We start from the raw sequence: 67,749 nt of genomic DNA on the forward strand, positions 1-67,749 counted from the left end.
TTCTGCCCGTAGGAAGAACTCCCCGGGTGCGACTTTGTTTCTGTTAGGTGACCAGCGGACCTAGAGCCCGTTTAGCTGCAGCGCTGCCCCCCGGTAGAGAACGCTGCTAAGTGCCTGCCGTCGTATCTCGCGCGTGGGCGGAATGTGCGAGATTAACCAGCCGCGTGCGCCTGGGGGCCCCGCGCTGTGTTTCGGCCCTGGGCCCCCGACTTTTAAGCCCACAGTGTAATGAACGTCATACATACATACACATACATACATTTTTCCACAGAGGTCAGGCACTACTGGTAAAGAACACACTGATGCCCCCGGAGGCTCCGGGATCGAGACCTGTCACGGTCGAAATCCTTCCGACGGTGGAGGGAAACAGTGTCCTTAGTCGATGGACGGCGGTGACCTGGGATAACGTAGACCTGCGAGCTGACCAGGATTGGAGTTGGGCCGCCGTTGATCCGGCAGCTTCCATTGGATGCGGTGGTGGGTGCTGAATCTAAGCGATCCACTGAGAAATCGGCAAGGGTGAGTGGATGAGGATATCCCGAAATACCGGTGAGGGCAGGGTCTGCCGGATAGCGGCCACCGGGTGAAGATATGAGCGGCCCCCCTGTCTCACACATCATACACACATACATGCATACGCGTCCCGTACGCAAGACACTAATGCAAAGATGCATGTTTTTCCTGGAAAGCATGAAGGGGGACACGCTTGCATGTGTGAGAAACCGTTGCTGTACGACTATCATACTATTTGCCGCTTCATTATGAATTAGTTAAAACAATCGGGCAACATTGGATTCAGTTATCCGTAGATGTGTACATTTTAGATGTAGCATAGCGTCGGCGTTAAAACATCAGATCTACGTCTGGGTTCGGATTCGGAGGACTTCAGGCATTTCCAGTATTTCCAGTAAAGGTTTTGAAGGACTGGAAAGGTCTATCGTAACGTGCAAGCACTGTCGGGTGCACAAGTCCCATCGGGAACCTCCGGCATAAAATTCGATTGGCTCGTAATCGTATCACTCTGCCGCCCTGCCATGGCCCAGCATGGGAACATCTTCACAGGCCCGTGGGCGCTGTGATGGTGTGACGGTGCAGCGATGCTGTAAAGCACATGCATAGATTTCTTCTCGGGCCTGGCAACAGCGTAGATATCGCGGGAGCATCGCCAAAGCCACCGCGATTTCTTGGGGCTCGTTTTGGCGGGAAGCCCTTGTGCAAATCAAACGGTTACTTTTTTAAATACGTTTAAACAGAGGCAATTGTCCAGGTACGGATACGTTCAGGTTCAGACGCCTTAGAAGTTGACAATACCCGGACAAGTCCACTGCCTAGCCATATCCACGACCGCAGAATGATGATGCGTACGGCCCATCATGCCTAAATAGCTCACGGTGAAAAAAATCCTAAACCAGGTGCAGTGTTTAGTGTTTTTGAAGCGCTTCACTGCGCTGCTGCTTTGGAAAAGCCGAAACCTGTGTGGCGAACTAATAAGCCAGCGATCACCGTTCTCCGCGGAAGAAAGAACTTACCTGAGACGGCGGGCGCCCACCGCGCCCAAGAATATTTACGCTCGCCAAATATTTTCGGTAAATGCGCTTTTGGTAGGACTACCACGCCATGGAACAAATGATGCGGCAGCAAATATGCAACAGCAGAAGATGTCGTCGTGGTGTTTGGGGCTATGCATGCCAGGTTTTGGCCGACGAACTTCGGCGCAGCTAGTGCGCGGTGCTGGGTAGGGGCTGTGGAACTGTTGACCCATTCTTAAGAGGGGGAAGATCGACAGCCTTCGTACTTCAGGTGTATACATTGACTTGGCGGCCAAGCGTCAGAAGCGGACCAGAGGCCCGGGTTATCCGTTGACTGTCGGCTACGGAATCGATGAGATGCGCTGACCGCGATGAGTGTGAAGTGTGACATCCGGGGGGTAGATGTTTGACGAGTCAACGTTGTGCGTACGGCAATTCACAGCCCGCCTTTGCCCCTCACACAATGCATGTGGCACATCATGCAATGAAGCTAGTCATCTGAGTTTATTAAAGACAAACAATGCGAACCTTTGTTGCAAAATGTTTGTCACGATATGTGACATATATGAGGTGTAATAAGAAGATAAGCCGATGATGCAGTTGCTAAAATCAGTACAGTGGTCACATACAGACGCCGGCAAGAAGGACGTCATCCCCAAAAGAGGGGTTGCAGTCCTTGACAATCCAAAGCCCCAAACTCCTGGTCGACTCCGCAATAGCACGCAGGCTGGTGTTTTTTAGGATTTGGAGATGTTGGGGCTCCATGTGGATGCGGGGAAACACTCCATGAGGGATTGCTACATGTAGTTGTTGCTCTTACTATTGGCCATTACAAACAGTTGTCGCAGTTGCCTCAGCAATATTTCTTATCATGTTGGCCAAGCAGTGCATCGTAATGAAGCCCTTTCTTCATAGCCTTGCTGCACGCAGAAAGCAAGGTGCATGTCTGCTTGAAGGACAGAATGACGTAAGACCTACATAGCAATGCATGACTTGTACAGCATTACATGCTCTGGAGTGCCTTGTGGCTCTCGCGCAACTCGTGGGAGCTGGAGCTCAGCAGCGAGTAGGCTCATGTGTCATGTCTGTGTGTTATGTATGCCTCCTCATATGAGTCATCTACCTGGGAGACATCGGACATGCCGCGATGCACTACAGCGGTAGTGAGCATGCTCAGACTAATGGGGAGCAAGGTCGGAACAGGCTGAGCATGCATATGCCCACTACCGATGCACAAGGGACATTGCATGCTCAGCTCATTCTTTCCGTGCTCCGTGATCAGACTGGGACAGCGCGGGACAGAGTAGCGCCTTTCACAAGCGGCAGCACACTGGGCCGCAGTTGCTACAACAGCGAGTTGCAGCGCGGTTGGCTAGTTAGGCACGGGGCCCCCACTGGGCATATGCTCACAGCCGGTGCACCGGTGAAATCTGTGCTAAATTTCGGGGGTACTAATTTCCTTGATTTTAGGAAGTTGGTAGGACGCGTTATTAGTAGGCCAATATTTTCTTAAAGTTTGGGACCGAATAGGGCCTTGAGCACGGTGGAGCAAGCTGAGCACCGGGCCACGCAATGCTGAGCACCGGGTGCACCGGGCCTTAGCCTGAGCGTGCTCGCTACCGGTGCACCGGCATGTTTGTTAGCTGTGCGTTTGGGATATGCTTTTGCATTAACGTGTCTATTTAGTTAAGTTGAGCCACAAGGCGATGATGTATATGTGTGTGTTTATGCATGTTTGCGCGTGTTTGTCTGTGCATCTGCGCGGGATAACGAAGACGATTTGCGGCAAAGTGCCGCTGTAAGTGCCCTTATGGGTGTCACCCTCCCACCATGGCGACGTACGCCGATGGCCGAACGCATCGGGTGGACCAGTGGGAGCAGACCGACCAACACCCGCCCAAGAGCCAGAATAACCCCGGGGGGGATACATCTCCGAAAGGAATCAAAGGGATGACCTGAGCCACTCGTGTGATACAATAATAATGCGCGAATGTTGCATCCTCGTGAACCCCTTCGTAAAGCTGCTGGGTCTGCATGCGCCCCCAGATCTTTTCAGACGGCCCTGTACCTTGTGCGGAATTTGTAACATGTAACTTGTGAACTAGTGAGCTTGCTCCCACCTTGTCCCCCCCCGTAGCCTCGGGTGGTTTCAGGGCGGGAAGGGAGGGAAGGCAGGAGAGGGGAACCAAATTGAAGGTCGAAAGACATTCGAACACTGCACCGGAGTTACATCGGACCCACGAGTGGTGGCGTGGGAACGAGCAGGGTACGGGGGCAAGCCAAAGGAAATTAGGGTGGCTGGTTATGCCGCCCTTGCGGCCTTGCGGCCCTTGTTGCGGCTGTTCCGTCCTTAGTGACCAAATGGCGGCGACTCGGGAAAGACCCATCCCTTGAGTCCCATCGGTGAACTATATGACGGTTACCCTGGGTTGTCTTCTAAACATTTACGATGAATCGAGTGCATTGTTTTGTTTGATGTGGCTAGCGCGCCACAACCTCACTCGTCGTACACACAAATCCTAGCTCCGCTAGCTCCGAAGTTACGACATGGTCTCACACGCGTTCCAAACGCTCGTTAACAAACTTCATAACATTACATCAGGGCTCAGGGCTTTGGGTTGTCCTATTGATTGGGGGCACTTTCCTCAGTACGACCCGGTAAAATGCTAGAAAGTATGTAAATCTTAAGACCACCAAAGAAGCACCTCGGGACTCCGTTTTGCAAGGAGACCTAGAGGCACTTAGTGTTATGGAAGGTTCCAAACATAATTGAAGCGCATTGGGGATTGTTCTTTTTGTATTAGCTGGCGGCATGGACATCGGACTTGAACCGTGTTCTTCTACGACCCTTGGGTCGGCCCGATAAAAGTTGCTACTGTGACCGACTATGCAAAATGCATTGATGCCATAAATTGCTTTACATGAGATGATTAAGAATATTCCGACACAAAGCGTTAGCCCTGCCGTGCTGGTTGTGTCAAGCTTTGCACACAAGCTTTGCGCCTGTGCTGTGCGTAGCAGCAATCCGCTGCAAGGAAGTGGCTGCGAAAATGTAATCTGAGCTGTGTCTAACCTCTAATCTAATCACAAAATCACGTAGACTTACAACGCTAAGGGGTCTACGGAAGCGCCACTTTGAACTTTCAGTTTGTTCGGCAGTAAAACGGTTGGTAATTCAAGGAGACAATACAAAATAGCACAGAGGTCAAATGTTTGATGATCGAATGTGCTCACTAGCATCGGAGCCTGGATTTGCTTTTCCTTGCTCTTTGGAGCATTTTAACTTCTTAGGTCACCGGCACTGCCGTGCGCTGCGGCAGTATATTGCTAGCCGTGAGGACACGGTCTGCCTTCGTAGTGTACATATATAGGCTTATGTTAATTATAGTATAGGCGGTTTGAGTAGGCAGTATGGGCAAGAACCTTAAGCGTCAGAACGATGGCGTATTTGGAACACCGGGAGGAGCTTCCCGGCATGGCGGCAAGCCGCCCCTGTCTGTTGCAGGCAAAAGGCACAAACAAATGAGCCTAGTCCCCTTCCTACGAACACCGGCTCACATCGAGGTGCGCACCCCCGAGTCAACACAGCACCTTGCATTCCGGACGCAGCAGTGGCCCAATGCGACGCGGAGCGCTATGCTGTTTCTATCAGGAGACTCCTGCTTTGCAATTCAAGGCTGGCAAGAGCGGTATCTCTTCTACTGGGCTTCACAAGCTCGGCCAGCTCAAGTTGCGAACCCAGCAGGCAAGTTTCTTCGAGGCCTCCTGAATGCGATTTTTACGTTCTTCCTAAATTTCTTTTGTTCACCTGTTTCCTCACTGCGTTTGTGACCATCGCTGAGACGTCACAGAAGCAACAACCAAAGTCGACCGCTGCAACTACACAAGAGCGACCAGCGGTTCAAGGTGGGCCCGTGGTTTTAATGTTTAATTGTTTCCCGGGGCTTTCATTTATCTAGGCTGCATAACTTCGGCGTACCTGACCTGCTCGCAGCTGAGCCTCAGTGGCAGAGCACTTCCCCTGCCAGCGACGATGAATTTGTCATTTCAATGAGCCAGACTTATGAACGGACACAACCTGAGCCTTGCTGCGACTATGGGTCAGCAGAGCGCGAGGTGAGTCAGTAAAATAATCGTCCGCGCTTTCGGGTTACTCGCCGTACACAATCATCGCCAGCATCTATGTTTCGGGTTGATATCTGTTCGTTAACTTAACTAGCGTATAATTTTAAACTTCTCTCCTTAGGAAAGTTTCTTGCATCCCTGATTCCCGCTCCTTCCGACGTCCACTGTGTTTCCCTGCTCGCCCCCTGCCCTGCGTGCAGGAAGTGGAGCTGTCCCTGCGCCGGACTCAACCGTATCATGCAGCGGGCTCCACGCAAAACTACGGTCAGCACCACCACGACCTGCTCATCGCGACGGCCGCAGCTGCTTTGGACAATCCCGACGCGGCCGTCGTCACCTCTACCGCGGATGCATGGGAGGCCTCAGTGGCGCAGGCCAGTGCGCTAGGCGTCGGCTCTGCTTCGGCAGCAACCGTCCTATTGCCTCACGATCTCATACTGGAAGGTCAAGGTTCCAATCAGCCGGGACACTTAGCCGCAATCATGGCCGCGGCTGCTGTGGGGACACGGGGCCAGTCTCGAACAGGGTCTTTCCCGAGCGCCGACATTCTCAGGCCCCTTCCGTCGGCACTACCGGCAGGGTCAAGTGGCCCCGCGCAGACGCCCGAGCTGCAGGGTAGCGGCGCAGGGGGCATTGCGTACGGCACTGCGACCGATGACATCGCGGATGACGGTACGACGCCGCCGTTGCAGGTTGGCCTGCCGCTGTTTCCCATCTTCACCCAAGGGAGAGCACGGCGGGTAAGTGGTCGACAGGCCGGCTAGCGCTGCTTGCCGGGGAGTGTGGCCAGGGGAGTGAATTGGCATTGACGAGAGGGGGCCGTGAGTGGCGCGGGACGTAGTGCTGGCGCGTAGGTGATAGCTTCTTTTCTGTCGTGAAAATGGTAGGTAGAGCCTGTAGATACATATTGCATGGCGCTCTTGGTGTGTCGAAGGCTTTGGCTTTCCGCACTGACTGCTGTTACCTGGCATGCAGCGGCCGCCGATTCATCTCATACGACACGGCGAGTCGGAGTTTAACCTGGCCTGTAAGCGGCGTGGAGGCTTCGGCGACCCTCACGACATTTTCGACGCTCGACTGACGGCTACGGGCGAGAAGCAGGTGTGTCCCGCCCAACATCCTTACTGGCCCCCCAACTCCTTACGGCAACTTGGCCTATCGTCCGTGCCAGTCATCCTTCTCACGCTCCGGCTCAGCCGAAGGTGCGCGCACATTGTCGCGCCGGCGTCAGATGGGGCTTTGGTAGTGCCTGTGATGTAGATGATGTCAGTCTGCGCCATGGCCTCTCCTGTCTACAATGATCCTGTCCGCAGCCTGGCCAGGTACCTCCTGGATGCGCGACCACCTCGCACTTCACTAAGCGGCTGGTCAGTCGACCGCCAGCGCTCGCTTTTTCGAGGATTTCCGGTTGCGTTGGGCAACCTCGCGTATGTGTCTCTTGTTTAACCGCCCGCAGCCTACCAGCGTCGTACGGTGCAAGCCCTGCCGCTGCCTCTCCTCCTGCGGCTCGGGGTCCCTCATAACAACCGCCGCTCTCTGATGCCTTCCTCTACCTTTCCCTCCTTCCTCTACCTTCGTGACTTTTGTGCAACGGAGCAACTGACCTGAAATGGAATTATTAACTACTTTTTCCGCAGGCCAAGGCCCTCCGGCCGCAGCTGCTGGACTTGATGCAGCAGCACGGCGACCCGCTGTTCATTGTGTCACCGCTGTCGCGCGCCATCGAGACCTTCCTGTTGATGCTGCCCGACCCAGAGCGGCTGCGAGTGTGCCCGCAGACGCCGCCGCCCCCCCCGTCCGCGTCCATGTCCTCATCACAGAAGCAGCATGGCCAGTCTCAGCCGCAGTCGCGGCAGCAGCAAGGAGAGGTACAGGGGACTGGCACCTCATGCACCCCTGGGATGGCATCCAAGCCCGTCAACATGGTCATCTGCCCGTGAGTGAGGAAACGCCAAGTACATGAGAGGGGCCAGCTCACATTATTGTAACACATTGAGGCGATTTTAGAATGACTAATTGCGGATCTCCTTGCCAGCACTAATTTCCACGTGGCATGTGTGCGCACGTCCTTTGCAGATTGCTGTCCGAGTTCCTCTTAACCAGTGGCGATGTGGGACGGCCACGGTCGGCGCTGATCGAGAGCTATCCGCAGGTATGGTGCTGGCTCACGTGCGCCAGGTGGCGCCTATGCGGCAGCGAACTCAACAAATTTAATTAACAGTCACGCGGTAGCGTTATGTATTGAAGCTAGTTCCTCGGTTTGGTGGTTACGAAGACGCTGGGGGCATTTAGCAAGCCCCGCGGTCACCTCCATTGCTGACCCGTTTTGCAATCTCGTTTTCCTGGTTAATGCGCCGCAGATCGCCGAGCAGCTGCGCAAGGGCTTGGACAATGAGCGCTGGTGGTACGAGAATACAATTAAGGGGCCAAATTGCGCCGTTAGCAAGGTGCTTAACAGCACTGAACCCGACAAGTCCGCGAAGGTACGCAGCCCTCTGGGTTCATGGCACCTTCGCTGGGCCTTTGGTCCCGCATGGGCAGCGGCCGGCCCGCCTGGGGTCTGTTCCAGTTATCCGAGTCATTGGTGTGTAACACGTCTCCCTGTCTGCGCCATTCTTTGCTTGCCTACAGACGTGGGCTCTTGTGCGCTCTTTTGAAGTTTTGGATTCCGTCCGTTGTTGTTTGCAGGCGCGGGTGGACCGCTTCCGTCAGTTTGTGTTTTCGCAATCACATCGGCCCATTGTGGTGGTTGGCCATGCAAACTTCTTCAAGAGCCTGACCCACGACAGTCATTACATGAGCAACTGCCAGATGATGGCCTGGGCGCCGTGAGGTCTTGAGTGTGAAGCGACGAGGCGCTGACATACCATGGCTCTGTGGCGCACGTACAGCCGGCAGCCCATTGGTATTCGGCGCGCGGTAAAGTGTGTCTTATATAATCGCGCTGCGTTACGTACATAAATTGTTGCCTCAGGGCCTTTTAGGTGGGCAGTCCATAGCTTTGGCTGCGGTAGCTGTCGGGGGAGGTACAGGGCGCCCGCCCACGCTGGGTGGGCGGGCGAGGAACTGGGTTGGTAATAGGGTCCGGCGATCTCCATGCTGCTTCCCGCTGATTGAGTTGAGGGCGCGAGGGCCAGATGATTGTTCGGCCCCGGCAGTCCTCTCTGCAGGAAGGAGATACCGCGACCAGCGGTGATGAGACTTCGGTTTCGAGTGTTACGCCAGTGGCCGGGGGCCATAGACTGATGTGGGCATGGAACAGGGGAAGATTCAGCTCCATACAATCGATTGTTAGCCGGGACACTCTAGGTGCCTTGGGCAAGGCTTGGGGGGGAGAGGGAGCTTTGCGAAGAGCAGGAGAGCGCTTCGAGGACGCGCAGTTGGGAGAGACGCGAAAGATTTTTTGACCGTCGTAGTAACGAGCACCCTTCGTAACGGCTTGCTGCTTGGACGGCGATACAGGCTCCAAGCCTATGTTCGTCGCCATGTTCGCCCTTAGATGCTCGATTCCGCCCAGTGACGAACCCATTCGACATGATGGCGCTTTGATTTTTGCGGATAAAAGTTTATCTCCGCTTTTTGACCGTTCTCTTGGCTTTTTGTATTGAGATCGTGTTTGTGTGTGACCTTTACGGAACCTCCCATCAATCTTCGGCGCTTGACCGCGCAAAGCCTGCATAGCCATAATAATTCTTCAATTTTCCCCATGAAGTCCCCCGGGGATGCATTTCTTGACTGGCGGACCCCGCGTCCCATTACAGACGCGGTGGTGGTGGTTGAAGGTGGCGAGCCCTTTTTTGCGTCGTCGCGGTGGTTTCCCGTCGGCTGGTTGTTGGCGGGATATGCCGCAAGGGCAACTTGACCCCAAGCACGACCATGACGACAAAAAGTTGTTGATATGGACCCGTGCCTTTTCATTGGATTTGTGTGTGCGAACAAACGTTTGCTCGCGCCCGCTTGTGCGTCATGCTTGAGCCTGCTACGCAGCGCGCCGCTGTAGGAGCAGGCCAAGCCAGCCGTGCTTTACCCTGCGAGGCGTAGCTTTAGTATATACTTGGCGGTTGGGTGCGCCGGCGTGTCGGGGCGCAGCGTGTGTTTCCCAGTAGCAAATCGGACAGCAAAATTGACGGAGGCGGCAGGACAGTGAACTGTTATTGAGCGTGTTTCCCTAGTGGGTTGCGTCTGCATTTGTACACTGAGCGTTTTCCTGCATTCTTTGACTTTGTACGTACCGGCTGACGAGCGGCAATCTAGCGCATGTTTTAACTCTGACCGTCGCTGCGGTTCCGGTGCCACCGATTTCTAGGGCACTCTTTGGAGCCTGACGGACCAGTTGACTTGCTTTATTGATTTTTACTGACTTGCAAAAATTCAATATAGTGCGAATAGTAGATGTCGCTCGCACATAAGAGAGTTTTCGGACCCTTTCCTTGAATGTCCTCGTTTCCACCCATCCCTTCACAAGGTTTGGTTCACGTCGTGTCCGAATCTGGCTGGAAAGGTGTTCGGACCTGTACGGCTAAGTGTATGGCGACGTGTACGAGTACCAATTTGCGGCGGTATGGCGACGTTTGTTTTACATTGCCCCGTCACTGTCAGGGTCGATGAGAGTAAGGGAGATCGAGATAACGTGTTACTGCGGACTTCTCTTTCTAATTGCAGCCTACGTGTCATTATCCAGGGGTTACACAGTGACCATGAGGTTGATACGGTTGTCCCCGTTGGAACGCCAACTGTTGCAACCAATCGGACCTCCACCACGTACCCGACCGCAACCCTCATCAACATTTATCTATTCTGAACATTGAGAGCAATTTACATCAGTTACGTATACCATCGCTCCTTATCATTGCAGAGTCCGACTTTCGAAGACAGATAACGCTCGTTATAGAGCAAAAGCAATGATCGGACCTTCTGCTCCGGACTATGATATCTCTGCATAGATGATTTGACGCCATCCCGATAATCCACTCCTCGCAAACCCACGTCCGGCCACTACCTCCACCAGTGGAGGTGTCTCGAACCGCTCCCGACATTCGCTTCCCGCAACCACCCTCGAGCGAAAGGCACCCCAAATCTTGCCAAAGGCAGGTCATCGAGTAAAAGCCCGAAGACTCTGTACCTTTCACGTGTCCCAAGTACAACTAACGCACACACACACGCTGCGCAAACAACTTCCTGGTGCCTGAGGATATAAATGATCACTGGTGCGTGCATGCGTTTGCAAGAGCACATATAGGCAGGGCTCCAGCACCAGGGCTCGCGTACCGCACGCCTTCACAGTTATCACGATAGCCGCCGATCGCCGATACTGTAACATCGCAGTTCAATCCCCCGCCTCCAAATTAAGAATGACGGAGTGCTTTCCGGGTGGACAGCAGCACGCCACACGCGGGGGGGGGGTTTGAGTCCTGTGCCCAACCGTTCTAAGCATGCTCAGCAAACATACCGTACAGCGTGCGCAATACAAGTGATCGTACAAGCGACATTTCAACATACAGGCGGTCAAGATGACACACTTGGCAGTGGGCCGCCAACTCCGTTTACTAAGCACCTTGATTGCTGCACAATCACGGGGCGGGACTGAAAGCACCAAAAACCGCCTTTAGGTACTACTCTATTCCGGTATGGATAATGTATTGTTGCGGGTTCGCTCTTAAACCCCAAGCCCTGTCCCAGTAATGCCGACCAGTCTACCTGCAGGGGCCCCTATCGGAAACCCTCCAACGTCCATGCAGCCGGGGGAAGCTGGCGAAAGCAGCAAATCGGGGGCCACCGTCCAGCTTACCGGGCTTATACCCCCAAGTCCCCACAACTCAACTCTCGCATACCACCACTGCCTTGGCACCCCCACGCTGCCAGGCCCCACTCCACTCCGCGAACACTCGAGAAGATTCCACCTACAAGCTCCCGCGGAGCCGGTGCCGCAACCGAACCGCGGCAAGAGCCAGACTCCACCCTCGCACCCGACAGGTAGGTTGACGCAAGCGCCCCGGGCACAACACGGCACGTAGGCTCCTCTTGCCTGGAGAAGGCCATGAGGTCCAGCTAGACCGAGCCTGACTTAAGGACTGCTCGGCATGTTAGGACCCCCCTTCAGGAGCCACGCGACCTCACGCTTGAGCCCTGGAGCTGCTGCTACCGCCGCCGCCGGCTACCGATGCTCCGTCCGCGGCTCCTCATGCCGCGAGCGCTGGTTCCTTGTCCCCGGCCGCTGGTGCGAGGTCCTCCTCGTCGCTATCCCGCGACGACAGGGGGTCTTCCGCGCCCACGTCCTTGGTGTCGATGAACACCACGAGGTCGCCCGCGTCCAGGGCGTCGTTCACCTCCACCGCCACCTAAAAAGGAAATTTTGAAAGGACAAAATTTTGAACTATTTAAAAAATTCCATCAAGTCAGGATCGACCCCGCACCGATTGGGGTGGGTGTAAGGGAAACCCGACGTCGGTGATGCGCGAATGCGCGAGGGAGGGAGGGAGCAGAACAACGGTATATAACGGCTCTCAGAGCCTAAACCACGCACACACGACATACGATCTGTGCAATTCCAAGCACCGGTTTCGCTCACCAGTTTGCAAATCCCACCCTTACCCCACATCCTCCAATGGCATCTTCACATGTGCACACACATACATACAGCCATACACACCTGCGTGATGACACCCGCCACCGGTGCGCAGATGGCCGTCTCCATCTTCATGGCGTTCATGACCACCAGCTGCTGACCCGCCTTCACTTGGGCGCCCGGTTTCACCGAGACCTGCAGCCATCAGAGGAACAGACGGCAAAACAAACAAGGAAATCAACGTGAAATCTTCAATCTGAAAATGCGGTGCGAGTGGCCCTAGGCCGCCACAATTTCCTTCCTTCGCAGCAGGGGTTTCCCCCCTCGCTCTCAACCTTTAACCCTCCTTTCTGCCCCCCACCCCACCCACAGGCCCCCCCCACTGCCACTCGCCTCAATGATGGTACCCGCCATGGGGGCACCCACACTGCCCAGAACCGCCAGGTCCGCCTTCTCGCGTACGGCCTTCTTCCCGACCACCAGCTCCGCCTTCTTATCCGTCACCTCCACCACGCGGGGCACTCCGTTGGCCTCGAAGAACACCTCCCGCTTGCCTGAGGGGGATGTTTTATAGGGGTCATGTAGGCGGGCATTGCTAGAGAGGTATGCTAGAGTCCAAGATGCTACTACTACTGCCGACACCCTCTTTCGAGGGATTGGGCGCAAAAGGAGTCCGAACCGAGAGTCGGGCTGATAGGAGATATGGGTAAGGGTACGGGTTGTTGCAAGCCGTGTGGAAGGATGTGAGCTGGTAGCATGAAGCATGAATCGTTTGTAGCTTTCACTGCGCTAGGGGACACGGGAAGAGGCGGGGTGCTGCCTGAATCCGGATGCTGTCCGGGCACCGCGGACCAGCACTAGGTAAAGGAACGACGAATGTAACCGACTCCAAACCGCCCCGGCCTCAGCCGGCCAAAACGCTCTGAGGCACCCAGCACCCAGTTGACTAAGCCTGGCTGGCTCACCATTAGGCTGCAGCTCGCCCATGGCCTTGTACTTGATGTTTGCCGCAACACCCTTGGCAATTTCAAACTCCACCTCCTCATCCTCCTCCAGCGGCGTGAGGAAGGCCCTGCGATATATAATCACCACACAGCCACACACACAGCCAAACGACAGCAAATCCAATTAGGTGGGTCAGAAGTAGAGCGGGCCTCGGTACGCAAATTGTAAGGATCCGAATCCAGGTATTGCTGGAAGGCCTCCACTGCCCTCCACGGACCTTTTGGGTCGCCCGCCGCTCGATGCGGTTGCAGCTAACACATCCCTCCCTCCCTCGCACCTATCCCTCCCTCCCATCCCACCCCTCCCTCCCTCCCTCGCACCCATCCCTCCCTCCCTCCCATCCCTCCACGCATGCCTACCTCGTCGGCAGCTTCTCAATCAGGTCGCTGTACTTGAGGGTGTGGGTCATGTACTCGTCAAACACCTTGGGGTACAGCGCCGCGGACAGCACGTCGCGGTAGGCAATGGCGCCAGCGCCGTACTTCTCCTTGAGCCGGTACTCCAGCCCCATCAGGTCGAGGGACGCTAGAGAGGCGCCAGGTCGCCCCTCGATCACGTGCTTGCCCTTCAGCACCCGCGAGCGCAGGGGCTCCGGGAACCCGAACGAGGGCTGACCGAGATAGCCCTGTGGTGGTGATGTGGCGGTGGTGGTGATGTGGTGGCAGAGGGACGAGGGTTTATTAAGAGGGGAGAAGTGGGATTGGAGGGGGGTTAGACGAGCAACTGACGATTGAAGCATATGGGTATCAGAAATAGACGGATAATCCAGATAAGGCAAATATTGCAGCAGTAATATTTACTGATCAGTGATGATTTGGATAGTAGTCTTGGCGTCATTGAATACTAGCCAATGATGGAGTGCTTCAGCTGTCGCTCATTCCGTTGGGTGGTACACCGGGTTAGGTGCCCCTGGCCCCGATCGATATGTCACAGATATACGCACACCCACACACACACGCCCCCCCCACAGGCTTACACACTTCTACATATACACTTACATAACATACACGCACACCCACACACCGCCATACCTGCATGAACTCCACCACCGACGAGGGGAAGGACAGCGACTCCGCCTTGGCCACCAGCGTGTGCTCGTCCAGGTTGTTTTGAACCATAAACTGGGCCAAATCGCCCACCACCTTGCTGCTCGGGGTCACCTAACGCAACCAATTCCGGTGCAGGGTGGGGGAGGGGAGGTCAAGGAGGTCAAGGAGGACAAGGGGCCGGGTGGGGATACGAGCTATGGGGTCGATATGATGTCCGTAACGACCGGATGGTGTTACGTGGTGCAGGTGTTAGGTTGTTGTCGTCATTGTTGGGCCGAGTCAAGGACGGACGGAACGTTGGTGAGAAGTACCAAGCCGATATAGGAATACAAATATTGCGACCCTGCTACGGTATTATCAACAGTTGCCCCGTATAGCCTCTCCACCACCACCACCCCCTAAAACGGCATAGCAGGACCCGCTCTTCTTTACCTTGACAATGTCCCCGAGCGCCCGGTTGGCCCCGGCGTAGGCCTTGCAAATCTTGTCCCACTCGTCGCCGAGACCGAGAGACATGGCCTGGAACTTGAGGTTGGTGTACTGCCCGCCCGGCATCTCATGCAGGTACACGTCACTGCTGACGGCCTTCATGTTGGACTCGAACGGCGCGTACAGCTCCCGAGTCTGCTCCCTGGAGCCGGAGGAGTTCGGATTTGGGAGTCGGATTTGGAGGGAGGATGACGAGAGAGGAGAAGGGATGAGGAGTGGGGAAATATTCGGGGTGCATGTATGCAGCAACACAGCAGTAAATAAACCACCGTCGTCGCCAGCACCCGTCCATTATCACCCGTCCCTTCCTGCCCGGCCCTGCTAGGAAAACCCCCTAGTCACCCCCACCCCCGCCAAAGAGCCCCACTGCCGATACGAGAGCCCTCCGCGCGCCCAACCTCCCCCACCAGTAGGTGCTGAGCGGGATGATCACCGCGGGGTCGATCCCCGTGTCCAGCTCAGTGCCCGCCAGCGCATTGACAATGGCGCCCATGGAGGGCTGGCTGGTGAGACCGCTCATGGAGTCCACACAACAGTCCACCATGTCGGCACCCGCCGCGGCGGCCGCCAGCTGGGTCGCCACACCCGTACCTGGAAGAGAAAGGAGATGGGGAGAGGCGAAGGGGGTGGGGGTGGGGATGGGGAGGAGATGGGGAGGGCAGGCGGGCGAGAAGTCAGGGCATACAGATGGTGTGATCCATCCATCCATCCATCCGTAATGCACCCACTCAGGGACACCATCAACCGCTGATGCTCATCCACAACTGCTCCCTTCCACAACAAAACACACACAGATCTGCCCCCCCCCAGCCCCCCCCTCGCCAAAGCCCCACCAAACCGCGGTCCCGCCCTACCCGCGCTGTCGTGCGTGTGCACGTGTATGACGGTGTCCGGGAACCTCTCCCTCAGCGCCCCCACCAGGGTGGCGGCCGCCCGGGGCTTCAGCAGCCCCGCCATGTCCTTGATGGCGAGAGCGTGACACCCGTGGGCCACCAGCTTCTCCGCCAGGTCCAGGTAGTAGTCCAGTTGGTACTGGGGAGGGGAGGAGAGGGGAGAGGAGGGAAGGGGAGAGGGTGATAGGGGACAGGGAGGGGAGGGCCGAGTGGAAGGTGGGGGTGGCGGGAAAGAGGAGAGGGAGAGGACTTTCTTGACTGACGAATTGGTATCAGATACATGCGCGTGCGTGAGTTCGTGCATAAGTTCGTGCGTGTGTGTGTATCGATAAAAGTATACGTGTGATTTTTTAAAACAGACAAACAAATAAACAAACAAACAGGCAAAAGACACAGATGCACAAACGCCGCTCAAGTCTCCCAACCGCCTCAATCCTGCCGAAAACAGACATACAATCCACACATACGTACAGCGCATAGCAGCCATACACCCACACCCGCAACTTTCCATCCCGCGGCTTTCCTCCCGCAGACACCTCGACGTACCCCACACCCACCCGGAATCTATAACTAACTGCCCACGTTGCCGCCATGACTACAAACCTAGGGGTCACGAGGGGTCAGTACCTGAGGGTTCCCCTCTGTCAGTATTGGTCTTGTCGGAAGGAATATCCGTATATATGAACCAGATTCAACCGCCGCTAAAAGGCTTTTTCTCCTCGACAATCGTCTGTGCTTCGTCGTAACCCCTTCTACGCCCCACTCTCCCCCTACCTTGCCCCCTCCACTCTCCCCCTACCCCTACCTTGCCCCCTCCACTCTCCCCCTACCCCTACCTTGCCCCCTCCACTCTCCCCCTACCCCTACCTTGCCCCCTCCACTCTCCCCCTACCCCTACCTTGCCCCCTCCACTCTCCCCCTACCCCTACCTTGCCCCCTCCACTCTCCCCCTACCCCTACCTTGCCCCCTCCACTCTCCCCCTACCCCTACCTTGCCCCCTCCACTCTCCCCCTACCCCTACCTTGCCCCCTCCACTCTCCCCCTACCTTGCCCCGCCGCGAGTCCGAGAGGTCGCCCGTGTAGCACAACGTCGCCTCCACCACTCCCCCCGCGTCGCGAACAGCGTCCATGCCGAACAGCAGGTTGTCCACGTAGTTCAGAGAGTCGAAGATCCGGAAAATGTCCACACCGCACTTGACCGACTCCTTCACGAACTCCCGGACGACGTTGTCCGGGTAGGAGGTGTAGCCCACAGCGTTGGCGCCACGAAACAGCATCTGCGGTGGGATGGGCGTGTGTGTGGGGGGGGAGGTACGGGTGCGGTACGGGCTTTGTGGGGTGGGGGATGGGGATGTGAAGGGGGGACTTCTGGGGGAACCCCACCTGACGTCACCTCACCCCACCTCACCTCACCAATACCTGTTCGGGCTTCACCCATCCATACCGCAACGCCACGCAGCTTTCCCCCCGAGGCCCCACAAAACCATATTACCCCCCAACGTAGGCCCGGGCTCAAGTACGGCACTACCCCGGGTGGACCTCCCTCCCCTCCCCTGCCCTCTCCTCCCCTCCCTTGCCCTCTCCTCCTGGCGCATCAGTCCATCCTCCTTGACATCACCTTCACTCGCTAGTGGTTCGTCTCCCCCTCCCCTCCCCTCATCCCCTCCCCAGCCATCAGTCGGCACCTGGAAGGGGATGTTGGGCACCAGCTCCCGCAGCCGCTCCAGTCGGTGCCAGGGGCACTCGTGCAGGAAGCGCAGGGAGACGTCAAAGGTGGCCCCGCCCCACATCTCCAGGGAGCCCGCACCCGCCAGAATGTGCGCGGTGGCGGGGGCGGCCTTCAGCATGTCATGGGTGCGCATGCGGGTGGCCAGCAGGGACTGGTGCGCGTCGCGCCTGAGGGAGGCAGGGGAGGGGGGTGGCGGAGGAAGAGCCGCGGGGGAAAGAAGAGGAAGACGAACCACGTGAACGAGCGAAGTTGATGCCAAGGAGGATGGACTGATGCGCCAGAAGTATGTAAGAAGTAGCTAACCAGGCGGGAGGGAGGGCGGGGGGAGGGGAAGGAAGGGAGGAGGAGAAGGGAGAGAGAGAGGAAGTGGTAAGTAGTGTTGGTGTTGGTGATGATGATGATGATACGGGCGGGGATCTTGGCACGCTTGACCAGATATTACCGACGTGCAGTGACACCTGTCACTAGCCTCGATCCTACACATGCTGTGTATGTATGCAGATGTGTATGTATGTATGCATACATATACATACATACAAACATACATACATACATACATACATACACGTACATGGTGGTATCTGTGATGAGGACGCCCTTATGTGCTCGCACCGCCTTGGCCCAGCCGTCAGGCCCTTCCCGCAGCAGCACGTCGCGCCAACCAGTCAACTTGGAGCCGACCAGGTGCTCCGGAACCGCCAGAGGGGACGGCACGAACTTGGAGGACTCGGGGCCGATGGCTCCAGGGTGGTCGGGACCGTTGACCACCATGTCTGCATGAACACGGGCGTTAGAAGCGCACAGACGATACGACACAGGTCGTGGGAAGGTGAAGGGAAAAGCGAACCTACTACTGGAGAAAAACATGGTACTCCTTTTCATCGCGCAGTAAATGAAGGGGAAAGGAAAAAACATGCAAGGGAAAAACTATTCCACCGAGTAGCAAAACACACAGCCAGGCACATCTCATTTCTCCCCCCCCCCGAACCGAGCACCCCAATCCACCACTGCAGTCACCCCGCAACGACTCCCTCATGGCCTGTTGGCAGCACCCCCCCAACCTTTTTCCACACACACCTCTTCCCCCCCCTTCCCCCTCCCCTCCCCTCCCCCGCCCATCCTTTATTTCCCCTCATCCTTATACACAGCAACACACCCCGACACGGGCCCCACACCTCGCACCTGCCAGGTAGGTGAGCAGCTTCGACGACCTGAGGGACCCGTGTCGTTCAAAGTTGAAGAGATCCCTCTGGTTCTTCTCGATGAAGAAAGTGGTGGCCTCGCCCGACAGAAACTCCGGATGCCGCATCACGTTCTCCAGAAATGGGATGTTGGTCTTAATGCCGCGAACCTGGAGTGAAAATAGGGTGGGCAGGGTGTGAGTGTGGTGGTAGCGGGGAAAAGGGGGAGGGAGAGCCAGGAAATAGCGGGAGGACGAGAGGAGATCGAAAGACATGGCAAGGGTACCCCGTCTTATGTAAATGTGCATACATGTAATGCACATGCATACATACACACAAACAGCGCGAACAGAGCTGTAGGGGCTGTGGCTCATTTCCCCCCTTTCCTGCCCCCTTCCCCTGTCCCTCCCCATCCTTCCTTCCCCTCCCTCCCCACTTCCTCTCCCCCCAAACCCACCCACCTGGAACTCGCTCAGCGCCCGCTGCATCTTCTGTGTCGCCTGTCTGAAGGTGGGTGCCGAGGCAATCACCTTGGCCAACATGGAGTCGTAGTAGCGGGAGATGACGTTGCCGGTGGTGACGGCCCCGTCCATGCGGATGCCGGGACCGCCGGGCATGCGGTAGGCCTCCAGACGACCCGTGTCGGGCTGTGTGTGTGTGGGGGGGGGGGAAAGAGGGGAGGGAAAGGGGAGGGGAATAGAGAGTAAGGGGAGGGGACGGGGAGGGGACGGGGAGGGGACGGGGAGGGGAAGGGGAGGGGAAGGGAGGGTGTTTTAGGAATCGTACCATGCAAGGAGCAATGTGAGGGGCGAAGCTGGACAACAGTCTCGTCAGTTTTTTAGTCGGTATATTTCAGTGAGTAAACAAACTAGCAGCCAGACTCTCTAAAATACAACACTCTACAAAACAACACTATAAAATACGTACAACAAATACAAAGCAATTAGAGACATACATACATACATACATACATACAAACAAACACAGGACAGGTACAAACAGACGGCCACGCACCTGGAAGTTCTGTTCCGGGTCCTCGCTGGTGACTCGGCACTGGATGGAGAAGCCGTACACCGGGGGGACATCGGCCTGGGTGCCCAGACCCAGAGAAATGAGACTGGCGCCGCCTGAGTGTGAGGGGGGGATAGGGGGTGGAGGAGGGGTGGGGGGAGGTGAGGGGTAAGACGAACCACTGGCGGATGGCGCAGATACCAGAGGTGACGGGGTTGGGGAGGTGAGGGGAAGGGGAGAAGAGGGGAGGTGAGGGAAAGGGGGGTGGAGATGTTGTGAAGTTTGGTGCGTTGCGGCCTCCTCCTACAACTATTTTATACACCTTAGTGGGGGTAGGTAGGGGGGAGAGGCAAGTATGTGTCTATGTATGTATGTGCCCTGTATGCATGTGTCTGTCTGTCTGTCTGTGTCGATGTATGTACGTATGTATGCATGTGTCTGTCCGTCTGTCTGTCTGTACGCATGTATATGTATGTATATATATATGGATGTATATGTACATATGTACGTACGCATGTATGTATATCGATAGATGTGCACCCACCGGCAATCTTGATCTGGCTCTGCACAATGTCAACACCCGTGATCTCCTCAGTGATGGTGTGCTCCACCTGTAAACACGTATGTATGTATGTGCGGGTCGAGAGGGGGGTAGTTAGGAGGCGGGGTAATTAAACACACGCCGTACTACCCACAACGCGGCTCCCTTTTAGAGCGGGAAGGAGGGTCGCCCCAGGTGATTGGGCGCTTACGGTCACGCACCCTTGCTTCACTACGAAGCCAGAACTACTCGCGGGCTTCGCCCGTAAAGTACTGGTAGGGCTCTTACGTCTCACACCCCTACACAGGGGTATTGTAGTCCACCGTCAATCGCGCTCCCCACCAACACCCCTTTCAATCGCCCACAACATACATGGACATACAGACGAACACACACGCGCACACACCAGGGCATGTGGATACATTTCACCCGGGCAAACCATCATTCCCGGGCACATCCCCAAGTCCTATCCTGCCTTGCCGGCCTGTCATTACATACATACATACAACCCAGCACCTCCACCTCGCAGCTCAGCTCATTAAACACGCATACACACACGCACACGCATGCACACGCGTGTCACCTGCACACGGGGGTTGACTTCCAAGAAGTAGTGGTTGCCGTCCTTGTCCACCATGAACTCAACCGTTCCGGCGTTGCGATACCCCACGTGGCGAGCCAGCTTTACGGCATCGTCGTACAAGGCACGGCGAGTCTTGTTGGGCAACTTGGGCGCAGGAGCAATCTCGACCACCTGAAATACAATAAATATATTTACATACAAATGGGAAAGAGATATCAAAGAGAGAAAAAATGGACGAGAAGAGGATTGGTATTCGGGCCGGGGCCGCGCTGATTTGGGCCATTCCTTAGTGTGGCAGGATAGTGCACAAGTCACCTCGCGTGAGTAAGGCAGCAGCAATGATGGCAGCAACAACAGCAGCGGTTGCCATGACAAGGACGGGAACCATGCCGCACCTTCTGGTGGCGGCGCTGCACCGAGCAGTCCCTCTCGTACAAGTGTACGACATTGCCGTAATGATCCGCCAGGATCTGGATCTCAATGTGCCGCGGTTCCTCCACGTACTTCTCCACAAACATGCGGCCGTCGCCAAAGGCGGATCGTGCCTCGTTGGAGGCGCGGATGAAGGCGTCCGACATCTCGCTCTCTACGGAACCGCGTGGAAATCACGCGGGATAGCATTTCACGCGATGCATATTCAAATTTGAAAACCGAAAAGACCTACTACTAGCCGAGCAGCGGCCAAAGGGCCTCCGCTACCAACATCACCCTACCCCACGCTCTCCATTACCCCACGCAACACCCTCAGCACCGTCCTCCTTACCTTTCCCCCCTTCCCCCCCTTCATACACACACTGTGCAGCGACTTCCCGGCGGCTCTTACCACTCTACCGCCACACACACCTCATTTTCCCACATGATCCCCCGCCCCAACCCCCATTCCGCCGGGACCCCTATCCTCTAGCCTCCTCTACCCCGCGGCCCTGGCCCAGCGCTGGAGCCCTAGCCCTAGTCCAAAGGGGAAGATCACTCCCCCTGTCGGAATCTTCCCCGCGTTTCACCTCACTTTCCCGCCAGCTTTCCCACCACCACCACCACCACATCGGCAATGGTAGCAACCGATGTGGGTCCCTTAAAAGAAACCCCTGACGTCTTCGCATCAGCAGGCGGGCTGCTTTAAAAGAAGCTTACCACCACACGAAAAGAGCTGCTTTCCACACACGTTCCCCTCGAGAAGTCCTCCCCATGACGTTCCGCCCGGCCAACTCCCTTCTTCCCCACACACTCCCTCACTCACTATACCCCTCCCTCACATTCACATAAACATGTACTGGCTCGCCACTTGCATGCTCCATACCTTCTTCCTCCCCCCTTTCCCTCCCCAAACCACCTCCAGCCTTTTCCCCCCTTGGGGTCGATGACGACTTCAACGCTTAGGACCCCCTAGGCAGTTCTTGGAAGCTTTGGACGCCTTCCGGCAGTTCATTGCTAATTTTTTAATTGGAGCATATGATTTCCCCTTTCCCCCCTCCCCACACTCTCTCTCCCGTACTTCTCTCACCGTGTCGGACCACACGCATGCCCCTGCCGCCTCCGCCCATGGCCGCTTTCAGGATGACCGGGTAGCCGTACTTGGTGGCAAACTCCTTGGCCTCGTCCGGGGAGAACAGAGGCTGGTTGGTGCCGGGGACCACGGACACACCGCACTCCAGAGCGGCACGGCGGGCAGCGGTCTTGTCGCCCATGGCCTGATTAGGAAACGAGAACGGGGGGGCCGGGAAATCAAGGGAAGGTGTGTATCTGGAGAAGGATTGGGCTTATTACAGAACTCACGCTCTGAAAGTAGAAACGGAGAGGAATGGAAAAAAACAAGAAATGTGGGAGGAGGGAAGGAATGTAGCAGCTGAAGACAGGCGTCAGTTCAGGTCCCCACCCAGGTTTGTCCAATCCCCCCTCTCGCTGGAACAACCTGCCAGGGCCAGTTGGCAGTTAGGACAAGTCAGGGATGCGGATGCAGCAGCCGCCAAACTAGGGGACCCCATCGGGCCCCATGATAACCAAAGTCACAAAAGCCCGTTCCCGTTTCACAGCTGGCCCCCCTCCTCCGCGACACATCCCTCCTTCCACGCGCCACACGGGCCCCCGTCCCATCAGGAACACCCCCACACCTCCATTTCATCAACGTCCCAGCATCGTTCTCTAACTTCCGCCATCCTTCCATAGCTAGGGTTAGGCTGGAGCGTCAACGTCAGCAGTTGGCGTTTTGGTTTCTTCTTGCGGACGCGTTTGATTCCCCCCCTTTGACTGGCGACCACCCGACCAACCCCCGACCCAAATGATGATCTCTCCCCTCCCCAACAGCAGCAGCGTGGATGATGATGTGACCCAGTTCAACCTCTTGAAATGCCCCAGCGCAAACTTCCACTTCCAGGGTTTGGCCAGTGGGTTCATTCCATAAAACACAGAATACTGGCCCCAAAAGAGGCCTTAAAAACACTTTTTCCACACTCTTGCTTGGGATGATATGGTAAATCTACGGGCTTTCCCTCACCTCCCCACCCTTCATCCGGTCCGTTCATCCACCCGCCGGCCAAATTTCCGTACCCACCTCGATGGTCTCCGGCTTGGGCCCGATGAAGACAATGCCCGCGTCCGCGCACTTGCGTGCAAAGACGGCATTCTCTGACAGGAAGCCGTAGCCGGGGTGGATCGCGTCCACCTCGGCCTCCTTGGCCACGCGGATGATGGTGTCCATGTCCAGGTAGCAGGCCACGGGCTGCATGTCGGCTGTGCCCACGCAGTACGCCTCATCCGCCTTGTAGCGGTGCGGCTGGAGGCGGTCTGCGGGGCTGTAGATGGCCACCTGGGTCGTGCAGAGGCCCGGAAGGGGGACAGCGGCGGAGGGAGGGGAACTCACTTGGGTGAGAGAAAGGAAGAGATGAAGGGGGAAAGGGAGGGGGTTTCACGTGACGGAAGATGCAAGGCTACTACTGACGATGCTGTGGGGTGTAAAGGGGGTTAATGGGGGTGTTTGGGGCCGTAGGGTTTTTCAGGAAGTGCTGGTCGTGCCGCGCAAGCTGGCTGGCAGAAGTGATGTGAGTTATCAGTGGCGGCGAACTGGGAGAGTGGCAGAGAGTAAGAGTGGGTGGTGTGAATGTGGCGCCTAGGTGGAGGGGTTGGAGTTGGGGGAACAGGCAAGGGAGGGACACAGCCGCGCGACATGGCAGCACATCAGCAGAGGGGAAAACCACCATGTGACACGGGTGACACGGGCTTCCTGGGTGCTGGGTTTTGGTTTGACTGTTGGGTGGGAACCCTTCGTAGGGCAAACACGAGCTCTGTTCGGACGGTGGTAATTTAATTTGGGTCAAGTAGTTTAGTAGGATGCTTTGTGGCCGGGTCAACGGTCGATGGGGACAAGGGAGTGGAGGGTTTGTAGCGACTGGCGGAAGGAGGTGCGCGACGTGCTGCAAGGCGCTTGCAAGACCATCCAAAGAGAAAACGCAGGAATGGCCCAGGCAGGCCGTCCCGGTAGAGAGATACAGTCCCGTGTGCTGGGCGAAACAAGTCGTTTTGCTTGCTGGATATGGCAGGGTCGGTTGAACCAAGCGCACGTGACATGCATGTGCACCGAGGTGCGTGCACCGAGGTAGAACGCCACGGAAATCCTAAAAACCTTGTGCTCTAAGCAGCCTATATTATATTTGCTTGTAGATTCAGGACGCCGACCTACATATTGATGCGCATGTCGCCGTCCAGCCACAGCAAGTAGCCAACGAGGGAGCTTGAAGACGTCTATTTACGCTATCAAGGCTATACATGCTGAACTTACCGTGCGCAAGCCGAGCTCCGTGCCAGCACGGAAGATGCGGATAGCAATCTCGCCACGATTAGCGCAAAGGATTTTCTTAAAAGGCACCTCGCCCGTGTGCGCAAGCTGCGTTGAGGATTACAAGTCGACACGGTCACTGTAAAGCCGCCGCCGAAAGCTCGGAAAGGGCTTTGCTTGCAGCCTAACGAACGTACCCGCATTCCATCCTCCCCGGCGCCGCGCTGGTCACAGCGAACAACTACTGCACTGCTGCGACTAACAGTAGGAGCTCGGTGCTGCACGGTCCCCGGCTTCACGACAGGCACTGCGGCGCCCACCGACAGCATACGCTCCTGCCTGCTGCCGCCGCCCACGCGCGCGACAATAGGCTGCTGACCATGATGACTGCACACAGCAGAGCCCTTCAGGGCCCCGGGACGGAGCTGCATGGGACGCATTCCTAAAATCACGCAAGCATTCACCGAGGAGTTTTCGCCGGAGGTTGGCGGATTTGTCCTAAAAACTAAGGCCCTCTCCTCCTAAAACGGCCTCAATATGCAGTATGACGACGGTTTTCGAGGGGACTAGACAAATACTATACCGAATGAACGCACAGGTACGCAATGACGACTGGGACGACCGTCGTGGTCATGCCGTGCTAAATAGGTCATAGAGCGACCAAAACTGCCACATACATGTTGTAGGTTTGCATATAGACACAAAAGGCAATTACCTTGTATTTCGGTAACCATGTCGGCGGCGCTCGGCTCTACCGGCCCCCGCGTTGCTCCAGCTCGGGCGGCGCCGTTGTGCCGCAGGGCCTTGCTGCTGCCAGCAGGCCGGACTCGTGTGGTAGTTCGCGCTGAGGCTCGCCGGCCAGATTACATTCCAAATCGTATTGATGGTGAGAAAATCTTTATTTAGGGCCTTGTAAGACCATGCACTGTAACGCATACCTTAAGGTAGATGGGTTTAGCAAAGATCTATGATCCGTTGTGAACTAGGCGCGCATCGGTCGGCAGGCATCGGTCGCTGATTTGCCAGTTGGTAAAAAATAGTTTTACAACGATGACAAGGACGACTGGAAGCATTTTAACACTGTATCCAGTGGAAATTGCGTGGCTCTTGGAGAACTATGGCTGCTTTGCGAAACGTGGTGGCCGCAGCTTCTCCGCAGGCCACTTTTGTGGCCTTCCCGACACCCCTCCCCGCATCTACTGGCAGGCTTCATTTAGGGGCCAGCAACAGCAAAACAGCAGCAGCGAACCTTTCAAAGCAACCAAGCTTTGACCCACCCCGCGGTTCTCCACCTCCCCTTCTCCACTCCTTGACGGGCTGTCACGTCGTTGCTCTGGACTGCGGCAGTTGTGCCTCGGACGCCGGCAGTTGTTTTTTTTACTTTTGCAAACGACATTCCCTTTCCGTCCTGGATTTCCGCCACGCCTGTTCCCATGGCCTTTCCCTTCCTCTCCTCCAAACCCCTATTGGCCTGTCTTCCCGACACCTCCTTCGCCGAACCCTCCACACACTATCTCCATCATGCAAAGCCCCCCGAACACGTCCACACTGCCCACCCGCCCGAAACCTCCCCTTACTCCCAAGCGGCCCTTTCCTGGTCCTTTCGCATGCCCAAAACCTGAATGCATATCGGATTTCACAGACTGAGTTGCCGGTTTCTCCTTTCTCAACTCCTACATTTCCACGTCACCTAAGTCCTGCACCCCCCTTCCGTCATTTCACTTCACCTCCCACTTGTCAAAATTCCCTTAAAAACCTCCGTGACCCAGATCCCAACTATGTGCGCATCTTTGACACCACCCTTCGCGATGGCGAGCAGTCCCCGGGCGCCACTCTGACTTCGAAGGAGAAGTTGGACATCGCACGCGGCCTGGCGCGACTGGGTGTGGACATCATCGAGGCGGGCTTCCCGGTGGCCTCACCAGATGACTTTGAGGCGGTCCGGACCATTGCCATGGAGGTGAGCAGGAGCGCAACGAAGCGGGGAAGGGAAGGAAGTATGAACCCATCAGAAACTCAATATACGAAGTGCCGATGGACGTTGGGGTTGGAAACGATCTGCCAAGGTCGGGGGGAGGGGGCAGTTCCGCTCTGGCAAGGGAAAGGAGCCGAGTCGCTGGAGGGGAAGGAAATGAAGAGCTCGGGAAAATTTTAGAATCCTGCTGGTGCCATGGGTGAGACGGCGGGTAATGGAAGATGACCCGGAGAAACGGATGGAGTCCGGGTGCGGGGGAAATGAAGCACCTGACGTGAGCCATGGCCCGTGGCCAGGGAGCGGCAGGACGGGGGAGGGGGAGTCTTGAACCCCTGGAGGAGGTCCTGGTGACTGCAGTGCGGCGATGGGTGGGTTATTGGGCTTCAAGTAAACGAATGGATTGCTGGCCCCCATCAGCGGCTCCTTGGGGGTTGCAGCGATGGGGGGCGAAGGGGGCGATCTTTCGGAGGGGACGGGAAGGTTTTAGGATGCAACCCAGATGCCGTACTGCTAAGTTAGGATGCGACCCAGATGCCGTACTTCTACGTCCTGGGGAAGCGATGTCATTTGAGTGGTACGGGAACATGCAGGAAAGTCGTAGGGACCTGAGAAGGCGCGCATGGAACTGCGTGGAACCACTGGCGTTTGCTTCTCGCTGCTCGGCCGCACGACAGCGCGCTTTTCCTTCACTGCTTCTCACGCCGCCTCTGCTGTGGACTTGTGGACATGTTGGAGCCTTGGACTTTATCAGTTCTTTCTGCATCAGCACCTTTATCACAAGAAGCTCCGCGCGCCATCCTTTCCTTTCCCATTTAATTTCCCCCGTCCGTATTCTGCCGCCGCCAGGTGGGCAATGACGTACAACCCGACGGCTACGTGCCGGTCATCTGCGGCCTCTCCCGCACCAAATTTGCCGATCTGGAACGCGCTTGGGATGCCGTCCGCCACGCCAAGCGCCCCCGCGTGCACACTTTCATAGCCACCTCGGACATCCACATGAAGTACAAGCTGCGCATGACGCCGGATGAGGTGGTTGAGAATGCCGTTGCGGCTGTACGGCACCTGCGCTCCCTGGGTTGCAACGACATTGAGTTCAGTCCTGAAGACGCAGGCCGTTCTGATCCGCAATTCCTGTACCGCATTCTTGGGGAGGTGATTAAGGCGGGTGCTACGACGCTGAATATTCCGGATACGACGGGATGGAATTTGCCGCATGAGTTTGGAGGTCTGATTGCGGCGATTCGCAAGAACACGCCTGGAGCTGAGAATGTGATCATTTCGACGCATTGCCAGAATGATTTGGGTCTGTCGACGGCCAACTCGCTGGCGGGCGCTATGGCGGGCGCACGGCAGATTGAGTGTACGATTAACGGTATTGGCGAGCGAGCGGGCAACGCCTCGCTTGAGGAGGTCGTGATGGCGATCAGCCTGCGCGGGTAGGTCATGTGGGGCAATGGTGGGAAAGGGTGCTAGGGATGAAGGACTTAGTTGGGACACATGGCGGCTACAGCAGGAATAGGGGAGCAGCCGCAGGACGGGGCATTGCTTTTTGTTGGAAGTTTCGGGGAACCCCACTTCGGGGAACCCCACTTCGGGGAACCCCACTTACAACTGTAGGCGACTGCCGGTCAGGTTTGGGCTGCAAGAGGTTCCGCCTTACCAACCTCTGTGCATGTCCTTATCGTGTGGGCCGTAAGGAGGTAGAACATTACATCCCCCATGATCACATCATCAAGCAGTGTCATCTTCAATCTTCCAACCATTTCTCTCCCTTCCTTTCGTCGTCCTCTATTGTTCCCTCTTTGACTGTTGCCCTGGATCCATTCCTGCGCCGGATCAATTCCCCCTTCTCTCTCTTTATCTATATCTCTCTCTGTGCCCCTCCACACCCTATATCTCTTGTATCGTCGGTGTTTCGTCTTATCCTCCCCACCCTTATCCCCCTCTCCCGCACCTGCAGCAAGGACCAGATGAACGGGCTGTACACAGGCATCCGCCCCGTGCACATCTATCCCATGTCCAAGATGGTTTCGGACTACAGCGGCATGATTGTGCAGCCGCACAAGGCCATCGTGGGCGCCAACGCCTTTGCACACGAGAGCGGCATCCACCAAGACGGCATGCTCAAGAACAGGGAAACGTAGGTGTATTTTTTGCAGGTGTATGTTCCCGTGCTGGTCGCGTGAAAAAGAAGGGGCAGGGGGGAGGGAAAGGTGGGAAGGGGGAAGGGGCGGGAAAAGGAGAAGGGAAGGAGGGTTAAACAGTGTGTGGCGGGACGGTAAGGTTGTTTGTGGAGCTGGAGGATTGGCGGTCATTTGAGAGGCCGTCGTGAGGTGTTGTTGATGGATAGAACAGATACGTGGAGATCTGAAAATTAGAGCAGCAAAGTCTTTTGGCGCAAGGTACTACCGCTGTTGCTGCAATTCAGAGAAGTACGAGCAGCAGTAGCACTATCTGGCAGAGCGGCAGTATGTCACCGACGCGGTATTGCATCATAATGCCTCAGAAGGAGCAACAGCAGCAGCGACGGGCAGTGGGTTGATCATCGTCATCATCATCATCATCACCATCAGCTCGTGACCGCCTGTGCCACGCGTTGGAAATGTTGTATGCGATCTTCTGGGCTCCACCCTCAAGCAGTGGACTGAGCTCTCCTTCCTCCGGCTGTTGCCAGCAGCTGCGTTGCTGCCGCTGTTGGGAGAAATACTGCTGTGTGCACCGGGGTGCGTACATCGCGTCAGGCGGCATTATGTCTGCGGCGGCGGCATCCAGGCCCGAGTGCTCGAATCGGCTTCCGCCTGGCTGTCGACTGATGCTTGTGAAGCGATGGAAAAGAGATCCGGAAATCCGCAAGAAGCGAATATCTTTCCGCCGCTGGCGGCAGTCCCCCGGAGTTTGTTGGGCTCTCACACGCGCGGCTGCGCTGCGGCTTTTGAGAACCTGGGTCATACATCGCCACAGCCGCCCCGGGCCCCGCCCACCTTGGCTGCAGCAGCCAGGACACACGCCACTCCCCTCCCTGGGTCTATCTCTGGTATCTGCTTCAATCATCTTGGGCTTGGGCCGGAGGGGCGATGTTATAGGTCCGCATCGGTAGCAGCGCATCGGCGGCAGCCCACCCTTTCACCGCAGCGATAGCAGCAGAGGTCTCGCAACGACAGCAGTAACAGCACCAGTAGCAGTAGACTAGCGAAAAGCAACAGCACCACTACTGCAATGGTCATTTGGAACCAGGATGGAGAGGAGTGTGGTGTGTACCCTGATGGCCGTGGGGCCGTGACTCCGCCTGGGCCACGTCCTCCCAACAAGCGCGGAGTCCTGGATGAGTCCTGGATGGACAGATCAAAGCAAGGAGCCAACCCAAGGACACTGCTGCTGCTGCTGCTGCTGCTGCTGATAATGCTGTTGTTGTTGTTGTGAGGACATGGATGCGTTAATGTGCGTGTTTTTGTCTGTATGTTAACGGCTACAGTATCCGCAGAAGTGCAGAGGGTTCCGTCTAAGCCGGGGTGCCATGGACCGTCTGTGTGGCCCTACAGGTACGAGATCATGACGCCCGAGTCGATTGGTCTGCCGCGCCAGGAGCAGGACCGCGGTGAGTTTGGGAATGAGGAGGAATGGGTGAGGGGCAGCTTGATGGGGCATAATGGGGGACTGAGCGGCCTCCTGGGAAGTAAGGTTGCGCAAAGGAGACGGATCGAAATGTGACGACGTACGATTTTGCCCTTTGAAGGTAGGTAAAATCTGAAGTCAGCGTCCTGCTCCTTTACCCACACTTGCCCTCTCCTCTTTTTGAATTTGGCACATATCCCCCCCTCCGGGGCCCGCCCCCCGGGCCTCCACACACGCTTCCTCCCCGCCCGCTCTCCCAGGGATCGTGTTGGGCAAGCACAGCGGCCGCAACGCCCTCAGCTCACGTCTTCGGTCTCTGGGCTACGAGCTCAGTACCTCAGAGCTCGACGATGTCTTCAAGTGAGCCGAGCGGGGGGTTGGGGGACGGGGTTGGGGTCGAGTCGGAAATGATATGCTAGAAGCAGAGAGGGATTAGCTGTCAAGTATTGGGGGTTGGGATCACCCAGGGAACCTCCCTGGCGGAGGGAACATGAGGGGCCGCAGGGCGGTGGTGGTGAGGGACACCACGTATGCGACTTGCGGGCAGCGGGTTGGGCCTCGGGGGAAGGGAATATTGCCTTGGGCTGGAGGAGTGTGTGGCGGTATCGCTACAGCGCTGGGGGGGGTTCACGCAAGGGTGGCGTACCGCGCGACCCTGACTTCTCTTCCCGGGTGTTTCCCTCGACCCCTCCGGTGCCTCCGGTATCTGTCCGTGCTTGGCGCCGCCGCGGCCACAACCCGAACGCTGACCGATTCAGCCCTCACGCGTTCACCATCATCACCAATCACTCACGACTCGAGAGTTGTGGGACCTATTCCGTTGCCTGACCTCGATTTCGCCCCAACCGCGGGCGAGCGTCCGTCTGCCTCGTATGTAACAACTAGTTTTCCTGGCCGTATGGTGGGGAAGCTAAACTCCTTAGTTCTCATTACTTTTCGTTGCTAGTCCCCATGTTACAGATTACCCATACTATGCTTAAAAACTTTGATCCAGGCGCTTCAAGGCTCTTGCTGACAAGAAGAAGGGTATCACCGATGAGGACATCCTGGCGCTCATGTCTGATGAGCTGCACCAGCCCAAGGTCATCTGGGAGCTGCTCGACCTGCAGGTGGGGAGGAGAGGGGGAAAGGAGAGGAGAGGAGAGGAGGTTTGGGTGGGCGGGCCCCGGGATGCAGCTAAATGCACGAGGGGCCAACCGCGACCACCAGACCCACGACCTGCTCCTTTCTCCTGCCGCCCTGCCACACGGTACAGGGTTGAGTTACCCGGGTAGCGGCCAGCTCTCTCCCCTCCCGCCTCTCTTTGCTTCTGTTTGCGTTGATGATTCTCCGTTGCGCAGCCGGTTGCGGGTTGCTGGTTTTGGTAGCTTTGCCTTTCTGCATTTGACTCGCTTATTCTCCGTTGTTTGTTTGTTGGGGCCCTTTTTGCAGGTGGTGTGTGGCACCATGGGCATGCCAACTGCCACGGTACAGATGCAGGGCCCGGACGGCATTGCGCGCATTGGAGTGGGGGTCGGTACGGGTGAGTAGGGCAGGGGCTGGATGATGGAGGGCCCCCGGCAGAGGGTGTCAGGGAGAGGCGTGCCTGGGCGCTCTCGTAACAGAGGCGACGCGAATGGGGCCATGGTCGCCACTGTGAGCGCTTTTGGAATATGTATGTATGTATGTATATTTGCTCTCTGCGCTCGACTCGGTGTCCCGACAACCTGCTTAGGTGTGGCCCTCAGCAGCTCTCTTGTCCTGCAACACCTTGCCTGCTCTCTGCCCTGTCCGCTTTTTGCTGCATTGGGGTCACCTGGTGAACGTTGCTATGAAGTGTTTTTCCCCTCCTTCCCCCTGTCTTCCCCGCCTCCTCTTTCCTTTTTCCCACGTTCCAGGTCCGGTGGATGCTGCCTACAAGGCCATTGACAGCCTGGTGCGGGTGGAGGCGGAGCTCGTAGACTACAGCGTCAGCAGCGTCACACAGGTGGGGCGGGTGCGGGTGGGACACGAGTGCTTGCGTGGGCTTTCGGGCGGGTGGCGGGGCTGATGTCCCCGCTACCCCCTCTTGACTTCCCTGCCCTCATGCTGCCGATAATAACAGCACACCATTGAACAGCTTTAGGGCATTTGAGCAATTAGTGCAGACTGCTGTTGTAGTTGCCGTTACTGATGGTGATGATGACGATGGTGATGGAGATGACGAGGGGCTGTGTTGGGTACCGGGCGGTGCAGGGTATCGAGGCGCTGGCGCACACTCGGGTGATGATTCGGCCCGCGGGCAAGATGAGCGACCAGGGATACAGCGAGCATGCAGCTCTGGGCACCGTGCAGCGCCAGTTCTCAGGTGCGTGTGCTGCATTGAGGTGGCACTGGGTGGTCTTTTTGCGGTGCGCTTCAATCAACCGTCTGCCGGGTGATTCCCTCATCCTGAAATGCTGTGTTATCCTGTTTTGGTTGATTATCCTATCTGTCCGTCCATCTGTCTGTCTGTCGGTTCCGCGTCCTAGGTTCCGGCGCCAATGAGGACATTGTGGTGGCCTCGGCCCGTGCCTACATCTCGGCCCTCAACAAGATGATTGGCTGGATGAGTGTGGCACAGAAGGTAGCACCACGCACCAGGAGCAGCAGCTTGGCAGCCGGGGCAGCCGGGGTCTCTATGGCGGGAGTGTCGGTGGCGTCCGGAGCCTCCATGGACGAGGCACCGGGGGCCCTTACCGCATCGGCAAAGCAGGCGTAGATGGTCCCATGCACAATGCTTCTCGATCTCCATCGGTGCCGGCGGTCCAGATTTTCGCCGAGGCTGTCCCTCAGCAGGGGGGGGAGCTATCTCACGGGGGCCGTGTGTTGGGGGGGGGGAGGAAGGGGGTTAGGGTTTCATGTGCGTTGCAAGAAGCAGAGGAGGGATCACGAGGTCTCATCCACCACAGCGGGCATGTGGCTGATCGCTGCATGTGTCCGGCAGGGTGCAGCCAGGTTCTGGTGAACTGGTGGTGATCTGCCGCGCGGTGGTGGTAATTGCGACGGTGTAGGAGGAAGGGGGGCCTGATGTGGCAAGGGTGAGTGAAGGGAAGCGTCTTTGGTTGATTCGTCTTGGCCATTATTTTCAGATGCTCATATGCTGCGGGGAGAAGGTGATGCTCCGTGGTGAAGTGAGAAGCGCTGCATTTGATGACGCGTGGCATACCGTGGCCGCTGCCGGCATTCCCGTGATGCTGTCGCTGTATCTGTGAGCTTCATGGACGGTGCCGCGCTGGCGAAACTAACAAGCTGTGTAACAGGTTAATAAAGGAAGAGTGACGGCAGTGAGGGTGTGTATTTTGTCGTGAGGGAGAGGAGAATGAACGGAGGGAGGCGTGTACTCGAGCTAGTTGCGTACCGGTAGGAGTGGCGCCGGAACCGCTGTGGTGCTGTGTGCTGCGGCACGGCCGGGAAGCTTGCTGACTGCTACCGTGCAGGTGCTGCTCCTAGGGATCGATGCGCGCATATTGCTGGTGCTGCGGTGCGGGTTGCGGCGAGGCTGTATCGCCGTGTTGCGGTTTGGCGTTGTGAGGAGCGGCAAAACTAGGGCGATGGGGAAGGCCACAATGTTGCGGGCGCTTCTTCCGCGTGTACGTACGCCGTATGCGAGCGGGTGTCGACTTCAAAGGAAACTGTTTGTTTGTGTGTGTGGCTTGTTTGGTGGTCTGGCTTATATAGGGGACGTTCGCATCGCACTTCTGTGCAGTGCGATCTCCGTCCTGCGCTGCCTATCCTGGGATGGGTGAGCGCACACGTAAAGCCCTAAGGCGCGTAATGTTAATGAAATTTTGTGAGGAGCTATCCCTGAGTACTGGCTCGGGAGGAGGGGTGTCACAAGATGTTCTGCGAGTCTACAGATTTGACACCCATCTGTGATCATCACAGTTAACTTCCAATCAGCCTGTGAAGGTGAATTTTATGGAAGATCCATGACACTGAGCGGCGTAATTCCGTGCATCCATATCTTAGACAGCTTTTTTCAGCGATGCTGCTACTTAGACCATAGTGCGCTTCCAGGAGGGCCGGTAAGTGCGCCGCGAAAGGTGAAAGATGCTGCTAGCAAGGAAACTGTTCATGATGTTCGCCTGGACCTGGGACCTGGATGTCAACCTCTGCAGAAGCCTCTCCAAACTCCCAATGACCAGAAGGAAGCTGCTATACAAATATCTAATGGCACTGCACGTGGGTGGGACACGTCTGGCTGGGCCTTGCAAGGAAAGCGGCGAAGGACCTACTGGGTAATCGCGCAGTATCCAACACGTATGGGGCCACCATGGCACCGCAATTCTGCAGTCTAATACAGAAGGGCATAGCGAAGGATCAGTCGCTGAAGCGACCGAAAAATAATGGTAGCGACATCCCGGAAGTGGTAAATGCGTACACGCATCATGCGCAAGTTAGTTCCCAATTGCTGAAGATAGCAAGTTCGCCCTGCTGCGCTGCACGACGCCAAGCGATTATTTATACGCAGACGCTAAACATCAGCAAGCAACTCCAGACGAAACATGTCTGACTTCATCGCTAAAGAAGAAATATTATTTCCTGAGTGAAATCATTGGTAAAATGGTTGTCTCTGGATTCCTTGCAGCTTACTGTGTTCGTATCCCTAAGAACTTAACAACTTCTTGCAGCAAAGTAATTAGGAAGCCAAGACAAAAAAAGAAAGACAAAATACAGATAAAATATCCTATGTTGGCAAATAATCACTCCGGCGTAGTGGAAAGTATTTGCTGTCGGAGCAGGGAACATCGGCCAGGAAGTCGTGCGTTCGACAGGCCTGGAGAACGATGCCTTATATCCTTCTCTACGGCAACGAAAAGCTGCATGCTTGGTAAAAAAAACTTTTTATACGCACCCACACACGTACTCACTCTCCCAGGGAACTGTGTTGACCCATAGTTGACCATTCTGACCAATGTCATGGACATTGACCAGTCAACGCAACAGAGGGAGTGTTGACCGCCCGCCTTTGTCTAATGAGTGAGAGTGTGAGCAGTTCTCCCCTGACATCGGGCCCTGTTGTCTGTGTGACCTAGTCTACATACAAGGTCGACCTGCACACTGAAATCCATCAAGCTCAGGCTTAGGAGCGTAGCCGTGCAAGTACATCTGTTCCAAAGCCATAGTACATCTACCCATAAACGAAAAATAGTTTATAGCGCGTGCATATATTGACGCGCCTTGGTAGATTTATTTGTTATCTACTTGCGCCCTGCGGCGCCACTGCCCTAGCAGCCGGGCAGCCTTTGTACTTGTCAGCGTGCTGCCTACAAGGTACATACATGGGTGTCTCTATAATGTTCTTACAGTTTCATTCAGCACAGTGCTTGGCGTTAATTAAGTACACTTTTGAGGTTGAGCCCGTCATTGATCGTTGGTTTCGCTGGTTGACACTCAGGCGGGCGCAAGGAGCTGAATTGGACCACCTTCACGAGGCGAGAAATCAATTATCTAGGTCGCTAATCTCGATCTGAGGTACGTAGTCGAGAGAGCTACCGGGGAAGACAACGTTGGGTGATCGACTTAATAGCGACACCACGGTCATCTTAAAAGCTCTCCTTCCCTTCTTGACGATAACCACATTTGCTTGTGTAGGTGTCTTAGCATGGCCAGGAGCTCAGTGCTCCTGGTGGCCCTCATGGGCCTGGCCGCCCTGCAAGCGGCCGTTGCCCAGGGACCCGCCCGCGGTGTGTCAAAATGGTGCGCCATCAGCAATCGCGCCACGGCAGCGTGGGCTTGTAACCTGGCTGTTGGCACGTCCACGTCTTGCGAGGTGGGTTGCCTAGGGGTGCTATCTGTTTTGGGAGTTACAGTGGGTGACAGGAATTAAAGCTGCGACCCAGTGAGCCAGAAGGCAAGAACATGATTTAACCTGAAAAATCTTAGCGTTTATTGGTTCTTTCGTTTTATGATTGCCGGTGTCGACTAGTCCTACGAGGCGAAGCGCGGCCTTGCACACCATCGAAGCTTAGGAAAGGAATGGAAAGCGGAGGAAAACGTTTTACCCGTCTATGCGCTTACATCCTGTTATAACAACAAAGTGTAGAGATTCTTATTAAAGTACTCAAAATGTGTTCTTTTCCCGCCTATCATCTTCCACTCTGCAGACATCCGACCTGTGGGCAACCGATTCCGGCGAGTGCGCGGTGCCGAACTTCGGTCAGCCATTAGCAGCTGAGACTTTCAAGTACCAGGACACTTGCCGTTATCAGGTGGCCCAGGTGCCGCTGGTCTTTAACGGCACGTCCACACTGGGTGCCTACCTGCTGATCTTTAAGGATTACTCAGACAACATTTACTTCACTGTGCAGCTTGAGGGCACTTCGCGCGTCTCTGGCCAGGTCGACGGACAGTGGTTGTACACAGAGCCCGTCATTACGGGCGCCAACAGCCCATCTGCTGCCATCTACTTCTGGGATTCGCCCCCCAACACCGCCGTCCAAATTGCTCAGCAAGCACAGCTGGTCAACCTGATGACGGAGGACCGCAACTCCTATAAGCGCTGGTCGTGCTTCACGTACAGCGCCCCAACGACCAACTTCTGCGCGCCCGGGTCCCAGTACAACGGATCGACATGCGTGGCCAGCAGCGGCAGCCCATCCTCCAAGAACCTGGCCCTCACCCCGTCCTCCAACCTTTACATTTCGGTCGTCGTGAACGTCGTCAAGTTCCCCGTGTTTGGTCTGGGCGCCCCGGACACCGGTTTCTACTGCGGCGATCCACGCGGTGATCTCAGCCTGCGCGTCGGCACACTGGTTCTTAACACAACTGGCAACGTTCTGCGCCTGGCGGATATTGCCAGGTTTGACCTGCCCACCAACTGCGCCAACACGCAACGCCCGCCGTCGCCGCCGCTGCCGCCATCGCCGCCGCCGCTGCCGCCCTCACCGGCGCCGCCGTCGCCGCGGCCGCCCTCACCGCTGCCGCCGTCGCCGCCGCCGCCCTCACCAGGGCCGCCGCCGAGCCCGCCGGTTCCCTTCCCGCCATCACCGCCGACTCAGCAGTTTTCCGTCTCCGTTTTCGTGTACCACCCCAACCGCCCCACGCCCTTCGCCGACGCTGATGTTGCCAAGGTCATTCGCGTGATGCGTTTCGCACTGGGCTGCGGTTACAACGGCGACCCCGACAAGTGCCTTAGGTCCAAGCCGTACGCCACCTTCAACACGACGAACAACGCCGCCTTCCCGTTGTTCACCATGCTCGGAGTTAAGATGTTCTTCGACGGCTACTACGACGGGGATATCATTGCCGCTGAGACGGAGCGCCCAGGCCTGGCCAGGGCTTCCGTCACTAGCCTGTACAACAACATGAACGCGAACCTTGTTTGGGCGCAGCTGGCGGCCGCGGATACCGGTCTGAACCTGTTCTGCGGTGCCTACATGTCCCTTGAGGCGATAACGGATGGTGCCTTCTACAGTCAGCCTGGCTTCACGGACGGTGCCAGCGGCACCAACCTTGGCGCGCTTTATGTATGCCCCATCATTCCTAACGTCGGCGTACCGACGGCTCTACCCGCTGACGTAGTCGGCCTGCCCGGCTTTGTCCGTTTGGGCAATATCACCTCTAACACCAACTACGTGCCGCGGCTGTGCAGTCCTAGCCTGGCACAGGGCCCGCCGATGATGTGCCCCATGCCGCCGCCGCCGCCGCCGTCGCCACCACCGATGCCGCCATCGCCACCATCGCCGCCACCATCGCCGCCGTTGCCGCCGTCACCGCCGTCACCGCCACCGAGCCCCGCCAGCCCGTCGCCACCACCGCCATCTCCGCCCGCACAGTTCTGCAGCATCCGCTTCAGCATCATGTCGTCCACAATCCGCTACAACAGCCGCGCTGCCGACTGCAGCGCCCTCGCCTCCCAAGCTAACATTGTGGCGCGCAGCGCCGGAGTGGTTGTACGGCAGCCAGGCAGCTTCGCCTGCAACACCTCCAGTCCGGTTGAGCTCGCCGTCACCGCGGACTTGCTTGACGCCACGGCCGCGCAAACATACCTGATCGCCCTTTCCAACAACGGCGCCCTTTACGGCAATATCGGGCTCATGATCAACCTCCTCTGCGGCGACTACTTCAACATCTCCGCCAGCTGCATTGGCACCACGGTTCCCTCCGTCTCCGTAACACTCCCAGGCAGTTCAACCCCGACCACCGTCTCCTATCCTTTGGTAATCAAAGCTGGCGACCCGCTGTACCCCGTGGGCTTTGCCTTCTGCCCGCCGGCGCCGCCGTCGCCACCCACGCCACCGTCGCCCCCACCACCCTCGCCTCCGCCGGCGCCGCCGTCTCCCCCAAGCCCAGCCCCACCGCCCCGCCCGCCGCCCGCCCTCCCGCCACCACCCCCCGGCTTCACGCTTCAGCTGTCCATCATCAACGGCGACATCAACGACGCCACGACGAACTGCGATCGCTACAAGAAGTGGCTCAACGCTATGTTGACCTCTTACGAGATTGCTGGAATCATCAATCGCGTGGGCGTCATCCAATGCGACCGCCCAGCGGCGGAGACTATTCTCAAGCAGGAGCTGCTGCGCCCAAGTGAGGTGAACATCCTGTACACCGCCCTTCTGGTGCCTGGAGTGATTGGTGCGTTCGCACGGGACAGCGGAGTTCCTTGCGGCTCTGCCGTACGGCTGTACAACCCAACCGGCAGCGTGTTCACTGACTACGCCTGCTCGACCAACTCCAGCGCTCCCACCTACGTCCAAGACCTGTGCTGCTCGCCCCCACCATCACCTATGCCACTGCCGCCGTCGCCGCCGCCGCCAAGGCCGCCGGGACCGTTAGCTTCGCCGCCGCCGCCGAACCCGCCGCCCCCGTCGCCACCGCCGCCGAACCCGCCGCCGCCATCCCCACCCNCGCCGAAACCCCCACCGCCACCGCCGGCTTCGCCGCCGCCGCCGACCCGCCGTCCGCCATGGCCCCCGATCCCCGCCAAGAACGCCGCCCTGCCGCCGCCACCGCCGTACACCAACGCAACCTGGAACCCGCCAGCCAACCTGGAGATCCGTACCTACGAGGTCTTCTCGCCGTTCATCTCCGCCGCCACAAAAACACCAACGTCAACGAGCGCACCGTTGTGTACTGGCTGTGCCCGGCGCTGAGGGCCGCTCTCGCCAGCCAGCTCGGCGTCGCCGTCTCCTTCAAGCCCCACCCGCAGGGCATTGCCTGCTCCGACTACTACACGCTGTCTCGCGCCAAGGGCATCTACTACCGGATCACCGTGGCGGCACAGACCGCGGCGCATGACGCCCTGCTCGACTTCATGAGCACCAGCGGCGACTTCGTGTTCCAGGCCAACCTGGTGTGTGGTGGGCAGATTCGCGTCGGCATGGGCGAGGCGGCGCGCAGCAAGATCGCGGCTATTCCGCCGACGCCGTTCGACCCCAAGTCGACCAGTGACCCGTACGAGTACCTCGTCGGCGGCAAGCCGACTTTGGGTTTCTGCTTGAACACGCTCTAAGCTAATAAGTACTCTTTTGAGGCTTTAAAGCGAGAGGCTGTTTGAGATCTGCATCTCTCTGGGTCTATGAAGACTTCTGTGCGGTTTCGACCGCTTAGCTGAAGGCCGCCGCGTTAGCACGCGCGGCCTTTTTTTTAAGGAGAGCGGCTGGTGAGGAAGCAGGAGGAGGCATGGGTTGGGGTGGAATGGGAAGGGAAGGCGGGGGTGGGGTGGGGAGGGAAGAAGAATAGAGGAATTTTCCCATGCGGTGAGCAAGTGATGATGGCGATGATGGTGATGGTGATTGCAGCTCAGCATTAAAAAGAGAGGGCTTCTAGAAAGGTCTGTTCGATTGGGGAGCAGGCTTGGGGGCTTTATGAGGGCCGGCGGTGTACTCTGTGGGAGCGGGAAGAAGGGTTTGGGCTACACGTCCGCGCACGGGAGGAGATGGCGGTTGGACGCGGCCGGACACATCTTTTTAAGTGGTGCAGTAGCGTTTTACCGTCCTATGCCCGGACGGCAAAAGAAACCAGTGATGAGATTATGATGATGACAATGAGCTGTTTTGGCTTCTCTCCATTGCCTGGTGGCGCGCGACATGGGTAGGAACGAGCATGCGGCGGACAGCGCCGTGTGTCTATCTCCAATAGCGGGCGTCAGGTGTTCGGCGCAGCAGGGTTGTGCGCTTTTATGTGGGCGCTCGTACCGCTTTTGTCTGGACCCGATTGATCTTCTACTCTTATTTATTCAACGTTCAATTCGTTCGCGCCTAGTTGGACGAGCATTTCTGCTTTAGTGAGGAATGCACATTCGCGTGATCCGCACAATAGCATTTTACTGGCGCGGTAGCCAGGTTGATTGGTTTTTGTAACGCGTGTTTGCGCGATTTCTACCGCCTTAGCCTTGCAGGTCTGCCGCATACTGGATGCCATACTAAGATGAGCAACTTTCAGTTTCAACCGTCACATAGCGCCTGTACGATCCTGGTTGCAGGAATCAGTCGAATAATTGCTACTAATATTAAAGTCATGATAATTTGGTGTGATAAGTTAATCAGCTGTGAACCGTCGACCAAAACAGTACAGGATGTCAGATAAGCTACTTCTTGCGGGTCAGAGCACTTAGGAAAATATAATGTAGTAAAAAAATTGAATAAGAAACCTTACTTTAAACTCTTTCTCTGGCGTTTGCTCGGCAATCCATCGCTCTTCGTCCAACAGTAATTTCTCGTCACCGGGCCATGCAATTATATGCATTCTATCTGAGGCATGAGAGCTTGGCGCCTAAAGATGGCTTGTGGCGCTGGAGAAGAGTCTGTCGTACTCCGCCGTCCTCAGTCCCCCTCCTCCTCACCAAAAAGCTGTTCACTTCATGCCCCGTCGTACTGAAGAGGGCACCATGCATGTGGGATTCTCCTCACAGTTCCCTACCCCAACCACATTTCCACATACCCACAATTCATCGACCCCAAGGCAGCTGGCTGGCAGCTGCCTTCCTGACTTTTCCAAATCACTTCTCCTAACCCCCACAAGGCTGTCTGGCTTCCCAAATCGCGCCAAAGCGCCGTGCAAGCACGTGCCGTACCACAGGGTGCAGTAACAGGAAAAGAGCCTGCGTGTGCTTGCTGGCTTGAACGTCCAGACGATGGTAGGGGAAAGTGAAGCCGATGACAGCAAGCAAGGGGTTACAAGAGGGCCCAAAACGGAAAACATCATTTTGTGTTCCCCGCCCCAAGCTAGGTTCCTTGGTGCGCCGCCCCAAGCGATACCGTTCTCATCCACCACCTCACACCACCTCACATAGCTATTCGGCACCCACGCATGCCTCACACCATCACCATCACGCCACCTTCAATGTCATCACCAGCCGCAGGTACGTCTCACGCGCCTCACATTCTCACCTCTTACAATTCGTACGACACTTCACGACGTACACAGCTTTCCCCCTGTCTTTCCCCTCTCTCACCCGGGCGGGAAAACCTCTTCCCACACACCCAAGCCTAGGACGGGGACGAGGAGACCTTGTTTAGCTGTGCGCCGGGGGGGGATTCCTATTTATAGGACACGTTAGCCTCAACCTGGTGTGACACGGCAATAGTGTGTCATGTCTCAAAAAACAAACACGTCCTGTAAGACACAACACACCCAAAAATAAACATCGGGGCCATCCCCCAACCAAACTCCAAAAACCCGAGTCTTCCCCAACTAAGTGCCACACTTTCTCCCCCAAAGGGGAAAAGGAAAAATAGGAGAAAAAGGGGGAGAAAGAAATATAAAGGAAAAAACGGGAATCAGGGCTCCTTTGCTATTTTTTCTCTCTCGGCAAAGCCGCAAAAGAGAAACAGTAACAAGGCGCCGCCAACCACCACACTCCCCGCTTCGTAGTCATTTCATTGCGCAGTGGTGATCGTGATGGTGATGGCGAGATTGCCTGGGGGTGGTGATGCCCCTAGACCCCAGCTGGCCTTGAGCCAATCGAAGGCCGTCTACTGGACCCTAATAGCACTACCCTTTCTTTCGCCCTCCCCCCATATCCGTTTTATTCAATTCCTCTCCCCTCCTTCCCTAACTTCCGGGGCGGGCGCCACGTTCTCCGCCAGCACAGTGAAGCGGAGGGCGCTCACTTCCCGGTCTTCCTTCTGAACCTGCGCGGAGTTGTATTGTGCGAACAAGGCAGCCGGGGTGATGCCGCACCATTAGTACGATGATGATGGTTACCTAGGTACGATGACAGCGCGACGAAGGCAAATGGTGTGACGTCACACATGGGGCGAACCACCAACGAAGCGGCGACGTGGCGGTGGTGTAACGGCAAACCAGCGCAGAGCGCTAAAGAGTATGATGGCAGTGTAACGGCAGTTTGTAGGTATGTGTATCCAACCAGCAATAGCCAGCCACTGCTGCTGCTGCTTCTAATCTGCTGCGGTTACCTTGATGAACTCCGGAAGGACGCGGATGTCCTTGCGGTCCTTCCGCAGGTACTGCCGGGCCTTGCTCAGCGTGAGCACCGCCGCCCGGACGGCGTTGATGCCGATGGCAGTAAGGTGCACGGCGGGGCGGTTCTCCCGGATGCGGGCGGCGAGAGCACCGGCAACCACCTGCGGATCAGATGTGGGTCACAAACGTATGTATATATGTACGTATGTATGTATCTATGTATGTATGTTAGCTAGGTAGCTACCTAGCGTCTATCGCCACCACCGCATCACCCACAGTTGCCTCATGAGGGCCGAACCATACATAACATAAGACAAGGAAGGCACACAACGACGAGGACCACGATGATGATAAAGTCCGGGAGTAGTCACACGATAGACGCGGTCGAGCAACCTCTACCCGGCTGGGCCCCCCCCCCTCTCTCTCTCTACACACACAGACACACACACACACATGCAAACACACATGCAAACACACACACATGCAAACACGCAAGCTCCCACCTGCGGCTTGCTGTCGCCCCGGATGTACATTTCCACAACGTCCTCTGAAGCCGCGGGTGCCGGGGCCCGACCCTGCGGAGCGGGCAGCCGGGGCCAGGGGGGTGGATGGTTAAGATATTGCGTACGGCGCCCCGAGGGGCTAACCCACTACTGCCAACCGCCAACCCGGCTCAACCCAAGCCGGCACGACTCCCCGTCCCTCAGCACGTCTCTCCATTGCCTGGGCCCCCCGCCCCTCAGCGCTTTGCGGTCCGGGGGGCAGCAGTTAGAATGATGCCACAAACCCCACAGACCTGCTCGTTTGTCAGCTGAAAGGACACTCCCATTAGGGGCTTATCATCCGTTGATCGTCCCAGGTCCTCATACGACGGTTTACATGAGATGTCGATGCCGTCGGAGGACAGGTAGCTGCGGCTTATGGCGATTGCCTATTGGGACAACGACAAGAAACAGACGGGTCAGGATTGTGGTAGTGGTACGAGTTCAAGTGAAGCTCGACACAACGACACTTTGGGCGCCATTATTAAAAGTGGCGTTGAGAGTTGTGGGGGTTGTATATTGCGTTTCCTGTCCCTTCGCGATTCCTGGCTTCCGAGTGGTTTTATAATCCGGGTAAGGTGCATCAGAAGTAGCACTAGAGGCGGCTAGGGGTATACAAGGATATACAAAATATGGCTAAGGACGGAGGGTGATGGAGGCAACGGGAGGCAGCAGCGAAAGTAGCGGCAACGCGGTGGTAGTAGTGGTGGTGCGCCATCGGTGTGAGCCATCGACATATCCTAAGAACCCGCAGAACTTGCAAATGCGATATGCACAAGCTGTGCAATGCGATAAGTTGATTGGAATGGGACAGCAATCAGCATTTTACCGCGAGTGGTGTGCGTGCTTTTGACTCTATAAATGTGAGCAAGGCAAGTCGCGCGGCGTAAAACAGTTTGCAGCACGACGAAGGAGAAGGAATATGGTTGAATTAGCTGTGCGTCACACAGGCAGTGAGCCCCACATGAGTTGATGCATACCTTCGCCGCCAGGTTGATGCATTGCGGCCCGACGCATCTCACAGTCGACAGTTTACCCTCGCGCGCACTGAAGGCAATTTTCCCGGCAATAGAATTAACGTTGCCACCTTTCCCAACCTGCGGTCCCGAGAAGAAGGAAAGGAGTTTGTATCGGAAGGCGGCTGCGTGTCGCCCATTCCAACGCTGTCCTGAACGGCAGGTGCTCTCACCTTAATCGTGACTGTTCCGCTCTTCTTTCCATCAACGGTTTTCTCGGGGGCAGATACCGTTGCGGACTCGAGAACCTCACTGACTGAATACAATTGGAACACCCGAGGCCTGGGAGCTATTGCAACACCAATATGGGCTTTTGCTAGGCCAATTTGAGCAAAACTGCGGGGCGCAGTCGATGTGCCTAGAAGCAAAGAGAGTTGCAGCCTGTCACGATCAAGTAAATTAAGCAGAGCCAGCTGAATAGCGTCATTGCGGTGCATCATACCATGTGCACGACCGGCGACAGTGATGCCGTCCGGCCGAGTGGAGCTCAGTCGCCGCGAGATAAGCAACGAAGCCGACATTGTCAAAGAAAGCAAAGGACAAAATACCACAAATGACTTAATACAGGAACTAATTACCAATCAACCGGGCTGTTAGCGAGTTTCATTGAATAAATGAATGCTCGTCCAGCTGCCCGTAGCCGTACCACAATGCTGCGGCTCAACCTGAGCAAGCCACTTCCTTTTCCCTAATAATTTTGCATGAGTGGTAAACCGACATCTTGTTGGAATCTTGTTTGCATGACTGGTGCCATCGCCTTGCAGCCCTCAATTGCAGCTGTAGTACCGCCTACTGGCGTCGACTAACGCTCCACGAGCTGGCGGTTCGTTGGATGCCAAGGGCTTACTGCAGACTCTACTAGTTCTCATCCGTTTGCCATCACCTTGGCTTGGTAATTTCGTGCCCGGGCTCTGTCTTGTGGATTGTTTACTTGTCGGCGCCACCACAGCCTCAGTGGGCTAAGAAAATCGAAGCACAAGCACCACTGTAAAACCACACACAAGTTACAAAAATCGGCGCGCAGATCCCAAGGCCCACTATGGCCCACATCACGCTACCTGATACGTACCTCAGTGCAGCCCGCCCAAGGACTACTGCTAGCGCATGTGCACATGATGTCCTCTTGGAGTAGGTCTCGCCCGTCCTTTCCCTCCTTCACAAAGCGCAAATTTGTATGACGTAATTTGTCCAGTGTACGCATGTATGTACGTACGCACCAGCAACGCGGCCCTCAAAGCATGCCGGCGGACAGCGACTCCGACCGATTCACTGAAGCCCTGCTGTGCGAGAGCGATCTCTCTCCCGTCAAGTACAAAACCGATATGCGATGGCATCTGATAGTTCGATAGCCGCTCACCGCAAGAGGGTGCATCGCAGCGAATCGGCAAATGTATAGCATATATAGCTGTAATTAGTTAGCCCTTGCTGCAATTGCCAACATGATGACGATGCGCCGCGGTGCGCCACGGGGCTCAGGCCCCGCCCATGGCGGCCGCCGCGGAGGGATGCGAAATGGTCGACTTTAAGAAACACCCTCATCATGTTCCGCAACATCATCATGACTGGGTAATCGCTTCTACAAGTAGCGGATGGCGGGGCGGAGCCAACTCAACTCACACAGTTCTCTTTCAATTGGGGACCCAAACGCCTCCATACTTGTCATCATACTTGTCGCGGTGGGCACCTTCCTCTTCCTCCCTCCCTGCCTCTCCCCCTCCCTCCACCAGCCGACGACAGAGAAAAGCGAGCATAGTACGACATGTGATCCATCCTGACAAAGGCACCACCACATGCACGTGCGAACACGCGCACGCACACACTACCTGCAGGTAGATAGGACCCCACCGAGGCACACACAGAAAAGGTGGGGCTATATCTGTTAATAACGCAAAACGCAAACACCAACATGCCCGCCCTTCCCCTTTTTGTTAGGCAAGACATGGTCCCCGTTCCAACCGCTCTGTGTAAAAAAAACTATTACGTAATGCAATCATCATCACCGGGCTCGCAGCGGTTTCTTTCCTCAAATCCACGTCTTCACGCAGACGCCGCCATGCCCCCGGCGCCCCCATGCGGGCCCCCACTGTTTCATCAGTCACAAAAGCGCACACTTGTCACTTAAAAATTGCCCCACTCAAGCCATTCACCATAAATGCAAAGGCAAGTTGTAGCGTTAGCAATGCCAATCAACATTGGACTTCAAATTAGCTATGCATTGGGCCCCCCCGTCCACCAAAAGCCTCCTCCTCCGGGCAGTATCCATGTCAGTCGTCCGGCTGCGCGGCTTCTTCCCGCTTCTGTGCGTTCCCACCACCGCTGCCTTTCCCCAGAGGCCTTCCCCCGGGTCACCTGCCCATCTGGGTCGGTCACCCCTGGGGTCGTAAACACAGAAAAGGCACAAACAAGGAAGCAAGCTGCTGCCTGCCGTGGCGACGATAATGAGTATGAGTGTGGTGATGACGGCAATGTTGGTGATGTGTTCAAATGTTCTCCACCACAAGCGAAAACTTGACGGCGTTAAGGTCGCGACCGTTCTTGTGCACCTGGGAATGGACAAAGCCAAGGTTAGGACAAGAATGAGGGGGGCAGCATTATTATATGGTATGGCAATATCAACATTAGGGGGTGGAAGACAACTGCCCTGACGTCAAAGCGTACAAACGGGCGGGGGTTACGACCAAGAATCGGGATCAAATGGGTTACCATCACCACAACAGCACCAACAGCACTCGGCGAGGGGTGCGTGTAGGAGGGTAATATTTACCCGGCACCCCCCAGTCGACCCCGCATATCCGACCGACCGCAGCCGACCCCCCCAAATCCACATCAACCACCTGCACAAAAGACGGCATGGCGCGGATATCCTTGCGGTCCTGCTCCAGGTACAGCCGGGCGTTGCCGATGGCGAGCACCGCGTTGGACACGGCGTCAATGCCGATGGCGGTCAGGCACACGGCGCGCTGCTCACGAACCCGGGCTGCAAGGGCACCTGCGACAACCTGCAGTCCCAAGAGAGAGAGAGTGGCGGTTCAAGGCCCACGCGAAAGATAAAAGATGGACGTCATATATACAGACATACAGACATGGGATGGCATGCCGGCGTATATGATGCCAAGCTGCAAACTGGGCCTGTAGGACAGCTCCCCAAATTAGCCGTCTTGCAATTGGCACACGGAATACATTCATACATACGCTCCCCTCCTCCCCACTTGCCTGGGGCTTGCTTTGAGAGCCAATTGGCATCTCTACATCGTCCACGGTTGAGATGGGTGCCCGGGACTGGCGGGACGGGGTCGGAGTCACATCCATGCACATGCAGGGGCACGGACAGGAACAGGGACATAGAGGCATAGGCAAGATATAGGACGTCAGAAAGTGGAACATCTGCCTCCCTAGACGCTTCCATTTTTCTCAACATCCCACAAAGTCAGCAGCCTTTCCAGCAGTCTCGACAACGCACACATATAGAACGGTGGCCCTCCTCCGTCTGCCTCTCCGGCGCACCTTGGTCTTTGCCATGTAAAGGGCCAGGCTCTTCTTTGAGCGGTCCGCGTCCCGGAAGGCCGGTTGGAAGGACAAATCCATGTTATCTCCGGTCAGGTAGGTACGGCTGATGGCGATTGCCTGTCGGGGCAACGCCGGGTGGGGACAGGTAGGGAGACGTGATTTCACATAGGCCGCAATTTTAAGTTTGGTGGGTAGAGAATCCAAACGAGCGCTGCGATTAGCTTTTCGGCAGGTCTGATGTCGGTTCTCGGCTCCCGCCGAAACTGCAACAGCGGTTGGCGCGGGAGTCAGACCAGTCAGAATGCGTCGAAGGAGCATCAAATTAACGGATTGAACGCTTTGCATAGCGAAGCCGATGCAGAGCTGGGAAGAGCACGCAATTTCCACATCGGCCTGAACCTGTTGCTTCCACAAAGCAGGTCAATCACAGGAGGGACGGCGCAAACAATAATCATATGTGGACCGCAATGACTTCCTGAGCCTAGCCGTAATTTGGAGCGCACGACTTTACAGCCAAACATCTGCTGTAGCATACCTTGACGGCCAGGTTGATGCATTCCGCGCCGATGCACAGCGCTGCAGGTGGATCACCCTCCCGAGCGCTGTGGGCTATTTTACCAGCAATTGCCTTTACGTTGCCCCTTGCAGAAACCTACGTCAGGGAACTTGTCCGTTGTGAGTTGGGTCCCTCTTCCCACGATGCCAGACCACCACAGCTGACGCAAGCGAGGGCACTAACCTTGATAAAGTTTCCACCGGCTAATTCCGGCTCCACCGGCGTGCCAGTAGCTTCCGGGGTCGACTCAATTACACCGAGGTCCTCACCACCGTTCAACTCGTCAGTCTCCATCGCAGCCACGGTTGCGTTAATGTTATATCAGGCCTAGAGCCTTCAGTCTCGAGAGAGTCAGGCAGCCCCCAAACCGAATCAGGTGGCCCGAGATGTCAGATCTTCAAGCCGTAGCGGAAGAAGCGCAAAAGTTGTGCCGAGTGAGGCAAGGAACACAAACGGAACCTCTTAATAACCTGATGGATTGAAATTGTGGAAGAAGCTAACGAAAATGCTCGCATTATTGTAATATTACAGTACGGGCAAACCGCCGCAACCAACGATACGGCTGCTCAACCCGCTCCTAAAAGCGAATACAGAACAACGTCCAGAAGAAAACATCGACAGGATATCATCGCCGCAAGTGACTTCCTGGGCCTCGACTGCACAGGTGAGCACTATGCATTGCCCCGTCAGCCAACTAGCCAGGCACCAGGCCCTGGCGCGCCTATAGGTTCTTCCGTAAAGAGATGAATATTGTACATCTCACTGTGCTTAGTCAGGCAGGACTGGTAATCTCCGACACAGAGGCTGCTACTTCAAGGCCAGACGATGCTGAAGCATGTAACAAGAAATATTTGCATTCTACTTGAAACTCATTGCCGAAACAGCCTGTTACGCAAACTACCGTCGATTCCTATCTCGTCCTTCCTATCCAGCGCCTCGCTGCCCGACACGCGCAACCACTAGCTCGTTCTATTGGATTTGCACAGCACGCAAGATACGTTCGTACAGAGGGTTTCCGTAATCACTAATGTGTATGCGCGTAAAACAACCTCAACTTTAATAAAAAGCCGGACGAACCACCTACGCTGATCACGCCCGCGGCAGTACCGCGACAGCGAACCGCCGCACCGCTTCCTCCGCCATCTCGTCGCATCGAGCCGTCAAATCTGCAGGGAACATACAAGCAGTATGCAAGAATCATGTTTACTATGCGAAATTGCGCCGCACAGAAACACTCACGATGAGGAATGCGGGGCCGCCGATTCCAAACTCCGCCTGACGACTGAAGTTGACAAAAGGCTCCACTCCAAACCAGCTGATAACATTTTCCCGTTCAGGAAGACAACTTTAGTAAACCTTACCATCAGAGCCGCCGTCAGCCATAAATCCGCATAGATTAGCCTTTCAGTGCCGCATCATGCCGAAAGCGCACCGTCCCCAGCATGCAACATGTTGAGCACCCCACTGGTCGCGGACATCTATCCCCCACCAACTTTCACAACCGCCGCCTCCCCATTCCCCCAAGCTTCCCTCCCTCCGCGTGTAAGCATCCAACACTCCCAAACGGGCGCCAACCAAACCAGAAGCAACCAAAGGAGAGTGTAGCCTTCTGTACTCGAGATCCCACGTCCCCCAATACCACAACCCCTCAGACCCACCACCAACACGGGCCGCTTTGCTCTCACGCCTGTTCAGCGTTCCGTTCTGACCGCGTGTTGTTCAAACCTCCCCGTGACCTCCCCCCGACGCAACCAGCCCCTGGACCACCGTGTCTTTCCCCATGTCAAGCCCTGAAACCCACCTTCACCCACCCGCCCGCCTTCACCCACCGGCTCACTCGGAGCCCCCAACCCCTACACACCTACACACCTACACACACCTATACACACACCTACACACATACACACACACACACCTACACACATACACACCTGCCAGGCCTCTCAGCCTGCTAACCGGAACCCACTGCGCGCCGTCCGCATCGTCTCCGGGTACAGGCTCCCCAGCAGGGTCCTCGCTCACCGCCGCCACCTGAACCCGGAAACGCATGTGTACGACAATATGCCAGAAATGTACTGCACCACTCTGCCGTACCAACAGCGCGAAACGCTCGTCATTGGCCGGCGTACGGAATACGACTTAATCCGGGTCTGTATGCGGCGTAGAACACCTTTTACAGGACCACTGCTCAGGACTCCGTGGGCCTTGTCCCCGCCACTGGGATTTGGCATCCGCAACCCAGCCAGCTCATCACCCAAACACACAAAATTCGAATCTCGAGAAGAAACACTCTCCCAAAGCAAGTGAAGTCTTCAGAAGCAGCTTGCACCTTCTACCTACCTAGCAGGAATGAAAGCGCCGTCAACTTCGTCCGCTCCAGGTCCCCACTTCCCCCCCCCCAACCGGCAAACGTTTTTTTTAATGACTCCGTGCGCACTTCCTTCCCCGCCTGCTCCTGCTGTTCCCTGCGCCCACCTCGATCACGGCGTAGTGGAAGCGGATCTTGCCATCCGGGTCTCGCGACATGACATCCACCGCGGCGAAGGGCGTCGGCCCGATCTCCACCAAGCTCAACGCGCCCCGCCCGCCGGCAGCAGGCAGTTCAGTCTCCCCTAATCCGCCGCCGCGTCCGTTGCTGGTACGTGCAGCAGCAGCAGCAGCAGTAGCAGCAGCAGCAGCAGCAGCGCCATCCGGCATCGCGCCGTGCAGCCGCAAGCCCGCCTCCTCCGCCACTTCCCGAGCCGCACACGCTGCCAGCGTCTCACCTAAGCTCACGCAGTTAGCACATACACACATACACACACATACAGGAAAGCCGCAAGCGGCCGCACGTGGGGGCCCACCGGGTTAGCAGCCGGGTTTTATAACCACCGGGCAACAATCCGAACCAACGGCACCAATTCGCGATAGGATCGCTTGGGAGGATCGCGGGGCGGGATGTCATCTGATGCCATCTCACTGCCCTACTGCTGCATAGGAGGAAGGTAGGGGTGCCGTAAGCGGTGGAGCGTTGCCAAACATTGGCGCGTGTGATCCGTGGGTCGTAGGAGGACCAGCAATGAGTGTCTGGCTCATCCGACTGACATACATACAAACATGCTATGAAGTCCAGGGGTCCAGACAGAGGCGTCCAGACAGATAAGAAACTGCGTAAGGAGCAAGTACGGCTCCTGACACATGCATCCAATCAAATGTACGGCGGGAACTTGAGAATATGTACGGCGGGAAGATGGAATCGGGGTGGTTGCCGGCACGTACCTAGTTCAAGCGATCCGCCTGGAAAGCACCAACGGCCCTTGTCCGGCTCCTTAGCGCGCCGTACGAGCAATATCTGTACAAGAAGCGGAGCGCGAGGAGGAGTGGGTGCAGAATGATAATGAAGGCCAGTAGAGTGCTGCTGCTGGTGCTTGTGCCGCTGCAGAAGGCGGAGAAGAAACTGGACTGGACAAGAAAACGAAGGCCATGTGAGGCCCACAGGGAGGTAAGAAGGGTATCTGTTGCGACTGGGCAGGTTGCGACACCTTACAGCAGAGATTTATAAATGTACGATCAGGGCTTGCGCTGCATTACAAGGAGCAGCTCGCATCATGGCGCAATACTGTAGATTCAATTTTGAATTTATTACATCCTATTCGGAAAACTTCTAAGCTAGGCTTTTGCACTTTGAGATTAAAGTGTGTGCGTAGCCCTACCTCTGGGTCCTGACCTTGTACCGGCTGCGTGCGGAACACCACCACCCCAACTCCGACCCTTGGTTCCGTCGGATAGGCGCGACTTTTGCTTTTGACGTTATCTGTCCCCGCGGCGGCAGCGGAAAAAGACCAGCAATCCCCACGGTATTGGAACAACTGGCATGAGTAACCGTGGCCTTGCCGTGGACCTGACAGTATTCGTGGTGAGTTGCGTAGGTGTGAACCGAGTCCTTCACTAGGGAAATAGGAGTAGCAATGATGCTACTGACGATTGTGCTTATGCTCACCAGGCGTAAGGATGGTCAGAGCCGTCCTGCTTTGCCGACAGGAGTTAATTGCTCCCCGAGCTAAAGACCATGAAGAGCCTATAGATAGCATGGTTAGTAGTAGTCCGGCATACAAACATGTGGCTTAACTCGTCCTTCATTAACCCTTGCTTCAAGATTTTTTTCGGTATGTTTTTGCTTCCAATTTGCCGTACGGTTTGTACTGAACAGCGTTGCTTCCACGCCTCTATTCGTCAATTCCTTACTTAAACAGAACGTCTGATAAAGCTTACATGAAAGTTGCCAACATTCGTAGAAACCTGGCTCCTTCGTTAGCGTAGAAACCTGTTATTGGTTTTCGCTTCTCTCTTTATCAGTCGCATCGTAACATGGAAGCACCTAAGCCCAAAGCAGATCAAGGCACACTTCTATTTGATGAAGAGGATGGGGAGGCCGCGACGAAAGACCCTCAATTGGAACAAAAAATAAACAAGTAATACTTGCAGAGCCTTACGAAGTTTTGACTATGTTTTCATGGTGATAGGCTTGCCTCCTACCTTTCTGACATCCTCCGCCTGCGGGTTACTCGCTCAGGTATCTGCAGGAGCGAGCCTCGAAGGAAATCTCGATAAAGAAAGTGCATCAAGGTATAACATGCCGTTGTAATTCTTGTGTCCCCGTTGCGAGAAGCCCTGGGTTGGGTTTTCGTGCTTTAACTAGAAACCGGTTTGCAGGAGGAGAGGAGCACACCGGGCTAACGGACGACGAAGCGGACGAAGAGGGAGAGCCTGATTATGATGTAGCTTCACGGATGACGCTGAAGGCGTCCTCGGAGGCCTTTCTAGAGGTACGTGCACCAAAAGCGCACCACATCACACGCCATTGTGGGGCCTTCGAGGTTGACACACGGTATCAATGAGTTTCACGGAATCAATAGGTGGTATCTGTGTGTGTACGTATATGTTAAGGCTCGTGTGCCTGAACCCAATTCATACAATTGAAGACCATAGTTGTACCGACAGCATCAAATGGACATCATCTATCGGGGGAAGGAGCTACCGAGATGCGCCTCCAAGACGCGGTTCCTAGCATATGCTCACTATTAAGGGTTGTAGGAACAGCATCAGTGCATCTGCTCCCCTAAAACCCCAGGGTCCCCGTGCTAATCCTGGCAGCTGCAACAGAATCGTCCCACGCCTGTGGCATGCATTGATATACGCGCACGCCAACAAGCGGGCCCACGCCTCTCGGGCACCTTGGCGCGCAGGTTATGGCAGAGGCGCGACTTCAATACGCGCGGGAGAAAGAAGCTGTGCACAAGACGCAAGGCAAACCGGCCGCCAAGGAAGGCACCAAAAAGTCTTAATTAAGGCGCAGTGTTGAGGAATAGTGCCATTTCCAGTTAAGTTCAGTCAGCCCTATTACGTACTAGTTTTGGGACAAACCGTACGATCTGCACGACTCGTCTGTTTATGTGTGTCCTTAAAGCTCCTGCTGAGAGCTATCCGCCTAATTAAGTGTAATAAACCGTGCTCAGGTTGCTTCGCTGCTAGCTCTCTGTGCAAACGCTTACGACACGGCCCAGCAGAGCCCCCACTAGTTCCTGGTTTATTAGTCGCCAATGGTACATCCAGGCCTATCCAACGGACCTGTGCAATCATTTCGTGCTGACCCGCTATCCAGATTATGTATTTGCGTCCAGCTTTCCTACGGCACGGAACACGTCTCTGCTGTGTGACGCCCTGCGGCCGAAGTACCACACGTGTATCCGCACATGTGGGTGGTGTGCACCTCCTCCGCCATGACAACAGTGTCTTCGCATTCATCCCCTGGGTGCAGATCGGCGGCCTCACGGACGCCCTGATGAAGCTGGTGGAGCAGGAGCTGAGTGAGACGAACGAGAACAAGGATTGGGAGCTGCGTGAGTCGGAGCAGTGCGCCCTCGTGCTCAAGCTGGAAGGATCATGAAGCTGCACGACATGGGCCTCGCAACGGACAAGGATGTGGAGGATGCGGCCTGCGCGTTGAAGGCCCTGCTGATAAGCCCCTACCCTAAATGACTTCTTACAAGGAGGCGGCACAATATACTTACTGCAAGGCTGATTACATTTGCTAAAGGCGTGTTCAGGTTTTAATTACTCAGGCCTTGCACCACACGGCACCACCGCGTCTCAATATCTGTTAAGGCCCCCGTGCTTCCCACACTAGTACCATAGTGTGCTCCAGTATGGGAAGATGGGCAATGTGCCTGTGCCAGATGGTGACGCACTACTACTTTGTATGGGACTTCAAATATGTCGTACATGACGGAATTTCACCACCTTTTCGCTATTTGCTGAGCAGGGGAGAGCTATCCGGGGGGAAAGACGGGGAGATGTATGAGACATGATGCCGTGACGTGGATGTGACGGAAGGAACACAATCCCACAAAAGGCAGCAAACCTGTCCAATTCCTAATCCCGAATTATGCTGATTGCCTGTCCACGGACATAGCCTAATTAAATCTAGGAGGGGATGGAAACGAAGGAAAGAGTGCTGCATTTTCGCCTGCCGCGGAGGTTGCAAACGTTTGCCTCCTCCTAGGGCCGCGCGGTTACACGGCAAACAAGTGATTGCGCACTTGTCATCATCGTACAAAACCGCACCTTGCGCAGAGAAAACGGCATCTTTCAAAGCGAAGGACATCCATACACCTCCGCTCTTGGAAAGAGACTATACGGGCACCGCTTCCCAAAAGTCGATCGCCATCAGGACCACCAACACGTGACCCCATCGAGTCGTTGCCACCACAAAGGTAAATCGTGAGCGCAACCACCCTACCGCAGGACCATAAATCTCATTTGCAGGTCACCCGCCTCGGCGCGATAAGAAACTGGTCGACCTGATAGTGGCCATAGGTGTTGGACCTTGGAGGACACGAAAATCGCAAGTCCCTCCAACCAACACCGACAGTTCGACGCGGATCACCGACACACAGCCACCTACACGGGCCCGAAACCATAAAAACCCATGCAAACCGTTCAAGAAAATCCACCAACATTCTGACCTTTGCAGTTACCCCGCACACCGTACATCTACAATAAAGATACGCACGCACATAAAAAGCCATAATCAGGCACCTCGCTCGCTCTGTCGTACACCATTGACATACTGGTCAACCAACAATCGCCCGCACAGGAATGAATACGCCACCTGCGATTGAAATGCGGAAATGCAGCCAGCCTGCTTTTACCAAAAATAAGCTAGTTTAACCAATAAAGACGTGCCAACGCAGTAGCACTCTACGGTAAGATACAAAAACAGTAACGGCACATTTCTGTACAGACGATTGGGCATGATATGACTGTTAAAGTCGCGGGCCCGGCCAGTCCGCGGTCCTTCTCTTGTGGCCGTTCCACAAGACCACGCCATCGTGTTGGCAATATGCTTGTTTCGCGAGTGAAACGAAAGACATCTATTGCCTAAAGAAGCACTCCGCTATCAAGTTGGCAACACCGTTTCCCCTGAATACCCCCGGGGGAGTGCAACCCCTGATATACACTCCCCGCCTTCTTGCTTGTACCCCTCCATCCGCCACCCCCAACCACTGAGGGTGTCCGGAGACTTTACGGGCTTACGTCCTTCTTAGGACCCTCCTTTTTAAGGCCCATCGCAGTCCCCACGCGCTTCTCAGCGTCAGCTGCCGCCGCGAACATCTGGAAGGCGCTACAGCACCGCAGACGCCGTAATCCCCGTGTCATATCCATCATGCCGTACTTCCACATACCCTAGGCCATAAATTCTTACAACTAGGGGCCTATTGCTCTGAATACCTTCAGGTGGAATTGCTGCAGTGAGAAAAGGGATTGGATCCGCCAACGTTCTGTCCCCGTCGGAACGGCTGTAATGTATGTAATGGCCCTTACTTATAACCTACAATAAGTTTAGTCCGTTTAGAAAACAGCTTCACCGCGCTGCACCATGCTTTCTTCGCTCTACCTTAACCATGTTTATCTTAATAACAACGAAGTGGATTTTTGATTGTATTGAGGATGGCCAGAGAATGTGGGTCGAGACTGATTGAGGGCTGGCGTCTCAGCCACTGGGACGTTGGGTGGACTTTCCCTTTATAAGACCTGACGCCCTCTTCTGAAAGATTCCGGAAGGTTCCAGCAGCCATGCAAAGCTCTGCCGTACCTGCACATTTGGCACCCTACAGCTAGGTAAGTAGGTGGGTGTGAGCTGCTTTTGTCATTAAATGTTGCCATCGTCGTCGTTGTTGTTGCTGCTGACATGGACACTGTTGCTTGAAGCAGCTGTACCTGCAGCGGTAGTAGCGGCTTCCACAAGTGTGGTCACGTCAGCGGACTCAACCGCGGTAACCAAGCGACGCGTGCCTACTGGCCGAGGGGGTCGTAGCGGGCGCGGCGGGCGCGCCGGGCGCGGCGGGCGCGCCGGGCGGGGGGGTAAATCGGGAGTGCGCGGCGGCGGCGAAGGCGGCGACGGCGACAGTGGCGGTGGCGGTAGTGGTGGCGGCGGCGGTAGCAGCGGTGGCGGCGGCGGTGGTGAAGGGATATCTGGGGAGAGCGGCGGCGGCGAGCTCGGCGGAGGCAAGCCTGGTGGTTGTGGCGGAGGCGGCTGGGGAGACGGTGGAGGGGAAGGAGCAGCAGGCTCTTCCGGCGGCGGCAGTGGCGGTGGCGGTGACGGGCTTGGCGGCAACGGGCTTAGCGGCGGCGGTGAGCTTGGCGGCGGTAAGCCTGGTGGCTGCTGCGGCGGAGGCAGCGCTGGCGGCGGCGGCGACGGATTCAGCGGCGGCAGGTCCGGAGGCTGCGGGAACGGGAGCGGTGAGCGCGACAGAGTGACCACATCGTCCGACGGGAAAAGAAGAGAAACCCAGGGGAGCTCCAGGAGAGGAGATTTCGCAGTCAGCGACCCGGGGGGTCAGCAAATTGCCGAAGCGAAGAGACAAGAAAAAGGGTCACCATACATCCCGGCAACGATGAAATGACCCACGCGTGTCGATTTGAAAAGGTTCCCAACGCAGGTTTTTAAAAGGTTTCCATCAGGGATGAAAACCCCCCTTCGATTTTCATTCCCTTTAGGAGACGTCTCCTAAAGGGAGACGACAGAAACCGTCACACGCAATTCACATGAACCCACACCCCCCTAACCAAAGCCGGCATTAACAGAACCTATGCGCTGTCAGCACGGTCAGGAAACACAAAAACACTCTTACATGTATTGTACGGCATACATGGACAAGCCAATGAGGCATCAGCATCAGCATCAGCACTAGCAGCAACCTGCCAAATAGCTTCCTCCCCACACCGCAGGGCTGAGTCCGCGGAAAGGCCTATCCCTAAAACCCCCTGGGTGGTGCCGGGTACGGTACGGGCCCCGCACCACACCGGGACGTCGCAGTACCCCCTAGGAGCACCACCCCTAGCACCACGTACCGGCTGGGAAGGGGGAGGCGAGGCTGACGGCGACGACGGTTCCTTCAGTAGCGGCGGGCTTAACGCTGACGGCGCCAACGGCGCCGTCGACACCGGTGGCGGCGAATCAATAGGGTACAGCGGATCCGGCGGATCCGGCGAGTACGGCGGATACGGCGGGTAGATCCAAGTCCTGGGTGGCGGCGGGCTGGGAGACGGCGGGTTAGGGCTGGGTTGCGGCGGCGGCGACGGCGGCGACGGCGGCCGGCGGCGGCAGACGTTGGCCGGGAAGCCCTGGCCTGTGTACACGATACGACCCGTGGGTCCAACGCACGTGCTGGCGTCCACGACGAGGGAGTCTCCGCAGGAGAGGTTGAAGAAGCTGGCCAGCGTCTCCACGTTGGCTGAGGGAGTGGAGTGGAGCGGGGGGGTAGTGGGGGGGAGAAAGGGAAGTGGAGTGGAGAGGGACATCAAATCTGGTGGGGACAGTGCGCCTCGCTCGGATTGCTCAGGGAAAGACATCCACCGTACGACCATCGTACGAGCAGTCCACACAATCGGGCCGGGGGAGGGGAAAGCGCCGAGGAGGACGGGGGGGAGGAGGACGGGGGGGAGGACGAACCACGTGAACCTGATGCCAAGGAGGATAGGCTAGGATACGTCAAGAAGTACGGAACTATGCCATAACTAAGCGCCGCCTCCCACCGTCGGGCTGTGCCTCTTCATCCGCAAACACACTACCGGCACATGAAGCACCGGCCGCTTCCTTACAGCGCCATCCTCACTTACGAGTGATGTTGGCGTTGGCCAGGAATGCCGCCACGTCCGCACTGGAGGCCAGCACCCCCGTCACTGAAACGCTGTTGCGATCCTTACCCATGTCGCAGCTGAAGGGAACTACGGCAGAGGCACCTGCGTGTGTGTGTATGTACGGGTGCATGTACGGGTGCATGTACGGGTGCATGTACGGGTGCATGTACGGGTGCGTGTCATCAGGTCACGGCGCCCCAGTAGTGGCAAGCAATAATAGTGACACCCAGACGAGTGTATGCGCGTGTGCGTATGTATGTGTGTATATGTCCCCCGTGCTCTCCCCTGCCGTCATCCCCTCACACATACCTGGCAACAGGATGACGTCATTCAGCCTCAGCAAGGAGTCGCACGTGGCGTACGGAAATACGGCACCCAGCTTCAAGATGCTCGTTGCAGCTACACATTGCAGCGGCGGTGGTGGCGGCGACGGCGGCGATGGCGAAGGGGGTAACGGCGGCGGTGGCGACGGCGGCATCGGCGGCGGCATGCAGCGCAGCATGGGCATCACAAACCTGAAATACACACGGAATTTTCACACCCACACAACACACCCAGCGCAAAATATGAAAAACGATCGATGTTGGCATAATGTCCTCCTGCGTTCCCCTCCCGCGTGCAGCCCGGATGGCTTCTGCGCTGTCGAATGCGAAGCCCAAGGGTCTTTAGTACAAGATGATGAGTCACTATGTTATCATCCTCAAATGATGATAATAAGCACACGGACTGCCCTACCCAAGTTTTAAGTGGCTACTGAGCGGGCCGGCAACGGCAAGACCCAATTCGGTTGTATTGAGATTGTGGTGGGCATACGGGCGGTCGACATATTCAATATTGCACGTGCCTTTAGAGCGGTAGCCCCGATCGGGGGGAGGCGAGGCAAGCGGGACAGCGACAAAACAGGCGCTGACGCTGACGCTGACGACGGCAGACGGAAAACCGCAGGAGGAGGGTAAAATTTCCATTTGCAGAGAGATACATGGACACACCTATCTATTGGCAGTCGCATGCTACAGCCCCCCGGCCCCCCTACAGGCCGCACATGCCCATCCTACACACCTACATACATACATACACGCATGCACAAACACACGCAGGCAAATGACACGCATACCGACACACACACATATGCACCCTCCCCCCCTTCCACACACACACAAACACAGACACGTACACGGACCTGCAATTCGCGGCCTGGGCGGCATCCCCGCACACGCTGTAGCTCTCCCCAGCGGTATCCGAATACGTGCCCAGGGAGCCGCAACCCACCGCCATGGCACCCAGCAGCCCCTCCCACGACCTGCGCGTTGAGGGGGAAGAGGGGGGAAGGAAGGGAGGTGGGAGGGGTGTATGGCGGGAAGGTCGTTAGGTTGTTTGTCGTTAGGTAGGTTGTTTCCCGGGTTAAAGACAAAGGAAGGCCCCGAGGTGAACTACACGCTGACGGCGGGGGAAGGGGGAGGAGGACTGGGTTTTACACACGCCGTTGGTACCCACCTGCTGTTGGCCATGCTACCGTTGAAGCCCGTCAGGCCGGTGCTGGAGGGGAAGGTCAGCCGGAAAGCCAGCTCGGTGCCGGCCCCCTGCGGACGGTTCTGGAGCGAGCAGGAGAAGCTGCAGTGCAAAAGGGTTGCGTGTTTTAGTGGGGAGGGGTTAGCTTGGGGGTTGGATTGGGTTGGGGGGAGGGGGGATTGGGGAGGGGGAAGGGGTGTGACGAGGAAGGGGTGACATAGGGTGCAGGGGCAGACAGAAGTACGGCCCGGGCCGAGTGGGAAACAATATATACATGTACATGTATATTCATGAATATATATGTATGTGTGTGTTTGCACGTGTATGTATGTATGTATGTATGTATGTATGTATGTATGTATAGTATTAGAGATGAATGTCCGAGCACCCGCCGCCTACCTCTCTGCCGTTGTCACGTAAAGGGGATATAATTGTAAGACAGCCTGGGAGCACTGCACAGCTTGCACCAGCGCCGTCAACGGGCTCCGTACAATAATAACGGCCTCCGTCACCGTCACTGCCGGCGTCGCCGCCGCCGCCGGCGGCGGCGGGTACGTTGGCACCCCGTCATGCGTCAGCCGCCGCTGCCGCCGCGCCAGTGTTGTAACTGCAACTGCCTCCAGCGCCGGCGGTGCCGAGGGCTCCCAGCAACCGCTGCGAATTGGACCGCCGCTGGGTGCCGCCGGCGCCGCCGCCACCACCGCCGCCGCCGCCGCGGGGCCATCAACAGCAGTGGACGGAAAGCGTGTGGTGATTGTGACGGAGCGGCCCTCCTCCAGACCGCATCCCGCCCCGTGGGGCTGAGTGAGCGTCACGTTGAGCTGACGGTGACGGTGACGGTGGTGGGAAGGACGGGAAGGACGGGAAGGACACGAGAAGAGATCATGTTTGTTTCACGTGTCCGTTTTTAACCGTGAATTGGCGCTACCATAGTCGACCCGCATCACAATGAGGAACCAAGATGATACCCAGATCAACCCAGATCGGCTCAGATCGACCCAGATCGGCCCAGATCGGCTCAGATCGACCCAGATCAGATGTTTTATTCGCAGCCGACCCAAATCCCATATGATGATGAAACCCTCCCTAGGCAAACCAACCGATCCACCACCCCCACAAATCCACTCAGCACCCTCTGTACCCTCCCCCCAATACTAGACGATAGCACCCACTCCCTCTTCCTCACTCTCCCTCTCCCGGGCCCTCCCCCCCACTCCCTCCCCCCCACTCCCTCTCCCCCACTCTCTCTCCCCCACTCTCTCCCTCTCTCACCCTCACACACACACACACACACACACACACACACACATACACACACACGCACACACCGTCGTCAGTTTTCCATCCACCCCATCCACCCCAACCACCCAGCTGCAACAAACACCATGCTGCAGCTTTTCCTGCGGCGCTTCCTTACCCGCAACGAAAAGTACAACATTGCCAGACGCGACAGGTCCAGGGGCGGGCAGCTGAAGCCCTCCATGCCGTCTCGACATGCACACGGGTGAGCTCCGCCGCCTCCGATGAGGTCCTCCAGACCGACCTGATGACTCGTACGCGGGTCGCAGACTGAACGCAGGTCCAACGACCACGTGAAGCAGCTGTAGGACGTGGCTGCAGCGGGGTCTGCTGTACCGGCTGCCGCTGCCGCCATCGACACCGCCGCGGCCGGCGCGGGCTGCCGTACGAGGAGGGAGTACTGGCCCCGTAAACTCCCCGTGTGCGTGTGGAGGGACGGCGACAGCAGCAACGAGGCCGTGTCTCCTGCGAGGGTCAACGTGCGTCAACAGAGAACGTTCGTGGTGTGTGGATGATGATTGCGGTGTGCGGATGTTGGATGGTGGTTTACGGCGGGGTATGGCATCCATACATCCACCCATCCACGAATTTGCCCTCTCCTGGGAGCACAGAATGGCTGCCAGCAAACAACAAGAACAACAACAACAACAAGGACAACTGAAAGCCGATCTCAAGCTGGTAAGATTGGTAAAAGCTGGTACTGGGTCCCGGGGACTTGATAACGGCTGCAACCCACCCACCTGGAAGACAACACATGACACGGAGTCGGGACCCGATACTTTGTTCCTGGCAGCAGCTATTAGCAGAGCAGGACGACGTACTACGTGCTCTTTTTTGACTTCGCCAGGTTGCGTTTGCAAGTAAGTAGGATTAATGCTCCGGCGCCTGAGCTTCCCTCATTGGCACGTGAACCACATGCCCTCTACCTCTACCTGGCATTTCTCCGGGCCGGTATAGTACGACAGCGTCGTCCAAAGCATCGAGCACCACCGTCAGGTGTAGCAACGGCACGTCGTTGCTCCGAAACAGTACTGCCGTACCAAGCTGACGGCCGGCGGCGTCGGCTAGGGGCAGGCTGGTGATGCCCTCTAGGCCGCCGCATACGTCATTCACGGAGATGCTGTACGGAAACACCCCAGGGACTCCAGGGATGATGCAATGGTCCGGGGAGCTCCACCACTCGTCCACGGTCTACGGAAGAAAGGGTGAACGGGGGACACGTTTACGATCGCCAGGAAGCCACCGGACGCGCGACAAGAGGACAGAATAGGGAACATGCGGTAGAGGTTTGGGTGTGGCTGGAATGTCCGCGCGGTAACGTCGAGTAAGGAAGTAAATTTTAAGGGAAGAGTCGTACAGACTGCGGTCCTGGCGGGAGCGTCAGGATCAGCTGAGGCAACACATGGAGAACCTTTCTGATGAAATCAGTCTGATGAGCATTGTATGCGGTAAAGGTGTACCCTTCCCACGTACTTGGCAGGCCGTCGTGCGCAGGCAGGCGCTTGAGGTCTGATGGCCAGGACTGAACGCGCACCACTTGTCAAGCCCTGGTGTTGTCGCTACCGACACAGCAGAAAACGCTCCAATACAAACGGCAGCCAGTAGCCAGGAGGTCTTCCGAAGCCGCTGACCAGCTGCCCGTGCCTTCCGAATTAACATTCGTCGATTGCCAGGACAAGTCGGCAGTTGATAATTTCGCGGCGACTGTTAATCTAACAGACAACTCCATACGAAGACATAGCGTGTCCCTCAATCAAGTCCTGTCCACAGGAAAGTTCTCGAGCGGACAAGTCCCGCTATATGTGTAGATGCCGTTATGGTACAGGTAACTTCTGGTGCAATGTCCCAGTTGAAGTGTTAAGTAACGCAACAGTCAAGGAGACACCCATATTCGCGAATATCAAGGGCTAGGAGCTAACGCTAGCTTGATAATCTTGCGTCGCAATTCTACAATAGGTCGTTCATCTTACATCAAGAAATTCTGTCACATGGGTATCTGATGACTTCGGATGGTTTCTCAGCGTTCGCCTCGCACCGAAACCCTCACGCCCGCCCTTTCCAGGTCCAAGCATTCGTCTTGTGTTCAATGCCTCCTGCTTTCCATGGCTGTCGACTACATACATAAGCATGTACTCCAAACAGAAGTCGCCAATTGGTGTCTACTCTGGATGAGCGGACGGAAAAGCTCCTCTCCTCTCTCCTCTCTAGCGCCGTAGGGAGCGATAGAATAGGAAAAGCCCACGTCCATTAGCGCTACCCCACAAACCCAAGAAGCAATTGCTTGTACTGGCTTGGGACATCGCAGCCTATCTAATTCACGTGCTGGCTGAGTAATCTTTACCCGGAATGCGGGCAACCCAAAACCCTGCCAAAACCAATACAGCTAGAAACCTAAAGTGTGACAAGGAAAAATGTTCGCAACTGTGTGACAGCGACCACGATGTATATCCCAATGCTCGGATGGAGTTACCACGTGGCGCTGGGCAGGTATCTGTAGCCCTTCAAAGCAAGCCATGCAGCATATGCGTTCTAACGTAGTCAGGTTTTTCATGACCATCGGTACGCGAGCATTGTTTGAAATGTTGCACGATAAGCCCCTAACTTATGTTCTAAAGGCTGTTCTTTAGGTATTTTTATTCATATAGACGCGAAATACGACATCCAACGGGTCCCTCAGCGCCCCCTGTCAAATCCTTTCCACTTTGGCTCACCCTCAATACGCCCAGCCAGCCCTTTCTGAACGCGCTTTTTTTACTCTCCTGGTGCACGACCGGCAGGAAACCCGAGGCTGTAAGCTATTTCAAAACCAGTACGCTGCCGTGCGCAGATTTGGTGCCCCATGCGCCCGCTGGGGTGCTGGAAGGTGGTAGTGCAAAGACTGTGTACTACCCAACACCTCACTAGTGTTTTCACCCCATGAACGCGCCAGTTTGCGTAGGGCATCCATGGAGAGCATCTAGCGCAACGCCACCTCTTCAAATGGTTTCGGAGCACGTCGTTTGAAAATGTGTACAGTCATCATAATGAAGCCCTGTTGCAAACGTTAAGTCTTGCGAATTTCTGCCAGAAGTCAGGTTAATATTCAAATACGTCAAGATGGTGAAACACGCTAAAGGTAGGTAACGTCACCCAAGCCAAGCGCCTACCATGGTCTCCTGCACCAATAGGACAGCCGCAAATAGACCCTGTGAACCGTCATGAACGTCATACGACATACCTATGTGGCGCTAACAGCGACACTGGCATGCCGTACATGTTTCTATCACGCCTAGCAACCTACTCCCCTTGCCATGCCAAAACGAGCAATTGTAGGCGCAAGGCAGTATGGCAACGTCGACGACTACAAATTATGCAGCCGTCCTTTCGATGTAACTGCTTTCCGCACTGTCCGCACGCCATGAATCCCTTAAACGGAATTAACGACATTACGATCAGTCACTGTAATCATCACGTAGGGCTCCCACCCTCAGGCACTGCGGTTTGTATAAATCCCCGGTGCCGTTGCGTAATGTATGTTCAGCGAAGCAAGTTGTGCACGAGCAGAGATTTATTACACTGCTTTCAGACTTCAATCTGTTACAGCGGACCCCGAACGAGTGCATCAGCACAACACTGTGGGGCCTATGCTCTCAGCAGGGGCTCTAAGGATACATAAGCGAATGAGTCGTGCAGATCGTACGACTCGTCCCCAAACCAGTTTGCAACAGAGATCGGCAAACCCTGAATACCTGTCACGGGTACTGGTGCCAGGGTCGAATAACTGTATGGAAATGTTTTTGGTAAAAGCCGAGGAAAGAGTGTCTTCGGGCCGATGTACCAAACTTACTACGTTACACATCGCTGTTAAAGCCACAGTTGTCTTGTTGCGCCCAATTACGGAGAAGTTTGTTCATCAAGTCCGTCACTTAACTGCTCAATGCATCAGAAGTCGTATGCGAGCACACAACCACCCACCGACCGCACGATTACCTCAGTGTTATCTGAGCAATCCATCACTTCTACTCTGCATAACAACGATGCATATCTTCAGTGGCAACCTCCGATCCTAGCCTCCTCAGTGCACCAACATGTGCGACACCCGTGGGTCACGGTTGATGTTCTCTACCTGTGCCGCAATGGACTGGTAGAGGTGTATCTTGGTGCCGCTATGGTACGCGATCACTGCCTTTGCGAGAGCCTCGTGCTCCTTCATCACGCTACCAGAGGTATTGAGCTTAATGAACAGGCTCTGATCCAGGCTAGTGACCGAGTGCCTGGTGTGCAGTTCGGTCTTCAGGACCGTGCACATTGAGAACACCCGCTCACAGTTGACAGTGGTGGGCTTAATCATCGCCACAAACAGCGCCAGCCTGTACAACTGAGGGACATTCCGCCGGAGCCCCCACAATTTCTGAATCACCACATCTAGATGGTGCTGCGGCCGTGCACGGTTCCTAGAAACCTTCTGCGCCACTTCATGGGCCGCTTCGTACCCCAGCGAGGCATCATCAAGCAGCTGGCTTAGCACAGCCCTCTCCTCCGCGAAATACTGCACGTAGGCAGCGTGAGCCTTTGACGCCTCTTCCTTCATTCCCTGCATGCTCACAAGGAAACCCACCAACTCCGCCTTAGCCTGCCCGAAGGAAATGACCGGATGGCACTCGTGTGTGTGCACCTTAGCCTCACTGCGAGATGTGAAATACTCATGGATAACATTTAGCTTCTCAATGCCCCATTTGACCAGGCTGGGCTGGTCAACATCGGGATACTCCAGGGGATCAAATAGGGCCAAAGCACTGATGAACCTGGTATCAGGAAACCGCTCATTGACATGGCGAATGAGATTTGCGGCATACTTAGAGACCAGCTTGTGCACCTCGGCCTCAGGATGAGCGGGCACATTGTGGATTGCGTGACCCTTGTACGACCCGAACCCCGTTGCCTTCATCTCGGCAAAGAACGCTGACAGTGCAAGGGTGAGGTACTCTCCTGGCTCAACAGCTACGTAGCACGCATGCAATGCATTCTTGGTGCCCTCAACACACCCCGGCACATCGCTGAACTTGAACTCAGAAGCCTGCATGAGCTTGAACATGGCATCCGTCGTTCCCAGGACATCAGCCAAAAAGTGAGTGAAGGCAAGCGTAGTGAAGTCAGTCAGCTTCTCGTGAAGGGAAGCAAACTTAGCAGCTTCGTCAGCAGGCTTGCCGCCACACGATGGATCCACATCAACGCCATCATCGTCACACTCACTGGACACGACAGACTCGGTGTCAGACGGGTCGTAGTCACTGTCACTATCGTCAGCTGTTGCGTACGCAGAACTGTACATAGGGGGAGGCGCGGCGGGAGGGGGCGGTGGCGGAGGTGGTGGGGGAGGCTGTGGTAGAGTTGCCTGCTGTGCCTGAGCTAGCTGAGATAATGTACGGCGGATGTTAAGGTCGATGATGCTGACTTGGGCTTTTAACGACTCCTGCAAGGGCTGACGGTTAACTATCTGCACCCTGACGTTGTCTGGAACGCCCAGTCCAGCACACGCGATCTGGAACATGGTCGAAAGACCCTTTAGGATGGCGTCGACGCTTTCCTGGCTACCAAGCTGCTGAAGTAGGATCACGCGGACAGCTGGAGACGCATGCAGTAGGGCCTCGTAGTACTCTGCAAGCTCAGGTGATGATAAAATGCCGGCGGGGACGGCGGGGGGCTGACCCGCCGGCTGGGGAACTGCAGGGCGAGGAGGCGGCGGCAGGGCGGTGGCGGGTCGAAGAGGTGGCGGCGTTGGGGCGGCGGCAGGGCGAGGAGGCGGCGGTGGGGTGGTGGAGGCAGGGCAAAGGAAAGAAAGGAACTCCGGAAGCTGAGAGAGAAGGTCTTCAATGCACTTGAAGCGACCGCTCCACCTGCAAACATGAAAGGAACACGTGAGCAAGGATGTTAATAGCATCTGCATCTATACTGATTGACATCCCCTGGTACCTGGTGGCATTGAACACCTTCAGTGTCCTAGCAGGCGTAAGAGCACCGATGACCTCGCGGACAGCCAGGTAGTTGAGCCAGCGCTCGGGTGATTTCGAGAAGACCTTGTGTGCTGCACGGATAACAGTGTCGACGGCTGCAACCGCGTCACGTAGCATCTTTGGGCTGCTGCGCTTGGTGCCGGCGTCCTTAACACACAAAGCAAGGCGGTGACTGGCGCAGTGAACGCCATAACAAGCGCTGTTGACTTCCTTGCGAAAGAATCCAAAAACACCCTTCTTCTCCGAGGCAACGGCAGAGCAGCCATCCCCAGAAAACGACGCGAGCTTCTTCTCCAGGTCCACACCCCGCCGCCTGAACTCCCCAGAGCAGGCGTCGTACAGGTCGCGGCCTGTCCAGCCCGACAGCTTCACAAGCCCAAAGTACTCTTCGAAGATGGTGCCAGTAGAAGGCTCATCGTAGATGACACAGATGGCGGCGTGGGACTCGCCTGCACGTTGGGTGGGTAATGAACACAGTTAGTTATGTGGGAATGGGCTCAGGAAGCAAAGCCGTTCGTTGGTAATCGTTGGTAACCCTAAGTCCTGGCAACCCTAAGTCCAAACGAATTCCCACAGGCACTCCCTCGAATCAACAAAAACCAAGGCTTCCTTACCAGCAATACACGTAGACTCGTCCATCTGGATGCCAATGAACGTTGCGTTCTTGAGACGCTTGGTCTGCTCGCCTTGGTAGTAGTCGTGGATACAAGCTGTGA

At 56.3% G+C, this 67,749-nt stretch overlaps 9 protein-coding genes across 9 annotated transcripts in view; 4 read left to right on the forward strand and 5 right to left on the reverse strand.

Moving 5' to 3' along the window:
- Window positions 1-5,051: 5,051 nt before the first annotated feature.
- On the forward strand, window positions 5,052-8,486 carry VOLCADRAFT_86003 (phosphoglycerate mutase-like protein; the record flags this gene model as incomplete). The annotated part of the gene is made up of 11 exons (XM_002945686.1): window positions 5,052-5,093; window positions 5,372-5,435; window positions 5,524-5,645; window positions 5,855-6,394; window positions 6,630-6,755; window positions 6,851-6,856; window positions 6,968-7,021; window positions 7,292-7,590; window positions 7,731-7,806; window positions 8,015-8,137; window positions 8,286-8,486. The coding sequence occupies 11 exons, from the start codon at window positions 5,052-5,054 to the stop codon at window positions 8,484-8,486; spliced, it is 1,653 nt and encodes a 550-aa protein (XP_002945732.1).
- A 3,347-nt stretch (window positions 8,487-11,833) lies between these two features.
- pyc1 (pyruvate carboxylase) lies at window positions 11,834-24,988 on the reverse strand (the record flags this gene model as incomplete). The annotated part of the gene is made up of 22 exons (XM_002946045.1): window positions 24,668-24,988; window positions 24,474-24,578; window positions 23,250-23,504; window positions 22,203-22,389; window positions 21,097-21,287; window positions 20,702-20,872; window positions 20,122-20,188; window positions 19,581-19,693; window positions 19,028-19,213; window positions 18,568-18,736; window positions 17,957-18,158; window positions 17,342-17,552; window positions 16,703-16,933; window positions 15,617-15,794; window positions 15,170-15,353; window positions 14,706-14,904; window positions 14,256-14,384; window positions 13,584-13,849; window positions 13,185-13,291; window positions 12,586-12,773; window positions 12,304-12,414; window positions 11,834-11,992 (listed from the first exon to the last, which is right to left on the reverse strand). Exons 1-22 carry the CDS (start codon window positions 24,908-24,910, stop codon window positions 11,834-11,836), a joined length of 3,852 nt encoding a protein of 1,283 aa, XP_002946091.1. The 5' UTR covers window positions 24,911-24,988.
- Window positions 24,989-25,156: 168 nt separating this feature from the next.
- Window positions 25,157-32,776, forward strand: VOLCADRAFT_78720 (2-isopropylmalate synthase; the record flags this gene model as incomplete). Its single annotated transcript, XM_002945687.1, has 11 exons — window positions 25,157-25,356; window positions 26,240-26,430; window positions 27,292-27,881; window positions 28,406-28,585; window positions 29,985-30,040; window positions 30,318-30,417; window positions 31,052-31,166; window positions 31,489-31,579; window positions 31,935-32,023; window positions 32,272-32,383; window positions 32,547-32,776. The coding sequence occupies exons 1-11, from the start codon at window positions 25,203-25,205 to the stop codon at window positions 32,774-32,776; spliced, it is 1,908 nt and encodes a 635-aa protein (XP_002945733.1). The 5' UTR covers window positions 25,157-25,202.
- Window positions 32,777-35,150: 2,374 nt separating this feature from the next.
- On the forward strand, window positions 35,151-40,530 carry VOLCADRAFT_127271 (hydroxyproline-rich glycoprotein ECM component). The gene is made up of 5 exons (XM_002945688.1): window positions 35,151-35,331; window positions 35,456-35,532; window positions 35,653-35,830; window positions 36,165-39,071; window positions 39,212-40,530. Exons 3-5 carry the CDS (start codon window positions 35,663-35,665, stop codon window positions 39,512-39,514), a joined length of 3,378 nt encoding a protein of 1,125 aa, XP_002945734.1. The 5' UTR covers window positions 35,151-35,331; window positions 35,456-35,532; window positions 35,653-35,662; the 3' UTR covers window positions 39,515-40,530.
- Window positions 40,531-41,161: 631 nt separating this feature from the next.
- On the reverse strand, window positions 41,162-44,550 carry VOLCADRAFT_102710 (uncharacterized protein). The gene is made up of 7 exons (XM_002946046.1): window positions 44,430-44,550; window positions 44,161-44,345; window positions 43,952-44,068; window positions 43,226-43,360; window positions 42,933-43,004; window positions 42,423-42,590; window positions 41,162-42,137 (listed from the first exon to the last, which is right to left on the reverse strand). Exons 1-7 carry the CDS (start codon window positions 44,506-44,508, stop codon window positions 42,036-42,038), a joined length of 858 nt encoding a protein of 285 aa, XP_002946092.1. The 5' UTR covers window positions 44,509-44,550; the 3' UTR covers window positions 41,162-42,035.
- Window positions 44,551-45,484: 934 nt separating this feature from the next.
- VOLCADRAFT_127322 (uncharacterized protein) lies at window positions 45,485-48,534 on the reverse strand. The gene is made up of 6 exons (XM_002946047.1): window positions 48,234-48,534; window positions 48,030-48,146; window positions 47,492-47,611; window positions 47,201-47,266; window positions 46,822-46,986; window positions 45,485-46,530 (listed from the first exon to the last, which is right to left on the reverse strand). Exons 1-6 carry the CDS (start codon window positions 48,342-48,344, stop codon window positions 46,468-46,470), a joined length of 642 nt encoding a protein of 213 aa, XP_002946093.1. The 5' UTR covers window positions 48,345-48,534; the 3' UTR covers window positions 45,485-46,467.
- A 3,744-nt stretch (window positions 48,535-52,278) lies between these two features.
- Window positions 52,279-54,157, forward strand: VOLCADRAFT_127382 (uncharacterized protein). The gene is made up of 5 exons (XM_002945689.1): window positions 52,279-52,501; window positions 52,603-52,655; window positions 52,743-52,855; window positions 53,276-53,409; window positions 53,848-54,157. The coding sequence occupies exons 1-4, from the start codon at window positions 52,398-52,400 to the stop codon at window positions 53,372-53,374; spliced, it is 369 nt and encodes a 122-aa protein (XP_002945735.1). The 5' UTR covers window positions 52,279-52,397; the 3' UTR covers window positions 53,375-53,409; window positions 53,848-54,157.
- Window positions 53,693-64,255, reverse strand: VOLCADRAFT_86009 (uncharacterized protein; the record flags this gene model as incomplete). Its single annotated transcript, XM_002946048.1, has 14 exons — window positions 53,693-53,750; window positions 53,783-53,892; window positions 55,626-55,713; window positions 56,185-56,309; window positions 57,444-57,826; window positions 58,212-58,334; window positions 58,542-58,567; window positions 59,413-59,532; window positions 59,727-59,843; window positions 60,141-60,562; window positions 61,159-61,505; window positions 61,973-62,231; window positions 63,752-63,799; window positions 64,187-64,255. The coding sequence occupies 14 exons, from the start codon at window positions 64,253-64,255 to the stop codon at window positions 53,693-53,695; spliced, it is 2,295 nt and encodes a 764-aa protein (XP_002946094.1).
- An 839-nt stretch (window positions 64,256-65,094) lies between these two features.
- Window positions 65,095-67,749, reverse strand: part of VOLCADRAFT_86010 (uncharacterized protein) — a gene marked incomplete at both ends in the record, with an annotated part of 2,824 nt that continues 169 nt past the window's right edge. The window contains 3 exons of the mRNA XM_002946049.1: window positions 65,095-66,916; window positions 66,993-67,482; window positions 67,648-67,749. The exon at window positions 67,648-67,749 is cut by the window's right edge and continues 169 nt beyond it. Coding sequence (XP_002946095.1) covers window positions 65,095-66,916; window positions 66,993-67,482; window positions 67,648-67,749 — 2,414 coding nt within the window. The remainder of the gene's footprint in view (window positions 66,917-66,992; window positions 67,483-67,647) is intronic.

This window comes from Volvox carteri (assembly GCF_000143455.1).
Source record: "Volvox carteri f. nagariensis unplaced genomic scaffold VOLCAscaffold_1, whole genome shotgun sequence".
Classification (NCBI taxonomy): Eukaryota; Viridiplantae; Chlorophyta; class Chlorophyceae; order Chlamydomonadales; family Volvocaceae; genus Volvox; species Volvox carteri.

What these genes read in the sequence shown, in the direction of transcription:
- VOLCADRAFT_102710 (XM_002946046.1), bottom strand. Translation starts at nt 44,508, where the DNA reads ATGTCGGCTTCGTTGCTTATCTCGCGGCGACTGAGCTCCACTCGGCCG. An exon ending in TTCAGCTGACAAACGAGCAG is followed by an intron (nt 43,005 to 43,225) that starts GTCTGTGGGGTT and finishes CCCGCTCCGCAG; the next exon opens with GGTCGGGCCCCGGCACCCGC. An exon ending in TCCTTCCGGAGTTCATCAAG is followed by an intron (nt 42,138 to 42,422) that starts GTAACCGCAGCA and finishes AACTCCGCGCAG; the next exon opens with GTTCAGAAGGAAGACCGGGA.
- VOLCADRAFT_127382 (XM_002945689.1), top strand. Translation starts at nt 52,398, where the DNA reads ATGGAAGCACCTAAGCCCAAAGCAGATCAAGGCACACTTCTATTTGAT. An exon ending in TTGGAACAAAAAATAAACAA is followed by an intron (nt 52,502 to 52,602) that starts GTAATACTTGCA and finishes TTACTCGCTCAG; the next exon opens with GTATCTGCAGGAGCGAGCCT. An exon ending in CCTCGGAGGCCTTTCTAGAG is followed by an intron (nt 52,856 to 53,275) that starts GTACGTGCACCA and finishes CTTGGCGCGCAG; the next exon opens with GTTATGGCAGAGGCGCGACT.
- VOLCADRAFT_127322 (XM_002946047.1), bottom strand. Translation starts at nt 48,344, where the DNA reads ATGGAGACTGACGAGTTGAACGGTGGTGAGGACCTCGGTGTAATTGAG. An exon ending in GCATCAACCTGGCCGTCAAG is followed by an intron (nt 47,612 to 48,029) that starts GTATGCTACAGC and finishes TTGCCCCGACAG; the next exon opens with GCAATCGCCATCAGCCGTAC. An exon ending in GCTCTCAAAGCAAGCCCCAG is followed by an intron (nt 46,987 to 47,200) that starts GCAAGTGGGGAG and finishes TTGGGACTGCAG; the next exon opens with GTTGTCGCAGGTGCCCTTGC.